Genomic DNA, 65,041 nt, shown 5'->3' with positions numbered 1-65,041 from the left:
CAATATTATATCCATGCATTAACATAACTGCAAGCTTTCTCAACGGGATTAAGCAATTGCAAGGTAAGCAATCTTTATTGTCAATTCCAGTTCACAACAAAACATTCTCAAGCGTACTGCTGAAAATAGAGCCGTGGTCTATTCTAGCAACTCGATTGCAACTCAGTTTGAGTTGCCAAGAAAAGATTGCTTACAAATATGCTCGTAAAGCAACCTAAATTGGGCAGGTGTTTCAGCATAACATTTTCAATAGGTACAGCTCTGGCCAAAAGTTTTGCATCACCTAGAATTTTAGGATTGAGACATAATTTTAAAAAAATTATATATATATATATATATATATATATATATATATATATATATATATATATATATATATGAACATGTTTAAGATATTTTATGTAAGATCATGTAATCCAAAAACTACGAAATGATAAAAAAAAAAAAAAAAAAGTCTACCGGAAGCCATAATAGTAGTACAGTAGTATTTCATGCTACATTTCACATTTTTCAGTTGTTGTCAGTTTAAGTATATGGAAAACTACAAAGCGGTGTGCAATTCAATATGTTAATGTAACATTATTCAGCAAGTTTCATTCGACTTTATGAAGCAAAATTAGTCCATTCTATAGGGGGATGCAAAACATTTGGCCATAGCTGTATATGTGTTCTTTTTTTATTATTATTTATTTCTTTCTTTCTCTTTTTTAATTATGTCTCAATCCTAAATTTCGAGGTGATGCCAAACTTTTGGCCACAGCTGTGCATTTAACAGTATAAACTGTTAAGATCTGTGTCTTGTTTTATACTATTAAAAGGGTTTTATTCCTCTGAGAAGTTGGGTCTTTGCTTTTGTGCTTGCTCATGTATCAATCAGTATTAAACATGCAACTTGTTTAGGGTATGAAATATGAAGATTTAAAAAAAAAAAAAATTATTGCAGCTAACACACTAACTCTATAATCTTCTGTGCAGTTTTGACAGAAACACACATGTCGTAGCACACATTATATTTTAAAACATGACATCTGGTTAACTTGGTTAGGAAATCTCTGTTTGCAAGCCTTGTTTTCAGATAGTGCTGCACTTCCTAGGTCACCTGGAGGGTGAAATTGTCCCCACCCTTTTCAACGGCTTCTTTCCTGTCATTAACCAATCAGCTGCCTCTCCTATTGACCGACACGCTTTCAGACACTTAGAAGACACTGCTGAATGAAGAAGTGCAAGTGTAACAGATAATTTTGAAAACAAGGCATAGAATCTGAGAAATTTCTTTCATAAAGTAGCACCGGAGATCACGTTTCAAAATGAAAATACATGTTTGCTATTATGATGTATGTTATTTTATTTGCTAGAACCTTATTCATCTGGTAAAGCTTATTAAAAAAATAAACATCTCTGTTCCAGTTTTTGTGCTGGTGAGGAGCAGAGGCCACAGTTGTCAGACTCTGCCACAGTTCCTCTCCCGTGAAAAACAGCTGGTCCTTTTTTTCCGGCAGATTTCACTGTCAAGGTCAGTAGGGGTTGGATAAAAAGAAGCTGTGACATCATCTGGCCACTCTAGGAAACCAGGAGGGCGTCTATGACCCAGAATCACCAGCACAGGCAGAAACCACCACGGAATTCATCAATCATAGAAAATGAACCATCTTTAAAATCCATTCTCTTACCTCTCATTAGCTTTGTTAACAGTATCGCTGGCCCTCCCTTTAAAGGAGTGCTGACTATCTTTAAAATCCATTCTCTTACCTCTTATTAGCTTTATTAACAGTATCTCTGGCCCTTCCCTTTAAAGGAGCACTGACCATCTTTAAAATCCATTCTCTCACCTCTTATTAGCTTTATTAAGTTTAAAACAAATACATTTCAGATGGCTATATTTCTGTTACTGATGGACCTGGTAGTGACTTCACAGCCTTCACAGTCAGGGAGGATGGATGTCGCTGGCATGTTTGTTAGCACTAGAGGCATTAGTGCAGTCCAGTGGTCCCCTTCTGTTGACCCCCCTTACACGGCGCTGTGACTGTGCTGTTAGTCAGTGAGTTTCACCAGGTTTACTTTAATTTCTCTTGACAGATGGAGGCTGCAGCCTGGGATGTAATGGCTATTTAATGAGCAGAGTTAGAAAATAGAGGGAGAGTAAGAGAGAGGGGGAGAGAGGTTGGGGTGGGGGCTAGAGGAGAGGGGAGTGAGAGAGGTAAGAGAGAGGCAGTGAGGGGGAAGGAGAGAGACAATGGAGATGGAGGAGAGAGGGAGACTAAAGAGAGAGGGGGTGAAAGCATGGGAGGGGGAGAAGGAGAGGGAGTGAGGGGAAAGGAGAGAGAGGGGAGATGGAGGAGAAGTAGACTATTGATAGGGGGTGGGAGATAGGGTGGACGAAGGGGACTAGAGAGGGTGAAGGAGGATAGAGGGAGACTAAAGAGAGATTAGTTCACCGTCTGTCTCTCTGTCTGTCTGTCTGTGCCACCTATTCCCATACCAGAGATTTCTTGAAATGATAACTGAACTAATATAACAGTCAAAAGCAATCAGAGTGCAGATCTGGAGGGAGAGAAGTGGGGGAGCGTTGCTGTATGTTTTTCTTCACACTGGCCTCCTGCCTGCTCGAACAGCGCCCCCGGCTGGCTGGGCTGTCGAACTGCATTAGGAGCAGTGAGAACTCCACGCAGGGTGGGGGGGATCAGAGACCACGAAACACCACTCAGATGTCAGCCCGGGCTGGTCACAGACAAACCTGGAGAGACAAGTTGCAGTGAAACTAGAAAAAATCAGCCCACAGGAGCTAAACACATCTCTGTTTACATAGGGAGTAAGAGAGGCTGAGCTTCTAAAAGCTGCACTGTCTGAAAACAAAACGAGAGAAGATCGTTTATTGTTTTTTTGATTTTTGTTCATTGTGTTGTTTGATACTCTGCCGTTGCAGATTCTGTCCCCTGTCGGTGTGATGAGATGAGGTTAAAGGCTCTATAACCATGAATGCTCTTTCGCACAGCGGTTAAGGCGCTAGCGTGCGGCGGGCGGGGTCACTGGTTCGTGCCCAGATTCTCCCCTGTTATATACCTTGTTAATTACACTTCGGTTTAGGAGTCATTTCTGACCGGCTGTGATCGAGAGAGGCGGAGCTATCCATAGCAAATAGGAAAGCGTCAGGGTTTGATTGACACCCGTTTCATTTGAGTTTCCTCAGCTTGGATATCTCTGCGTTTGGTCGGCTGCTACGGCCAAGAATACATTGATCGCAGAGTAGCCAAGCCCCTGCAACCCAGTGCAGAGTTAACAGGTTGCAGCCTGACCCTGTTTAGCTGACCGACATTGAGAAGACGTGCTGAGAAGATCCTTTAAGCTGCCAATATGTGGGCGGATGTCAATCTGAGTTTAACCTAAGGTCACATTGCCACTTTAAACATTGTACAAAATAATAACCTTTAGACCTATGTTTGCCAGAGGTAGCTACATGAGGTCACTACATGTGTGTCAGTCTGTGAACCAAATAAAATATGATAGAATGGAACAGAATAGAACAAAGTAGAATGGAATAGATTAGAACAAAATAGAATAGAAATGAATTGAATGAATGGGATGGAATGGAATGGAATGGAATGGAACAAACGTCAAGGGCTGTTTCTTCTCATTGCTCTGCAGTGGCCCCTACTGGCCAAAAAGACACCTGCAGAGCCGGCCTTTGTCCTCCAGGGGGCGGTAGCTCACATCCGCTGTGGCACATGGAAAGGATTGGCTTGGGGAGCTGAGGATGCACATTGACCTTCTGTTTTGCTGTTGTGGCGAGCGGTGTGGGAGAGTGATTGGACAGGCCAAAAGGGGGAGAAAATCAAGGTTAAAGAAATAGGGCAATCAAATGTGTTTTTTATAATATTAACATTTGAAGAACGTCCACACAATAAGCAACAACATGTATTTGCAATGTCAGTTTGGTGTTTGAAACATGTTTTTGGGGCATGTTTTAAATATGCATGCAGTGTTTCATATACCTGTAGGGGTTTTGTATCCTAGTTAACCCACTGTGTGTGTGTGTCTATGTGATGCTGCAACTCCAGCGCTCAATGTAGGTCAGAAATGCCTTTGTTGTGCCTCAAACCACGAGTAAGGGCTGTACGAAACTGGGCCACCAAAGACAGCAGCACAATGTGCCCTTTTCAAAGGTGAAGAGAGAGAGAGAGAGAGAGAGAGAGAGAGAGAGAGAGAGAGAGAGAGAGAGAGACCAGACAGCCTCCTTCTCCCTCCCAATGTGATTTTCCAGGTCCACAAATGTATTCTCCTCCTCTCTCTCTCTCTCTCTCTCTCTCTCTCTCTCTCTCTCTCTCTCTCTCTCTCTCTCTCTCTCTCTCTCTCTCTCTCTCTCTCGTCAGTAACATCCATCCCGCATCGCCATGGCTGTGCATTCACAGCCAGAGCTATCAGTGTGAGGTGGATGACTGTGACGTATTTCAGCAGCATGTACAAACAATGACATGTTTGATCATATTTTATGTGCAAAAAACAGACACCCTCAATGACTTATACTAAATAATTTGAACATGTTTTTGACAAATGTTAAGTTGTCTGTAATCACCCCATGGGTGATGGAGCCCCCTGCTGGTGGAGGGGATGCAGTGCAGGCGGGCGTATGCATGCATGTCACACTTCAATCAATCAATCAATATTTATTTTATATAGCGCCTTTCATAGTGGACCACCATCACAAAGCGCTTTACAAGACAGTGAGGAACAATGCATAATACATTAAATACAGTGAAATACAGGGCATAGCACATTAAATACAAACAGTAAAAAAAAAATAAAAAAAAACGTTTCAACATGTATCTGGATCCGATTGTCATAAAACTTGGTATTAATATTCTTTAGCACAAGTTATTAAGAATATAAGATCTGTCCGTCTGTAGGTCACATTTGTGCATTTATCTAGAGAATTGCTTATCCCACTGTAAACATTTCAATGGTAATTCTAATTGTTGTTCTATAATACTCTCTACATTGTCATATTGAATTTACAGCAATGGTGTGGGGGTGGTACAGTATGTTACTGACATGCTTAGTTATTCGTCGCATACAGCTGCTGCCAAACGTTTTGCATCGCCTAGAATTTTAGGATTGAGACATCATTAAAAAAAAAAAAAAAAAACAACAACTGTATGAACATATGACAATGATATTGCCAAAAAAAAAAGTCTACCGGAAGCCATAATAGTAGTACAGTAGTATTTCATGTTAGGTTTCAAAAATGACACATTTTTCAATGTCAGTTTTTCGTGAGGTATTTGGAAAACTACAAAGCGCTGGTGTATGTTAAGGTAACGTTATTCAGCGGGTTTCATTCGACTTTATGAAGCAAAATGTGTTCATTCTATAAGGGGGGGATGCAACACTTTTGGTTACAGTTGTATAGTAGATGAAAGCCTATGCTGGGGTCACGAGTTTGTTTTACAAACTGGCTTCAGGGCAGCAGTGTGGCGTGCTTTTCTTTCTGCATCACATCACACAAACCAGGTCATGTAAGACAACCTACTGATTAATCATCAGGGATGTAGTATGCTGTGGTCTGTAGGTCAAACATATTGATTTAGGTCTTATTATCATTTGCTAGAAATATATGGATACTATGAATATGTACAGAGCTCTGTGGTTAATCCAGGATTCAGGATGAGGCTCAATAACCCAGATGAGCTCCCAGAATGGGTCGTTCATCCTCCTGAGTGAAATAACCACGGGACTCAATGAACGTCAGGCAGTGTTTATACAACAAGGATAATTATGGAAAGATAGGACGGTTAAAGCTGTGTTTAACAGCTGCTTTTGGAGAATTGCTTTCATTAGATCAAGCTCTGTGAATCTGCTTAGCAATTTGGATTTGAAAGAACGCAAGATTCTAAAATGAGAAAAAATATTCACTCAAGGCCAACGAATATGAAAAAGTTGTAATGCTTGTTGTAACAAAGCTAATCTAATATGCTCAAATGGCATTTTAATTGCTTTTTATTATAGTTCCCCTTTCTGTTTTGTGGTGTTTTGCAATCATTCAGGGTGGCTTTATCTTTTTGGTCTAAATCAATCTTTCTTTCTTTCTTTCTTTCTTTCTTTCTTTCTTTCTTTCTTTCTTTATCTAACCACTGAGCTCCTCAAACCCCAATGCCTTCCACACTGCAGTCCAGCGCTTTCTTTATCTAACCACTGAGCTCCTCAAACCCCACTGCCTTCCACACTGCAGCCCAGCGCTTTCTTTATCTATCCACTGAGCTCCTCAAACCCCACTGCCTTCCACACTGCAGCCCAGCGCTTTCTTTATCTAACCACTGAGCTCCTCAAACCCCACTGCCTTCCACACTACAGCCCAGCGCTTTCTTTATCTAACCACTGAGCTCCTCAAAACCACTGCCCTCCACACTGCAGCCCAGCGATTTCTTTATCTAACCACTGAGCTCCTCAAACCCCACTGCCTTCCACACTGCAGCCCAGCACTTTCATAATCTAATCACTGAGCTCCTCAAAACCACTGCCCTCCACACTGCAGCCCAGCGCTTTCTTTATCTAATCACTGAGCTCCTCAAACCCCACTGCCTTCCACACTGCAGCCCAGCGCTTTCTTTATCTAACCACTGAGCTCCTCAAACCCCACTGCCTTCCACACTGCAGCCCAGCGCTTTCTTTATCTAACCACTGAGCTCCTCAAAGCCCACTGCCTTCCACACTGCAGCCCAGCGCTTTCTTTATCTAACCATTGAACTCCTCAAACCCCACTGCCTTCCACACTGCAGCCCAGCGCTTTCTTTATCTAACCACTGAGCTCCTCAAAGCCCACTGCCTTCCACACTGCAGCCCAGCGCTTTCTTTATCCAACCACTGAGATCCTCAAACTCCACTGCCTTCCACACTGCAGCCCAGCGCTTTCTTTATCTAACCACTGAGCTCCTCAAACCCCACTGCCTTCCACACTGCAGCCCAGCGCTTTCTTTATGTAACCACTGAGCTCCTCAAAGCCCACTGCCTTCCACACTGCAGCCCAGCGCTTTTTTTATCTAACCACTGAGCTCCTCAAACCCCACTGCCCTCCACACTGCAGCCCAGCGCTTTCTTTATCTAACCACTGAGCTACTCAAACCCCGCTGTCTTCCACACTGCAGCCCAGTGCTTTCTTTATCTAACCACTGAGCTCCTCAAACCCCACTGCCTTCCACACTGCAGCCCAGCGCTTTCTTTATCTAACCACTGAGCTCCTCAAAACCCACTGCCTTCCACACTGCAGCCCAGTGCTTTCTTTATCTAACCACTGAGCTCCTCAAAGCCCACTGCCTTCCACACTGCAGCCCAGCGCTTTCTTTATCTAACCACTGAGATCCTCAAACTCCACTGCCTTCCACACTGCAGCCCAGCGCTTTCTTTATCTAACCACTGAGCTCCTCAAACCCCACTGCCTTCCACACTGCAGCCCAGCGCTTTCTTTATCTAACCACTGAGCTCCTCAAAGCCTACTGCCTTCCACACTGCAGCCCAGCGCTTTCTTTATCTAACCACTGAGCTCCTCAAACCCCACTGCCCTCCACACTGCAGCCCAGCGCTTTCTTTATCTAACCACTGAGCTCCTCAAACCCCACTGCCTTCCACACTGCAGCCCAGCGCTTTCTTTATCTAACCACTGAGCTCCTCAAACCCCACTGCCTTCCACACTGCAGCCCAGTGCTTTCTTTATCTAACCACTGAGCTCCTCAAAACCACTGCCCTAAGCACTGCAGCCCAGCGCTTTCATTATCTAATCACTGAGCTCCTCAAAACCACTGCCCTAAGCACTGCAGCCCAGCGCTTTCTTTATCTAACCACTGAGCTCCTCAAACCCCACTGCCTTCCACACTGCAGCCCAGCGCTTTCTTTATCTAACCACTGAGCTCCTCAAACCCCACTGCCTTCCACACTGCAGCCCAGCGCTTTCTTTATCTAACCACTGAGCTCCTCAAACCCCACTGCCTTCCACACTGCAGCCCAGTGTTTTCTTTATCTAACCATTGAGCTCCTCAAAAACACTGCCTTCCATACTGCAGCCCAGCGCTTTCTTTATCTAACCACTGAGCTCCTCACACCCCACTGCCTTCCACACTGCAGCCCAGTGTTTTCTTTATCTAACCATTGAGCTCCTCAAAAACACTGCCTTCCATACTGCAGCCCAGCGCTTTCTTTATCTAACCACTGAGCTCCTCAAACCCCACTGCCTTCCACACTGCAGCCCAGCGTTTTCTTTATCTAACCACTGAGCTCCTCAAACCCCACTGCCTTCCACACTGCAGCCCAGTGTTTTCTTTATCTAACCATTGAGCTCCTCAAAAACACTGCCTTCCATACTGCAGCCCAGCGCTTTCTTTATCTAACCACTGAGCTCCTCAAACCCCACTGCCTTCCACACTGCAGCCCAGCGTTTTCTTTATCTAACCACTGAGCTCCTCAAACCCCACTGCCTTCCACACTGCAGCCCAGTGTTTTCTTTATCTAACCATTGAGCTCCTCAAAAACACTGCCTTCCATACTGCAGCCCAGCGCTTTCTTTATCTAACCACTGAGCTCCTCACACCCCACTGCCTTCCACACTGCAGCCCAGTGTTTTCTTTATCTAACCATTGAGCTCCTCAAAAACACTGCCTTCCATACTGCAGCCCAGCGCTTTCTTTATCTAACCACTGAGCTCCTCAAACCCCACTGCCTTCCACACTGCAGCCCAGCGTTTTCTTTATCTAACCACTGAGCTCCTCAAACCCCATTGCCTTCCACACTGCAGCCCAGTGCTTTCTTTATCTAACTACTGAGCTCCTCAAACCCCACTGCCTTCCATACTGTAGCCCAGCGCTTTCTTTATCTAACCACTGAGCTCCTCAAACCCCACTGCCTTCCACGCTGCAGCCCAGCACTTTCTTTATCTAACCACTGAGCTCCTCAAACCCCGCTGCCTTCCACACTGCAGCCCAGCGCTTTCTTTATCTAACCACTGAGCTCCTCAAACCCCACTGCCTTCCACACTGCATCCCAGCACTTTCTTTATCTAACCACTGAGCTCCTCAAACCCCACTGCTTTCCACACTGCAGCCCAGCACTTTCTTTATCTAATCACTGAGCTCCTCAAAACCACTGCCTTCCACACTGCAGCCCAGCGCCTTCTTTATCTAATCACTGAGCTCCTCAAAACCACTGCCTTCCACACTGCAGCCCAGCGCTTTCTTTATCTAATCACTGAGCTCCTCAAAACCCGCTGCCTTCAACACTGCAGCCCAGCGCCTTCTTTATCTAACCACTGAGCTCCTCAAACCCGCTGCCTTCCACACTGCAGCCCTGCGCTTTCTTTCTTTCTTTCTTTCTTTCTTTCTTTCTTTTTCTTTCTTTCTTTTGAACTCTGCCCTTTCTATTTACACTCTCTCTATTCAATCCCCTCATGGGATTTTGTTGTTTTTTTCTGTTCTGTTTCTTAATAGAAATGTAACCTACTTCACTGAATGATGTTGTTCTTAAAATTCTTGTTATTCGGATACTCAGAAAAGCTGCAAAAAACAAAGCTTTTCATCTGAGAGACCTGAATACGCAAGCAGGAGCAACGGGAGTCTAAATTTAGAGATAAAAACGCAGGTATTCAATCGCAAAACACGTCGCTAGCATTGAAAGTCAAATCATTCATTATAAAAAGTGTTTGGAAAGGTTTATGAGACTAGAGGCAACATTTGTTCAAGAGATCTAAATTAGATATATTTTTTTTTAATCTGTTTGATGTATTGTAGCTTTTTCAGCACCTTAGAAGAGTTTACATCATACCTATATTAATAAACATAAACTAGCCTTGATGATCTCACGTTCAAAATCAGAGTTAGTTGCTGACCATTAAATATATCTACAGCTGTGGTCAATGAAAAAAAAAACTATAGGAACATCATTTTATTTAACATCGTGTAATCAAAGAAACTACAAAATGATATCGCAAACAGTCTATCGGAAGCCATAATAGTAGTACAGTAGTATTTCTTGTTAGATTTCGAAATGTCAAATTTTTCAATTGTTGTCCATTTTTCGTTAAGTTGTGGAAAACTACAAAGCGGTGTGTAATTCAATATGTTAACAAGGGAACATTATTCAGCAGCTTTCATTGGTCTCTATGAAGCTGAGTGAATTCATTCTATATAGAGGGTGTGGAATTCAATATGTTAACAAGGGAACATTATTCAGCAGCTTTCATTGGACTCTATGAAGCTGAGTGAGTTCATTCTATATAGAGGGTGTGGAATTCAATATGTTAACAAGGGAACATTATTCAGCAGCTTTCATTGGACTCTATGAAGCTGAGTGAATTCATTCTATATAGAGGGTGTGGAATTCAATATGTTAACAAGGGAACATTATTCAGCAGCTTTCATTGGACTCTATGAAGCTGAGGGAGTTCATTCTATATAGAGGGTGTGGAATTCAATATCTTAACAAGGGAACATTATTCAGCAGCTTTCATTGGACTCTATGAAGCTGAGTGAGTTCATTCTATATAGAGGGGGGTGGAATTCAATATCTTAACAAGGGAACATTATTCAGCAGCTTTCATTGGACTCTATGAAGCTGAGGGAGTTCATTCTATATAGAGGGTGTGGAATTCAATATCTTAACAAGGGAACATTATTCAGCAGCTTTCATTCGACTTTATGAAGCTAAATTAGTTCATTCTATAGGGTGATGCAAAACTTTTGGCCATAGCTGTAGAGTATGTACAGAATACTATAGAATAAGACTAAACACGTCTCAAATGTGCAGTTTTGAAAGAAACACATGTATCTTCATTTTAAAACAGGCTCTCTGGTACCACGTTAGGTTAAAGGAAGCTTCCAGTTTCTATGCTTTATTCTCTGATATTTGTTACACTTCCTAGGTCAGCAGTGTCTTCTAAGTGGCTGAAAGCATGTCAGCCAACAGGGGAAGAAGCAATTGATTTGTTAATTTTGTTTATTTAGCAGACACCTTTATCCAAGGCGACTTACAGAGACTAGGGTGTGTGAACTATGCATCAGCTGCGGAGTCACTTACAACTATGTCTCACCCGAAAGATGGAGCACAAGGAGGTTAAGTGACTTGCTCAGGGTCACACAATGAGTCAGTGGTTGAGGTGGGATTTGAACCAGGGACCTCCAGGTTACAAGCCCATTTCTTTAACCACTGGACCACACAGCCTCCATAATGACAGGAAAGAAGCTCTTGAAGGTCTGACAATTTACCCTCTAGGTGACCAAGGAAGCGCAGCACTAACTAAAAGCATGACTTGTCATTTTTAACAAATACATCGCCTTTTTTAAAAGTTTACTAAACAAAAGTGTCTTTCAAAACTGGACTCTTTGTCGTATATTTATGAGATCTGACTGCATGAGAAAACTTTAGTTTTTTCTTTAGAGCTAAGAAGCCACATTCAAATCTAGATGTAAGTACATTTCAATGAAAGCCAGTTCCAGCACTCATACTAGAAAGCTAATTGTCCTGCATGATCCCAAACTCTATTGTTATTCCATCATGCAGAAAAGCGACAAAACGAAATCGTTTTAATCTGAGAGCCCCAAACACACAAACAGGAGCCTGGGAGTCTATATTTAGAGATAAAAGCTGCTATTCAGTAACGCTTTTCCCCACCATTGAAAATCAAATCATTAATTATAACAGTTTGTGGAGCAGTTCCCTATAGCCTAGTTAAATATCCAGACCTTTTTTATACAGTTCAGTTCATTAAAATGTGCAAAATATAAGTAGGTTTTATTCTGTCTTTTACCTGTCTTTCATTACAGTATATCACAGCTTTCTTGGCCATTACTAGTGTGTACTAATGTTCATCTACTACAGGAGGGGGGGGGGGGGGGGGGGGGGTGCATTTTACCTGTAAAGCCTGGAGTGGAATAGCCCTCCAGGACCGTGATTGATTGAACACCCCCTGGTCTACTAAAAACATCACTGTAACAAAATATGCATATGGTGAAAAAAGAAATTTCCTATTGGATTTACCATTCCAAGTCATACATCTTATTAAGTGTTCTGATATCTCTCTCTCATATACAGCTCTGGAAAAAATTAAGAGACCACTGCAAAATTATCAGTTTCTCTGGTTTTACTATTTATAGGTATGTGTTTGGGTAAAATGAACATTTTTGTTTTATTCTATAAACTACTGACAACATTTCTCCCAAATTCCAAATAAAAATATTGTCATTTAGAGCATTTATTTGCAGAAAATGACAACTGGTCAAAATAACAAAAAAAGATGCAGTGTTGTCAGACCTCGAATAATGCAAAGAAAATAAGTTCATATTCATTTTTAAACAACACAATACTAATGTTTTAACTTAGGAAGAGTTCAGAAATCAATATTTGGTGGAATAACCCTGATTTTCAAGCACAGCTTTCATGCGTCTTGGCATGCTCTCCACCAGTCTTTCACATTGATGTTGGGTGACTTTATGCCACTCCTGGCGCAAAAATTCAAGCAGCTCGGCTTTGTTTGATGGCTTGTGACCATCCATCTTCCTCTTGATCACATTCCAGAGGTTTTCAATGGGGTTCAGGTCTGGAGATTGGGCTGGCCATGACAGGGTCTTGATCGGGTGATCCTCCATCCACACCTTGATTGACCTGGCTGTGTGGCATGGAGCATTGTCCTGCTGGAAAAACCAATCCTCAGAGTTGGGGAACATTGTCAGAGCAGAAGGAAGCAAGTTTTCTTCCAGGACAACCTTGTACTTGGCTTGATTCATGCCAAAGCTGCCCGATTCCAGCCTTGCTGAAGCACCCCCAGATCATCACCGATCCTCCATCACATTTCACAGTGGGTGCGAGACACTGTGGCTTGTAGGCCTCTCCAGGTCTCCGTCTAAACATTAGACGACCAGGTGTTGGGCAAAGCTGAAAATTGGACTCATCTGGGGGTGCTTCAGCAAGGCTGGAATCGGGCAGATTTGTCTTTGTGAAGGACGCATGAATCAAGCCAAGTACAAGGTTGTCCTGGAAGAAAACTTGCTTCCTTCTGCTCTGACAATGTTCTCCAACTCTGAGGATTGGTTTTTTCAGCAGGACAATGCTCCATGCCACACAGCCAAGTCAATCAAGGTGTGGATGGAGGACCACCAAATCAAGACCCTGTCATGGCCAGCCCAATCTCCAGACCTGAACCCCATTGAAAACCTCTGGAATGTGATCAAGAGGAAGATGGATGGTCACAAGCCATCAAACAAAGCCAAGCTGCTTGAATTTTTGCGCCAGGAGTGGCATAAAGTCACCCAACATCAATGTGAAAGACTGGTGGAGAGCATGCCAAGACGCATGAAAGCTGTGCTTGAAAATCAGGGTTATTCCACCAAATATTGATTTCTGAACTCTTCCTAAGTTAAAACATTAGTATTGTGTTGTTTAAAAATGAATATGAACTTATTTTCTTTGCATTATTCGAGGTCTGACAACACTGCATCTTTTTTGTTATTTTGACCAGTTGTCATTTTCTGCAAATAAATGCTCTAAATGACAATATTTTTATTTGGAATTTGGGAGAAATGTTGTCAGTAGTTTATAGAATAAAACAAAAATGTTCATTTTACCCAAACACATACCTATAAATAGTAAAACCAGAGAAACTGATAATTTTGCAGTGGTCTCTTAATTTTTTCCAGAGCTGTATATATATATATCCTGTTCACCAAAGTGTTGTCTCTTAATAAATTAACTATAACAGAATTTAACACTAGAGAGCACTTGGCTGGTACGTTTTAAACATACAGTACGAGATGTCACGTGTGAAATTGAAAATCTTTGACCTGTGATTAACTAGACCTGTCATGCATCCCTTCAGACTTCACTTAAACACGGCAGTTAAACATGACAGCTTCTATAAAGGGTACATTAGCCACCGCTAGAGTTATCTTACTGAATAATGAACATACATATATATATATATAATGTGGTGTGGCTTTACACTTTAGACTAATTGTGTGGGTCGCTGTTCTCTTCTACAGAGTCTAAGAAAAGCAGCGATCATCACAAACCCAAGCAGCAGGAGGCTGTGTGGTCCAGTGGTTAAAGAAAAAGGCTTCTAACCAGGAGGTCCCCGGTTCAAATCCCACCTCAGCCACTGACTCACTGTGTGACCCTGAGCAAGTCACTTAACCTCCTTGTGCTCCGTCTTTCAGGTGAGATGTAATTGTATGTGACTCTGCAGCTGATGCATCGTTCACACACCCTAGTCTCTGTAAGTTGCCTTAGATAAAGGCGTCTGCTAAATAAACAAATAATAATAATAATAAGCAGCTGTTTCTTCACTCGTTTCACTCTGAATGGCAAATCAGCCCCATCGACAGCAGCGACCCTTGCATGATTGTCAGCACCTGATTTCTGTGGAGAGCTCCATTCCAATAATGAAATAATCAGTTTGTGCAACACTGACTGCCCGGTGACTTTATTAGGACGTGTCTGTCTCCCCGATTGGGTTTGGCATCGCCCTGGTGTGGGGCGTGTTCCCCTGGCACACCCTGGGTCCCTCCATTACTCTGGAAGGCTGACAGTTTCTTTAAGCATCAAGCCAGCCGTGCTGAACCCTGACGGCTCAATAATGCACCCCATCCACCATGCCAGAATGATAGAGACTTCTTCCACAGACACCGCGGGGATCTGAACCCCACTGTCTGAACGATTCGTCATCACGATCCTCTGCCTGCCTCTCTGTACTGAATGTGAACGACAGAGACGCCTTCCAGCACCTTGTGGAGTCGAGACTGTGGCTGTGGCTGTGATCAGAGCAAACCCTATCAGGGACAGGTTCCTAATAAAGTGGCCAGACAATGTCTATAACTAATGATCTTGTATGAAAGGGCTTTACTCGCTGTCATCAATGATTTATGAAGCAGACATTGCAGATCCCTTGTGCATCTGTATTATAAACCTGCTTCCATTTACCTCGATTTGATTGGATCTCCCAATAGGATAAAAAATATGGTTAAGGAAATCATCACAGCCGGTTCCACAACAGCCTAGAAATGAATCACATATACATCAGATTAACGGAATACCTTAGACACTTTGATATTGCATGTTTTATCTGCATGGGAGATCCAGGGCAGCAGTGTGGAGTAGTGGTCAGGGCTCTGGACTCTTGACCGGAGGGTCGTGGGTTCAATCCCAGGTGGGGGCACACTGCTGTTGTACCCTTGAGCAAGGTACTTAGATTGCTCCAGCAATAACCCAACTGTATAAATGGGTAATTGTATGTAAAAATAATGTGATATCTGTATAATGTGATATGTTGTAACAATTGTAAGTCGCCCTGGATAAGGGTGTCTGCTAAGAAATAAATAATAATAATAATCTGCCCATACGGAAAATAAATATATTTTTTATATATGGAATTATATATTTTTTAAACCTGTATTTATAATATATTTTCTTAAACATGACATGTTGCTTAAATATATTTATAATATACTATAAATGTATTTTGTAAATCAACATATTCACATTTATACATTTTATTTTTCTAAATTATATTCAAAATACATTGTAAAATATGTTGTAAATAAATATATTCACATTAATATATTTAAAAGTGTATGCAGTGTTTTCAAACAATATATTTATATATTGCATATAATGGGAGACTGCGACGGTCAGGCAGCACTAAATTTAAAACAAGAAGGCTTCATAAGTTTATCCATGTACAGCAGATAAAAACACAGACACTGTGATTTTAATTCGGTAAATAGATTTATTCTTGACGGAACAAATATGGTCGTTAATCAATCTTTCTGCAGATACCGAAGTGTTACAGATACCTCATAAAAAATAACTGGGCTAAGCCTAGTATTTAGAAGAAAAAAGAGAGGTCAATAACAATCAAGGACACAACAGGCTGTTCATATTTTAAGTCACCTTATATTTAAACTGTATGCCCACCAATATGAAAAAAGAATGAAATTGTTAAAATGTATTTTCAGTTTATTAGTGTTTTTTTTTTTACTTCCATAGCTCTATTTTCAGCAACAATTCCATAGCTATTAATGAATTTTTTAATTGGAAGCAGCAGTTTTTTGTAACGTCTCATAGTTTCAGAAGAACAATGTTAGCAGGTCTACAGAGAAGCAGCCAAAACACCTGTTGTAATGCAAACAGCCTTTTAGCATATGTTGAAAGCTTTTCATTTTTGTACTTGAGTGTTTTATATACACTGAATTTTTACAAAATGTTGATATATTCCATTATGGTTAAAGATAGTGGTTATTTTTAAGTGAAATTGCGGAATTCCATTCCTTTCTTATTTATTTGCTTCATATCTGTTTGGTGGAACACATGCAAAATATGGTGTGTGTCCAGGCACTTTACATGATGTAATATATTGTGAATACATTATAAATACATGTTTAGTAAATATATTGAATAATACATTTCTAAACATACATGGACAATATAATTGATATTATTATTTATTTCTTAGCAGACACCCTTATCCAGGGCGACTTACAATTGTTACAAGATATCACATTATACATTATTTCACATTATACAGATATCACATTATTTTTTACATACAATTACCCATTTATACAGTTGGGTTTTTACTGGAGCAATCTAGGTAAAGTACCTTGCTCAAGGGTACAGCAGCAGTGTCCCCCAGCTGGGATTGAACCCACAACCCTCCGGTCAAGAGTCCAGAGCACTAACCACTACTCCACACTGCTGCCCCTGTAATTGATATATTGTTACCTGAAATTATATTTTAAATATATTTAAAATATGTTTGAGCAAATGCATTGTAAATATATTTTCCATAGGATGAAAACGAGCCAATTTTGTAATATGTTAAATATATTTTATATAAAGTTACATACATAATAGATATATTTTTCCATATATTTTATCATTCCCAAAGACTATGAGTTTTATATGAATAATATGTTTACAACAATATATTTATATAAATAAATATATATTTTTTAGTATGGGTGTGTTCGTATATGCATTGGTAAGCAGTGCAGAGCTTGATCTAAGGACAGTAATCACCCTGATATCAGTTATTAAATATAGCTTTATCATTCCTTATTTCTATAACTGAACCTAGCATAAAAACACCCCATTAAGTCCTGCGGTTATTTCAAACTGGGGGCTCGTCCGGGCTATTCAGCCTCATCCTGATTTGTGGAACAGCTCCAGGACTCTATGAACATTCAGGGTGTATCCTGCACTGTGCATTTCCCAGATGACGTGTTTGGAAACACAGCTATCAGCTACTGTGACATCCTGTTCAAATCTAGGAGAAGTGATCTCCCAACTTAACCTGAGCCCTTGTGGAGGATCCTTTCTGCTCTGGGGCTCCAGGGGTTTCCCAGGATAATCTGCACGTTTGGAATTCCGAACTAGCTGCCCAGGATGTGGGAACAGTGTAAAAGCCCCAGAGGGAGCTGATCTTTGGGAAATCTGCACAACGGAACGACTGCAGAGAGAATCGCTGAGGGATCCACTCTAAAGAGACTGCAGAATTTGGTCCCATTATTTTATTGTTTTACAATGATCTCTGCTATATTTTTTCACAGTAAAAAAAATTGTTTATTTTACAGAACATCACTAAAAAATAGAAACTTCACGATGAAGATCTTTCATGATGTTATCAAAGCAGAAACAAACAGCGCTGTTTCTGAATATTTAGCATTCCTAAATATATGCTTACCCGAACAACAGCGAATGCTAAATTCCAAAATATTTCTTTTTTTATGTCCACCTTTTAAACACACTTTATTTTCACTGTCACTGTCAATAAAATAAAAATAACCACAGACACGTGAAATGCCCCTCTTCTTCTACTGGACAGAGCGATCTTTAGAGAAATATTTCTGATCAACTAAAAGCACAGCAAAGTGTAATAAAGCACAGTGAAAGCTAAAGCATAGGGAAGCATTGTAAAGCACAGAGAGGTCTGGCAAAGCATAGGGAGGCATTGTAAACCACAGAGAGGTCTGGTAAAGCATAGGGAAGCATTGTAAAGCACAGAGAGGTGTGGTAAAGCATAGTGAAGCATTGTAAAGCACCTATAGGTGTAGTAAAGCATAGGAAAGCATTGCTAAGCATAGAGAGGTGTGGTAAAGCATAGGGGAACATTATAAACCACAGAGAGGTCTGGTAAAGCATAGGGAAGCATTGTAAAGCACAGAGAGGTGTGGTAAAGCATAGAGAAGCATTGTAAAGCACAGAGAGGTCTGGTAAAGCATAGGGAAGCATTGTAAACACAGAGAGGTCTGGTAAAGCATATTAAAAAAAATGGTTAACTAGGGTAAACTATGGTAAAAATAGAGTGGAAAACCTTTAAAAGGGTTCTGATAATATCATTCACATGTGTTAGTTTTATATCTGATTTCCACCACTCTCCTTTTGGGTAACACAAGCACAAGATTAGAAGGTTTATTCTGGCAGCAATCTGCAGTTTAATTGTGCAGGGAAATAAGCTATTGAGGTCTGAAGGAGATGCTGTGTAAAGCCAGACAGGAGGGTCGAACAACTGTGCCAGATTTAAAACAGCTCTTGTGAGGCAAGTTCTAAAACAGGTTTAAAAAAATGCATATTACACATACCATCTGTTCAAAATGTTACCACTCACAAGAGAATAGGTAGCACTGGATAATGAGAGAAAGAAAAATAAAGAAAGAAAGAAAGCGCTGGGCTGCAGTGTGGAAGGCAGTGGGGTTTGAAGAGCTCAGTGGTTAGATAAAGAAAGCGCTGGGCTGCAGTGTGGAAGGCAGTGGGGTTTGAGGAGCTCAGTGGTTAGATAAAGAAAGCGCTGGGCTGCAGTGTGGAAGGCAGTGGGTTTGAGTAGCTCAGTGGTTAGATAAAGAAAGTGCTAGGCTGCAGTGTGGAAGGCAGTGGGGTTTGAGGAGCTCAGTAGTTATTATGGCTGGGCAGAAGTCCTGCTGCTGTAAATAGTGTGTGTGTGTGTAGGGATCTAAGGTTGGCAGGGATGAGAGTAAATCTGTCCCTGCCAGCAATCACAGGTGTGGCCATTCCCCAGTTAGGTAACTGGTGCTAATTGGGGAGTAGCCACATGTATAAAAGGAGCCAGAAATCCTTTGTTTGGGAGAGGAGTGAGAGAGCGAGAGAGAGAGAGCGAGCGCTGTGATTTTTGTATTGTTTTGTGTCTGTAGTGAAGGCTAATGCCCAGCCTACAAGTGGGTTATTCTTTTTTTTTAACCTTTTATTTTGGCCCTCGTGCTGTGTTTATTTTATTCCTGTGTTTTGTGTTTTATTAACACACCTGCGCACCAGCGCTTACACTGCAGCTTTCTGTCTCTCGCTCTGATTCCTGCCGATAGCCAGCCTGGGCCGTGACGCTACCCTGCTGTCACAGTTAGAGAAAGAAAGAAAGAAAGAAAGAAAGAAAGAAAGAAAGAAAGAAAGAAAGAAAGAAAGGTGCTGGGCTGCAGTGTGTGTTCCAACTGTATATTCCAACAACAAAATTGTACAGGGCGATTATCACTCGCTCAGTGCTGCAGCTTGTATCATACGCAATATTCAGTCTATGCAACTGCGGTCCAGATGAAAGGCTGTGTGTCAAAGGCATCACTGGCAGCATGCCCCAGTAAACTACTAGGCTAAGTCAATAACTAGAATATCATCGCCACTCTCCTCAGTAACCCCTTCCAGGGATCTGCCAAAATAAATCTCCTGTGAGTGACATCGCCTGGCAAGAGCACACACTCCATCCCTTTACTGTGCGTTCAGAGCAGGGGGGGAGAGGGGAGGTGGGGGAGGGAGAGGAAAGGATGCTTCTCATTCACCACTGGAACCAGAACAAAGCAGCAAAAAGAAATGCTCACCCAGGCAGACTGCTTGACTCACTAATAGATTTCTTGCTGCAAGGTGATTTTCGGACCCAATGAACATTTTCAATATATTTTTACACGCTCCCCCATTGTCTCACCTCCTGTGCGGTATACAGCAAAAAAAGTGTAGTGTTCCCCTATCGAATTAACACATTTTGCTTCATAAAGTCGAATGAAACCTGCTGAAGGCTGAAAGCTGAAAGCGTGGCATTAACATTATTTAGCTCAAGTTATTGAGAATATCAGATTCTGTACGTATAGGGGGAGTGTCTGTCTGTCTGAACATCCGTCCTTCTGTCTGTCAGGCTTCTCAAAGTTATTCCACATACTGTAAATCAGTCATTTTGCGTTCAGGAGCTACCAACAACTGATTATTCAGTGCCATCTGATGAACAGCTACTTAGGATACAGCATTCCTTTTGTACTGCTGGCAATACCCAGCTGTGCACTAGGTGGCGCTGGTGCTTAATAAAAAAAGACATTTGATCTAGCTTGCATTACATAAGTCTATGGCAGACAACTAGAACTGAAGAGCAGCTCCTGGACTCACAGACAAAGCACCTGAACCATCATAATGAAATAGACTCTAACACATGCTGAGCTGTAGCTGTAATTGAAGTGTAATAACTGATTGAGCACTCTACATTATCAAGGTACATGGCATCCTGCACCACCAAAGAAATGCTTTTTGAAGAGAGTACTCATCTCCTATCATCTGCTCTTTGGTTAGCTTCATTTGTATTCATGTTTTTGTGTGTTTAATGCTCTACCTTTGGAACGCTTGTCATGCAAATAAAGACCTTTTCAATTGAATAGAAAAGAGAGTAGAGGGAGTGAGATAGGTTGTGTAATTAGGGTGAAATGGAGAAGCTGTACAGCTCTGGCCAAACGTTTTGCGTCAACTAGAATTTTAGGATTGAGACATCATTTTAAAAAATAAATAAATAAATAAATAGATATTGGAACATAATTTAGATCTGTTATTTAACACCGTGTAATCAAAGAAACTACATAATGATATTTCAAAAAGAAAAACAGTCTACCGGAAGTCATAACAGTAGTACAGTAGTATTTCATGTTAGATTTCAAAATTCTAGATTTGTCCATTTTTGTTAGTTTTCCGTTAAGTGTATGGAAAACTACAAAGTGGTGTGTAATTCAATATGTTAACAAGGTAACATTATTCAGAAGCTTTCATTCGACTCTATAAAGTAAAATGAGTTAATTCTATAGGGTGATGCAAAATGTGTGGTCATAGCTGTGTGTGTGTGTGTATATATATATATATATATATATATATATATATATATATATATATATATATATATATGAAACTGCAGCTGTGAATTTGCTGCAATTTAAGGCTTAATGCAGAATATAACCAACTATTATCAAAATATTCCAATGAGACAGAGAGAGGGAGAGAGAGGAGGGAGGGACGGGGAGAGGGAGGGACGAGAAGAGAGAAGGATAGAGGGAGGGTGGGAGTGTGTTGCGCTCGCATTGTTGCTCTCTTTTCTTTATTTGTTCTGTTTGCCAGTCAAGCAGCACACCGCTTGGGGAGCTCAGTATTTCCAAAGCAGCCGTGGAGATCAGAGCAAAGAGAGATGCTCCAGTGAGCTGATTCTACAAACAAGGGGATTTCTGAAAAGAGACTAGCTGGTTTTTATTTAAAAGCTTTTTTTCCCCCCATAGGATTAGAGTCAAAATTATTATTTTTTTCTTTCTCGGGGAAACCGTTTTGATAGCTTTTAAAATGTTTTCTTTATATATCTCCTGATTTAACTTCAAATTATTTATGTGAGACATTTTATATGTTTCTTTCATTATTTTATCTGAGAATCTTTTTCTTAAACAGGAGAATTTTTAGACCTTTTTTCTCTCTTTTCTAATTTTTTTTCAACAGATTTTTGCTGAGTTTTTGAAAATCCCAAATGATAAAATTGCTGAATTACTACTGCAAACTAAAGAGAGAATAAAGCTATGGTATAGGATTGAAGATTTATTCATTTTCTATCAGAGAGAAAAACAAACTTCATTCTGAAACAGAATCATTAGTGCTTTCTAATTTGGACTGTTTGAAAATGCATTTCTTTTTTTCAAAAAAGTAATCAAACTTTTTTTTCCATTTCCCAAAAGAAAGTGGATTCTTAAAAGTCGATCCATATTGAATTATTCGTATTGCTATTGGAAGGGGGAACAGATGTCTTAAAAGAAGGATTTGGAATTCCAAAAAGATTCAGAGAATTCCAGAACTATTCAGAATTTAGGGATTCGGAATTCTGTATTGTCCGTCAAAAATAAATAAATCTGGGACTCTCAAAATGGACTCTTCCTTTACCGCAAAAATCTGGACTTACCTCCTAGTGGCTAATTTGCTATCGCTCTGGACTCTGGTCACATTGACTCGCAACTCTAAGGACCTAGAAATGGACCTGGACGTTCTATCCAATCAGACGCTAGCTCCGGAGTACTCCGAGGTCACCCTAGCAACCCCTGGCAGCAGCAACGACCCCACGGTCATGCCCCTTGGCAGCCGTTGTCGCGGTTACTACGATGTCATGGGCCAATGGGACCCTCCATTTAACTGCAACCTGGGTGTTTACTTGTTCTGCTGTGGGACTTGTGGCTACCGGTTCTGCTGTCAGTATAGTCCCAATCGCTTGGATCAAACAGCCTGTTCTAACTACGACACCCCCAACTGGGCTAATACCGGCAAACCCCCAACGCCAGCGAATGAGATCCATGAGGAACAGGATAAAGACAAGACCAACATGATCGTTTATATCATCTGTGGAGTGGTCGCTGTGATGGTGCTGGTGGGGATTTTTACTAGACTGGGTCTGGAGAAGGTGCAGGGACCCCAGACTGACCTGAACACAACCAGGTAAGAGTGTGTGACTGTGTGTGTGAGTGAGAGTGAGAGGGAGAGGGAGAGTGTGAGTGTGAGTCATTGAATTTACACTGAAAGTGTGTGGCAATGTGCCCCGCCCCTGTGTGCATTTGTGTGTTATATGTTGTATGTTGCGTGTGTTAATGTTGGTGTATTGTAGTTGGTACACGGGATATAAACGGGTCTGTGTTTCACGTGTGATTTAAAATGTATAGTTGTATTTAGGCACGGGATTGCACATCACTTCACGTGCATTTAAAGTATGTAATATGTGAGCACGAGGTTGCACATAATTAATTCACATGCTGGGATTCAAGTGAATAATTAATTAGTAATTGAATCCCAGCACAACAGTATATATAGGTGCACGTTTGACTCACCCGGGGTTGGGTGTTCAGGGCGAAAGAACGGGAGAGAGAGAGAGAAGGTAAAAAGAATAATAATAATAATAATAATAATAATAATAATAATAATAATAATAATAATAATAATAAGTGTTTCTCACCGTGTTTGTTCGTCCCTGTTTGTTAGTGTCTGTCCGTTTTGTTTGTCTCTTTTATTTTGGCGTGAAGTGCCGTGTCCTGTTTTGTGTTACAACCTTTTTATTTTCTGTTCTGTCTGTTAATTATTAAATGCTGAGAACGATCACGCGCTCAGCTTCACCAAAACCCCAAGTCTCTGTGTGTTACTTCCTGTTTCTGGTCTGATGTCACCCACTACAGCCGTCTTTGTGACAAAGTGAGAAAGACTTCTAGTGGAAATGTTTGCTATTGAATTTACACTGAAGACTCTGAGAAAGACTTCTAGTGGAAATGTTTGCTATTGAATTTACACTGAAGACTCTGAGAGAGACTTATAGTGGAAATGTTTGCTATTGAATGTATTAAGCTTCTTTTAGTATTTCTAACCTTGTATAATTATGGTAACACAAGTTATGTGGACCAGCCATAAGTTCCCCATAGTAAAAGCACAGCAAAGTGTAATAAAGCACAGTGAAATCATGGTATAGGTGGGCATTGTAAAGCACAGAGGTGTGGTAAAGCATAGGGAGGCATTGTAAAGCACAGAGAGGTATGGTAAAGCATATAGAAGCATTGTAAAGCACAGAGAGGTCTGGTAAAGCATAGGGAAGCATTGTAAAGCACAGAGAGGTCTGGTAAAGCATAGGGAAGCATTGTAAAGCACAGAGAGGTCTGGTAAAGCATAGGGAAGCATTGTAAAGCACAGACAGGTCTGGTAAAGCATAGGGAAGCATTGTAAAGCACAGAGAGGTCTGGTAAAGCATAGGGAAGCATTGTAAAACACAGGGAGGTCTGGTAAAGCATAGGGAAGCATTGTAAAGCACAGAGAGGTCTGGTAAAGCATAGGGAAGCATTGTAAAGCACAGAGAGGTCTGGTAAAGCATGGCAAACCATGGTCAACTATGGTAAATTAATAGTCTAACCAAAAACAGCGGTAAACATACAGTGCAGATATTTATGTTTATAAATCAGCTTTGAATTCTGTCTCTCTTACATTTTCATGCTGTTTGCCATCATCCTGAGGGTTTCTTATTGCACTCAGATACCGTTTATTTTTATTTTTCGATGTGCTTTTTTGGTTTTAGTTGCCTGCCATAGACGTGAGTAACACAGGTTAGATGAGTCTAAGCAGTGCCATCTACTGAACAGCTACTTTGGATCCTTTAATTTTGCTGGCAGTGCTGTACCCTGTTTCACTGGGTTGTGCCCTGCTCCCCTGTGCTGTGCCCTGCTCCCCTGTGCTGTACTCTGGTGTACCCTGCTCGCCTGTGCTGTACTGTGCTGTACCCTGATGTCCTGTGCTGTATCTTGCTCCCCTGTGCTGTACTGTGCTGTATCCTGCTGTCCGGTGCTGTCCTGTGCTGTCCCCTTCTCCCCTATCATGTACTGTGCTGTACCCTGCTCCCCTGTGCTGTACTGTGCTGTATCCTGCTGTCCGGTGCTGTCCTGTGCTGTCCCCTGCTCCCCTATCATGTACTGCGCTGTACCCTGCTCCCCTGTGCTGTACCCTGCTTCCCTGTGCTGTACTGTGCTGTACCATGATGTCCTGCGCTGTCCTGTGTTGTATCCTCCTCCCATGTTCTGTACTGTGCTGTACCCTGCTGTCCTGTGCTGTACTCTGCTCCCCTGTTCTGTACTGTGCTGTACCATGCTGTCCTGTGCTGTATCCTGCTGTCCTGTGCTGTCCTGTGTTGTATCCTCCTCCCCTGTGCTGTGCTGTTCTGTACCCTGCTCCCCTGTGTTCTACTTTCTTTCTATCTTAATCACCAGAGACTGCTGAATTAATTAAAACTTGCACTTAAGCCTGCAGGCAAGCTCACACCTCTAAAAATAACCCTGATAAGCTCGGGTTTGAGTAATTAATGAACACATGCACTGCAATCAGGTCACACGCATTATCACAGGATCACATTATTATTATTCTGGGAAAGGTGTGAAACAGCTTGATACAAGCAGCACATCAACACAGAGAATAGGTTGATTGCAACTCTGTTCATGCTAAGATAATCCATCAGTGTCTTCAGCGTAAATTCAACGGCAAACGTTTCCACTAGAAGCCTTTCTCAGCGTCTTCGGTGTAAATTCAACGGCAAACGTTTCCACTAGAAGTCTTTCTCAGTGTCTTCAGTGTAAATTCAACAGCAAACGTTTCCACTAGAAGTCTTTCTCAGTGTCTTCAGTGTAAATTCAACAGCAAACGTTTCCACTAGAAGCCTTTCTCAGCGTCTTCAGTGTAAATTCAATGGCAAACGTTTCCACTAGAAGTCTTTCTCAGTGTCTTCAGTGTAAATTCAACAGCAAACGTTTCCACTAGAAGCCTTTCTCAGCATCTTCGGTGTAAGTTCAACGGCAAACGTTTCCACTAGAAGTCTTTCTCAGTGTCTTCAGTGTAAATTCAACAGCAAACGTTTCCACTAGAAGTCTTTCTCAGTGTCTTCAGTGTAAATTCAACAGCAAACGTTTCCACTAGAAGCCTTTCTCAGCGTCTTCGGTGTAAATTCAACGGCAAACGTTTCCACTAGAAGTCTTTCTCAGTGTCTTCAGTGTAAATTCAACAGCAAACGTTTCCACTAGAAGCCTTTCTCAGTGTCTTCAGTGTAAATTCAACGGCAAACGTTTCCACTAGAAGCCTTTCTCAGTGTCTTCAGTGTAAATTCAACGGCAAACGTTTCCACTAGAAGTCTTTCTCAGCGTCTTCAGTGTAAATTCAATGGCACACGTTTCCACTAGAAGTCTTTCTCAGTGTCTTGAATGTAAATTCAATCTGAAACTTAAATTCAATGAAACTATATTGATTCAATGACAAAATCCCAGAAGTCTTCTTCCACGTCTTTGACTACAGATCCCAGCATGCCACCAAACTTGCTGTAACACTGAGGGGTGATGGAAGCTGTAGTTCTTTATGCAGACAGGCGAATACACCGTGCATTTGGTCATTGCAGCCACTGCGCTGAGGCACAGCCTGCTGCCCACGCAACCCACAATAGTCTCCATTGTGAAGTCACTGAGATCCTTCTGCTTTCCCATGATTGTTGCTGAATAGTTGCACATCATTGTCATACAGCTTATACAGGCAAACTAGATCCCATTCCATAAAACTTCCATATAGAAATTGCTCATTTTTATTTGAATTCCCAATTTTATCCAGTGGGTATATTTTTTCATAGATATTTGAAATGTATTTTAAAGCCTATCATTCCCTCCCCTCAAGACTGTACATTATAACTACATTAAATCTGATATCTGAATAATGATCTGAAGAGTATGTTTTCAGCTATATCAGAGTTCTGCATTTTGGGGAAAGGCATCAATTATAAATACAACAAACTTTGAAATATTAACCATTAAGCAGTTAGGATGAATAATACAGCTCAAATTCACTTCTGAATGCCACATTTAATTGTCTTAGCTTTGAAGGGAATGTATGAATGTTAAAGGAGTGCTGACCACCTTTAAAATCCATTCTCTTACCTCTTATTAGCTTTATTAACAGTCTCACTGACCCCTCCCTTTAAAGGAGTGCTGACCATCTTTAAAATCCATTCTCTTACCTCTTATTAGTTTTATTAACAGACTCACTGGCCACTCCCTTTAAAGGAGTGCTGACCATCTTTAAAATCCATTCTCTTACCTCTTATTAGTTTTATTGACAGTATCGCTGGCCCCTCCCTTTAAAGGAGTGCTGACCATCTTTAAAATCCATTCTCTTACCTCTTATTAGTTTTATTAACAGACTCACTGGCCACTCCCTTTAAAGGAGTGCTGACCATCTTTAAAATCCATTCTCTCACCTCTAATTAGCTATATTAACAGTATCGCTGGCCCCTCCCTTTAAAGGAGTGCTGACCATCTTTAAAATCCATTCTCTTACCTCTTATTAGTTTTATTAACAGTATCGCTGGCCCCTCCCTTTAAAGGAGCGCTGACCATCTTTAAAATCCATTCTCTTACCTCTTATTAGTTTTATTAACAGTATCGCTGGCCCCTCCCTTTAAAGGAGCGCTGACCATCTTTAAAATCCATTCTCTTACCTCTTATTAGCTTTATTAACAGTATCACTGACCCCTCCCTTTAAAGGCGCGCTGACCATCTTTAAAATCCATTCTCTTACCTCTTATTAGTTTTATTAACAGTCTCACTGGCCACTCCCTTTAAAGGAGTGCTGACCATCTTTGAAATCCATTCTCTCACCTCATATTAGCTTTATTAACAGTATCACTGGCCCTTCCCTTTAAAGAAGTGCTAATCTTTATCATTGGTTAGCCCCCCTTTAAAGGGAGTGGCAGGGGTAAAGTTGGTAGTGCTAATTTCAAAGGTTTGGTAAGCACTGCTTTATTGAAAAGGTAACAAAGGAAAATGTCCCCTGGCAATTATGTTTCTCAAGCTCAGTAGACTTGCTACCCTCCTGTGCCACAGTGAAAAATGATAACCTGTTCCACTGAAATATTTGCCACCACATAATACATTACTGAAGCCATCTAAGAGAAAAGAGCTTGGCACAGAGATGAGATATACATTTCTGAGGGCTCATCAGAAACAGCAGCAAACATCAGTCTCAGAAGCATCCCTGTCAAAGCTGAGTTGCTTTCAAACACAGAACACAACTCTGAATCACAACTCTGAAGCACAGAGGGAGGCTGTTCAGAGAGTATAAGAGCCTCCCTTTCTCTTTCTGTGCTCCACCAGCACAGAGGGAGGCTGTTCAGAGAGTATAAGAGCCTCCCTTTCTCATTCTCTGCTCTGCCACCACAGAGGAAGACACAAGAATTAAGTTTTTTATAAAAAAGAACTAGAGCATTGCATTTGCAGACAATTAACTGTATCTGTTTTTCACGTAACAGTGCCCTGAGGTGAGAAGTTGTCTAATGCATAACATTGCTAATAGGTTTTGATTTTCTTAATGATGAGCCCTCTCTTCATTCAGCCTCTGTTTAGTTTCATTCAGCCTCTGTTTAGGTTTGAACATGCTGCGCTCTTTTATTTATTTATTTATTGCATTTAATAGTGCTTTTTATACAAAAGTATCACAAAGCACTGTTCAGTACATAGCAGAAAAAAGAACAAAACACAATACATTTGTATAGCATGACACACATACAACTGCCATAGTCAAACCATTTACATAACAGTATACACATAATAACACAAAAGCAGCAAGATAAGAAAGCCATTTTATAAAAGTGTGTTTTGAGCTCCTGCAAGCATGCAGAGATATTAGCTGAACCTTAAAGAAGTATGAGACAATTGCAAAACCATTGCAAAACACCCCATCTAAAGGAATATCATGTAATAAAGCAGGATTTCAATTGCTTTTTGAGTCTTAGCTATATCACTTGGTAGGCAACTGCATGCATTTATCACTCTCTCTCGCCTTATAAAAGTTTAAATTTGCATGGCAATCTTGCACTTTTCCCATGGTTATACTTTGCATTTACCATAGTTTGTTTTTACTATGCTTTACCATACATCTCTGCGCTTTACAATGCTTCCCTATGCTTTACCATACCGTAGACATTTCAGATTCAAGCTGGCTGCAATCTGATAAATATTTGTCATCTTGCAGGTGTGATTATTACATGATGTTGAGGACCCTGTGTATGTGCCTGTTCTGGTTTGCTGTATGCAATGCAGAGATTACACTGCCATTTCTGCTTTAACTAAGGACAGCACTTACAAAGTGTAGTGTTACCATGGGTCACTGTATCTATGCAGGCTTAGAACGCCTTGACTTTGCACTGTTACAGATGGGTTTGTACTTCGATTTAAGGACGTGAACTTGAAAGTGACACTCTATAAATACCTGGGGGCTCTTTTAATACATGACATTGAACAGCTTTTAAAAATAAATGATATCTGTGATTGGAAAAATAACTGTGCTGACGGAGCAGAGAGAGAAAGAGGCTCTTTTAGTCTCTGGACAGCCTCCCTCTGTGCTTGTGAAGCAGAGAGAGAGAGAGACTCTTCTACTCTCTGGACAGCCTCCCTCTGTGCTTGTGAAGCAGAGAAAGAGAAAGGAAGGCTCTTATACTGTCTGAACAGCCTCCTTCTGTGCTGGTGGAGCAGAGAGAGAGAGAGAAAGAGAGGCTCTTATGCTATCTGAACAGCCTCCCGCTGTGCTGGTGGAACAGACAGACAGACAGACAGAGAGAGAGAGAGAGAGAGAGAGAGCGTCTTAACTCTCTGAACAGCCTCCCTCTGTGCTGGTGGAGGAGAAAAAGAGAAAGGGAGGCTCTATATACTCACTGAACAGCCTCCCTCGCTGGTGGAGCAGAGAGAGAGTAAGAAAGGGAAGCTCGTGTACTCTCTGAACAGCCTCCCTCTGTGCTGGTGGATCAGAGAGAAAGGGAGGCTTTTATATTCTTTGAACAGCCTCCCTCTGTGCTGGATGAACAGAGAAAGGGAGGCTCATATCCTGAAAAGCCTCTCTCTGTGCTGGTGGAGCAGAGAAAGAGAAACAGGGGCTCTTATACTCACTGAACAAAAAAAAATACTATTCTTTTTTCTCTGAACAGCGCAAACGGACAAGCTGTGCTAGGCATTGTCTGAGAACAATGGCATGGTATTTATCTCTGCAGCTAGATAGAGGAAAGATTTCTAGTTTTCAAGTTATCTTCTTTGGCTTAAAGGATGTGTGCGTCAGCACACTCCCCTCCATTGTGGTGGGGAGCCTTTTCAGAATCATAGCTTTTTCGGAATGGTTTGTAAACACGGCAAATTGTGATCTAATCAGAAACCAAATCGAGAATAATAATGTGTCCAATTCTGGTCATCAAAGGAACATTGTGGCCCTGGAGAGAGTCCAAAGCAGGGCTTAAAGCGAAGTACAGAAACCAGGACCAGAGGACACACAGTGCGGAAATGAAGTGGAGATAGACTTAAAACAGAGGGAAAGAGAAGCTTTTTCACACAGAGAGTAGTGAGGGGATGGAATGGGCTACCTGGTCTTACCTAGTCATGTTGTTGAATCACTGGGATCCTTTAAGACCCGACTTGACAAAGATTTGAGATCACTCAGCTGCTAAGAACCGGATGAGAATGGATGGACTGAATAGTCTCGTTAGTACAATTTGAGCACTACACTAGGTTAATGAAATCACATTTTCAGAAAATTACATTTTATTGGTCACACAGTCTCCACCCCTATAAACAGCATCTTAATTGTCCATTAACTAATCAGCTGCTTCCATGACCCAGAAACTCCTGAAGTGACCTAGGAAGTGCAGGTGTAACTGATTCCCTGAAAGCCAGGCATGCAAACTGAGAAATTTCTTCAACACCTGCATTTTAAAACACAATTGCTTTGCCAGATCTTTCACAAGTTTGGAGACCTGTCTAGCTAATAGGACTGCAAAGCAAGTGAACTTTATGAAATATCTTTTGTCAGCTACAATCCGATTTCCCTGTACTTATTTTAAAATGATAAGTATGAGAAATATAAAATAGAGACAAGATATAAACTCCCAGCAGGGTAACAGGCAATGGCGGTTTATTTTTATCTCTCTTTAAGTTTTTTTTTCTTTCCTAGTATTGCGTTATCCAGGGCAATGTTAAGCACAAAGCTTGGGTTTTATTGAGGCTGACAGTTAAATAGAACATGATAAAGTCACTGGGCTGCATTCGGCTGTACCTTTTGTCTTGGTTTATTCTTCAGTATTTCTTGGTGTCTTAGTGCATGCATGTCTCTGCCTGTTGCAGTGATGCTTGCTGTTTTAAAATACAACACTGTCCCTTTGCATTTTTATGAGGGCTTCTCGTTGCAATTAATGAAATTTATAATTAAAGTTCGGGAGGAGGGTCAGACACCAATCTCCGTGTTACCAAATTGAATCATTCAATTTACACATTAGCTAATTTAAATTGTTAGCACTATAAATACCCGCTTCACTTATCTCTCAGTTGTGTTTTGATTTCATCGTAACCCACCACCTCCCCATCTCCTCCTTTCTTAACAGTTTTTATGTTTTATCAAATGGGGGTCTCAGCCTCGTCCACTTGGCCAGGCAGCGAACCCTCAAACCAAGTTAGGTTTGATGCCAAATGAATGTGTATATACAGCATACTTTTCTGTTAAATCGCATACTCCGCATTCTCTACAATAAATATTTGTACTAAAACATTTTGTGATTGGTGTTTGTCCCGAACTACTGAAGTTACATTTGTCTTAAATCTACAGCCATGGCCAAAAATTTTGTGTCACCTAGATTTTTAGGATTCAGACATAATAATACAAAATAAAAAAATAACATAATTTAGATACTTTACTTAACAAAGAAACTACAAAACGACATCGCTGAAAGTCTATCGGAAGCCATAACAGCCGTACTGTGGTATTTCATGTTAGATTTGGAAATGCCACTTTTTTTGTCAGAGTTTTGTTAAGTGTACGGAAAACTACAAAGCAGTGTGCAATTCAAGATGTTAACGTAACATTATTCAGCAGGCTTGCCAAAGTGGCTCTATATTAGTAAGCACCAGCGCCATCTAGTGCACAGCTAGGGTATTTCAAAACAAAACTTGATCCAAAGTAGCTGCTCACTAGATGGCGCTGGCTCTTAGCGCATCAGAATCTGGCGGTGTAAGGAATCGTAGCTAGAGAAACGTTTGTCCGATTGTGATGAAACTTGCTAAGGACCTTCTTTAGAACAAGATATCGAAAGTATCCGAATTGTGGGGTGTAGGGAGTCTGTTTGTCTGCCCGAATGTGTTTAGGTCAAACTTGCATTTTTGCTTATAAATAGGGAACCGTTTGTCCGATTGTGATGAAACTTGCCAATTACCTTCTTTAGCTCAAGTTATTGTGAGTATCAGAATCTTGTAATATTTGGGAGATCTGTCCGTCTGTGTGTATGTCACTTGGTTTTTCCTCATGCACATACAGTTTATGTAGTCTTTTTCATGATACAGGTAGATGGATGTTACTAATATGTTTGTATGACTATAGACGTCTTAAAAGGATGAAAAAATAACTTTTTTTTTTCTTTGCAACGTATGTCCAGGTAGGTCATATCGCTCAACGTTAGCCTGTGGTCGATTTTGAAATCTCCGATCTCACGTAAAAAACACTCATGTATCTCACATAAGTAGCCCTGCCGCCACCACTGTAATACAGATATGGCTAAAGGTTTATTAATAATAATAATAATAATAATAATAATAATAATAATAATAATAATAATAATAATACAAACAGGCATTACAATCCAGACATTTACAGTACTAGAGTTTTTTTTTTTTTTTTTTTAAGGTAACTCGTAAACAAAACAATGTAATCAACACCTTCTCGATATTCTTTTGCCATTTACAAAAATATTTTTTTAAAAAACAATCTATTATATATTTATGGGAGTTTTTTTGTTTTGTTTTGTTTTGTTTTAAGGTAACTTATACAAAAATGTAACCCCGTCTTGATTCGTTGGTCAGCAAAGATTAGCTTCTCCCAAGGAATGATTTAGTGCATGTGTTATTATTAGACGCTGTTTTTACATTACCCGTACACACTGCTAATGAAATCATAACCACAGCTCAGCGGATGTTGACAAGAGACGCGACTCGCTGAAGATAAAAATATTACCTGAGGGGGAGGCATACTATACAGGGCGTCATTCCAACGGCTCCAAAAATAAACAGCGTCCCGGTCTTCTGCCTCTGTAATATTGTCATAACCGGAGTTTATATTCACTGTCGAGCCCCGAGGCAGTGCGAGAAATAATAATATGGGCAGCGAGCTGCACGCACTCAGAACTCCGTAGAGTCTTAATGGTGCATCAAAACCATATTAAAAGTCGGTAAGAACATGGAATTGTAGAAATGTAGTTTTTATGTACAGTTTCTCTGTTATTTAAACAGGTGTTGAACGACCTAATGTGTGAGTTCAAGTTCTTTACTGTAAATATATGTGTGTGTGTGTGTGTGTGTGTGTGTGTGTACGTCACACTAACATTTTTAGTTTACATATATGTACAGAAGCAATCTTTCACTGCTGTGATACTTGTTTTGGACATGTTTATTTTTTTTTAGCAGAAGTTATTGTGAGTTATTCCACTTTCACTAAACTATCCATATGTCTGGAAAAAACGCGTTATTTAAAAATTCGGAAACAACTTGAAAATACAATTATTTAGCACAAGTTATTGAGGAAAAAAAATCAGTTTCTGGGGATATAGTGTGGGCTGGTGTCCGTCTGTTTGTCTGTCTGTCTGACTGTCTGACTGTCTGTCTGCACACGCGTCTGTGTAAACCATTAGCTCGGTGCTTTTGTATTCACAGTACAGCAATGTCTGGAGGTGTATAACTGACACACATTGTGTTGAAATGGGAACGGCATCTTTTTGATTTCCCTCTAGCTTCCTGTTAAATTACTTTTTCCACCAGTGTGTAGTTTTCAGTGTGCCCTGTGAAAACAGCAGCTATAGTGTACCTGCATATCTTTTGAATGCTTTTTTTTTAAGCATGGATGGCAATAAGACTATTTTTGCATAGCAGTTTCGCCCATTCCAGATGTTACCAGCTTGATCAGCCCCCAGTGTGTCTAGGTAACAAGCTCAGGTGTGTCTTATTATTAAACTCCTAGTGAAACCAGGAATGGATCACACTGCTGTGCAACAGGAGTCTGATTGCCAGCCCTGTAGATAGACTTTGGTTGAAGGAGGTTTGTAGCTAATTTTATAGTGAAGAGATCTACAGTATATTTGTGGGAACTGTGGGATATTTAGACAGAGAGATCAGGGAGGGGGATCAGACTCCTATTGCACAGCAGTTTCACCCATACCAGGATTATTGCTACCAGCTTGATCAGCCCCAGTGTGTGTAGGTAACAAGCTCAGGTGTGTCTTATTATTAAACTCTGAGTGAAACCAGGAATTGGGATCCTTTAAGACCCAAACATATTTTGTTTCCCACGGCTTTTGTTCTATACATAGGGCTTCTGTTCTTCTGTTTTTATTAATTTCATTTTTTGGTGCTTCTTTTTTTTCAATCGTTATTGTATTTTTTTTTTTTTTTTTCCTGGGGGCTTTCGCTTTTTATCTACTGTCTGAATTTATTGTTTTCTGGTTACTTTTTTCTCTCACACTATAGTAACTCGACAGCACACATCAATTGTGCCTTCTTTCCTTTGATCTTGGGCGTATTCTTAAGAACATAAGAACATAAGAAAGTTTCCAAACGAGAGGAGGCCCCATTCAGCCCATCTTGCTCGTTTGGTTGTTAGTAGCTTATTGATCCCAGAATCTCATCAAGCAGCTTCTTGAAGGATCCCAGGGTGTCGGCTTCAACAACATTACTGGGGAGTTGGTTCCAGACCCTCACAATTCTCTGTGTAAAAAGTGCCTTCTATTTTCTGTTCTTAATGCCCCTTTTCTGGGGTTTCCGTGTGTTTAGACATTTTTTTACATTTCACCACAATTTCAATTCTGTTTTAAATGCTACCAGTGTGTAAATCCTTCCTATCGAACTGTAATATGAAATCATAACCACAGCGCTGCCATTCAGTATTTGGGGTGGGTTTTAAAGTATTCAGAACGAATCAATGATAGATACGAGTCAGGAAGGAGGGACATTGCCCACCTGCAGTAGGAATTTATATATATATATATATATAATTTTGCAGGTATTTAATTTCTTTTTTTCACTTGGAAAGGGGTCAAGACAAGGTGAATTGTGTAACCAGTTTTTCAGGTGTTTATTGGCTAAACATCGATTTTCAGTTTTTTTGTTTTTTTATCAATTAAAACAGGAAATCAGAAGCCCTAAATATACATTATGAATGACTACCTTACCCTGTATTGGTTTTCAGTATATTGCATTCCTCCTTACATTTATTAGTGCCAAGATTTTATTGTACTGTACAAGAAAGGCCAAACCTTGGTTTCTAGGCAAACGTTACTTGATGCCGCAGTTCCTTATCATGGCTGACAGGGTGAGGTTCTGGGAGTGAGAAATCACAAATAATTCAGAGGCCAGCGATTAACAAAACATCTCTCGCGTGGAGGGATTCATGAGACACGAGATCTGAAGCAGGATGTCAAACTCAACACAAACAGCAGATCCTGCACTTCAGGGAGTGCTGACCATCTTTACAAGCCATTCTCTTACCTCTTATTAGCTTTATTAACAGTATCTCTGGTCCCTCCCTTTAAAGGAGCACTGACCATCTTCAAAATCCATTCTCTCACCTCTTATTAGCTTTATTAACAGTATCGCTGGTCCCTCCCTTTAAAGGAGCGCTGACCATCTTCAAAATCCATTCTCTCACCTCTTATTAGCTTTATTAACAGTATCGCTGGTCCCTCCCTTTAAAGGAGCGCTGACCATCTTTAAAATCCATTCTCTCATCTCTTATTAGCTTTATTAACAGCATCGCCGGCCCCTCCCTTTAAAGGAGCGCTGACCATCTTCAAAATCCATTCTCTCACCTCTTATTAGCTTTATTAACAGTATCGCTGGTCCCTCCCTTTAAAGGAGCGCTGACCATCTTCAAAATCCATTTTCTCACCTCTTATTAGCTTTATTAACAGTATCTCTGGTCCCTCCCTTTAAAGGAGCACTGACCATCTTCAAAATCCATTCTCTCACCTCTTATTAGCTTTATTAACAGTATCGCTGATCCCTCCCTTTAAAGGAGCGCTGACCATCTTCAAAATCCATTCTCTCACCTCTTATTAGCTTTATTAACAGTATCGCTGGTCCCTCCCTTTAAAGGAGCGCTGACCATCTTCGAAATCCATTCTCTCACCACTTATTAGCTTTATTAACAGTATCGCTGGTCCCTCCCTTTAAAGGAGCACTGACCATCTTTAAAATCCATTGTCTCGCCTATTATTAGCTTTATTAAATTTAAGTTGATTTAAATCCGTATGTATCTGTTAGTTAAATTAGAATAATTAAACAAAGAGCGAATTTTAATGTGACGCCATTTTCATCCATTTCAGATGGCTATATCACATCAATATCAAGATCTAGTACTATATATTATAAAGACATTTCAGATGGCTGTCACATTAATATCAGGGTCTACTGTATATTATGGAGAGAGAGAGAGAGAGAGAGAGAGAGAGAGAGAGAGAGAGAGAGAGAGAGAGAGATAGAGAGAGAGAGAGAGAGAGAGAGAGAGAGATAGATTGACATCACATATTTATTCAAACAAGAAACATTTTATCCCAAATCAAAGAGCCGTCTCTGTGCCTTGAAGACACGCATGGCTTTCAAGAAGTTTTTCTATCGTCTCATTTTCAGATGTTGTAACTCTCCATGGCATGAATAAATGAACAACCCAATGAAATATTCATTCTTAAGTTAACAGAACGACATCAGCTAATGATTATTCATTTGTTTCACACTTCTTTTGAACATTGAGATCTGAAAATGACAGCGTGACACAGGCAGGGCATTCGAGACAGCGCCCCCTACCGTGCAACACAGACACAGCAACCGAAGAACATTCAGAAATGTGCGAATTAGAAGCTGTTCGGCCCATCGCTACTTCCACATTATTATTATTATTATTATTATTATTATTATTATTATTATTATTATTATTATTAGCAGACACCCTTATTCAGGGTGACTTACAATTGTTACAAAGTATCACATTACAAAGTATCATATTCTAAAATATCACATTACAGAGTATAAATTTACAGATAAGAGCAGCTGTAAACTACAATAAAATCAATAGCAAAATATCAAATTCAAATAAGAGCAAAACAATAGAGAATACAGTAAATAATTACATGTAAGAGTGGGTTCGACTGAGAGCAATTAACTTATATTAAAAATATTTGCTTATGCGAGTAAAGTCCAGTATGAGTGCGTAGTCAATACGATGAATGGATGAGAATGATTTCAAATAAGAGCAATTACAAACAACGTGAATACGGATACCTACAAGAGTAAAGTCAAATACAAGATATAGGAAGTTGTTATAATCAGAGCTGTAGTAGAATAGAGCAAGGTATGGAGCAGTTCAGTGCAAGCACGAGCTGATGCAAGCACTGGTTAAATTGGGTGCCATATAGTCCAGTATAGTCAAGAGTTGTGAGGTTTACAGATGCTGTCTGAACAGGTGTGTCTTGAGGAGGTGCCGGAAGGTGGTCAGGGACTGTGCGGTCCTGATATCCGTGGGTAGGTCATTCCACCACTGAGGGGCAAAGGTGGAGAAGGAGCGAGCTCTGGAGGTGGGGGAGCGGAGGTGGTACAGCTAATCTGCCAGGGGTGGAGGATATGTCAGTCAATAGGGGAAACAGCTGATTGGTTAATGGCAATTAAGAGGCGGTTTGAAGGGGTGACCAAGGAAGTGCAACGCTACCTGAAAATTGGATTTAATTAACCTAGAGTAGCCCTCGAAATGTACTAACGAGAGGAGGCCTTTCGGACCATCAGTGCTCATCCGGTTCCTAGTAGCTGATTGATCTCAAAACGTTGTTGGGTCTTAAAGGATCCCAGTGATTCTGCATTACAACTAGTTTGATGTATGTATTTATTTAACCAGGAGGAATACCCATTGAGACCGAGGTCTCGTTTACAAGGGGCTCCTGGAAAACAACAAAAGGACAAATCGCAAAATACAAGCAACACAATTAAAACATGTGTGGTTCAATCTTTAATCAGCAGCACGCAGAGATCAGAGGACAGAGTAAATAAGACAGGTATCTGTTTGTTTATGTGGACTGAAGAAGCAGCAATGGAGAGTTCTAATCAATTCACGTCTTTAAAACAAGGGAAGGAAAGGTTACCAAATTCCATCTTCACACTAGGGCAGCAGTGTGGAGTACTGGTTAGGGCTCTGGACTCTTGACCAGAGGGTCGTGGGTTCAATCCCAGGTGGGGGACACTGCTGCTGTACCCTTGAGCAAAGTACTTTATCTTGATTGCTCCAGTAAAAACCCAACTGTATAAATGGGTAATTGTGTGTAAAAAATAATGTGATATCTTGTAACAATTGTAAGTCGTCCTGGATAAGGGCGTCTGCTAAGAATTAAAAATTAATAATGTATTCGGGAGTTGATGTGCAAAAGATAATTCTCCTGTACGTGTTCAAACCCTTGGAACAGCCAGATTGGAACAGAATCCTGAGAGCATGAAATATAGCCAATACTAGTCCTTTCTACCATTTCTACCAGAGCACTCAAATAGAGAGGTACTAGGTAGCCCATTCCATCCCCTCACTAATATATATATATATATATATATATATTGTGACAAAGCGCAACTCACTCGGGTTCGTGCCCCTTTAAAAATACGACCCAGAAACACAGAAATTGAGTTTTCAGTGCTGTCGCGCTATTTTTTAACGCACACAAAAATAAAACAAAATAGAAAACAAACACCTAGCTCTGTACGAGCACTAACTAAACCACAGGAACACCCTGACTACCAGTGGGACAGCTAGGCTGTTTCCCCACTACACAATAAACACCACCACACACTTTTACCTTACGACTGCTGGGAAGCAGAGTACCTCTTCCTGCCTCCTTCTACTCAGCAGCCTAGAGCAGACTGACTGCTCTCCTTATAAACCCTGCACCTGGCTCTAATTTACAATCATAGCCAGGTGCAGGTGATAATTAACAATAAAACAATTAACAGAAAACAATTAACCCAGACAAATGTGCATTCCGCACATGTTTTTACTGCAGAGAGGTTTTAACCCCCTCCCTGCTGTCTCACTATATATATATATATATATATATATATATATATATATATATATATATATATATATATGAACATAATCTTATTTAACATCATGTAATCAAAGAAACCACAAAATTATATCCCAAAAGTCTATCAGAAGCCATAATAGTAGGACAGCAGTATTTCATATTAGATTTCGAAATGTCACATTTTTTAATTTTGGTCAGTTTTTCATTCTGCATATGGAAATACTGCATATTCAATATGTTAACATAACATTATTCAGCAGGTTTCATTCGACTTTATGAAGCAAAATTAATTCCATAGGGTGAACTTTTGGCCACAGCTGTAGAATTTTCCTAAAATTGATTTAGTCTGCATGAAGTTCAATATTTTATATGTGTTTCCTGCAAAAGTATTCTTCAATAAAGCAAAGAAATTACAATTTTGTTGTTCCTTATGCAACAAGAGGTTGTAAATGAGCCCAATTCGGCACACGCTGATAAGCTCTCATGCACAATGTGAACCCTATTGCTTTATCTTTCAGCCCTAATTACAGTGGATGGAAATGTCATTTTAAACCTACTGCACTGCACCAAACTGACATGAATATATCAGACTTTATGCCAGCCATTACCTTCATTAAAACTATTCTACAGAAAATCATGTCACTGTGTATGGCCGCGTGGTGTGTAGGGGGAGTCACACAGTCGGGAGCGCAGGGGGTCCCCGAGGGTCTCCCCTGGTAAAGGCACAACCGCGTGGTGTGCTGGAGGAGTCACACAGTCAGGGGAGCGAGGAGGTCCCTGAGGGTCTCCCTTGGTAAAGGCACGGCCATGTGGTGTGCAGGAGGAGTCACAGAGTCAGGGGAGCGCAGGGGTCCCCGAGGGTCTCCCCTGGTAAAGGCACAGCCGCGTGGTGTGCAGGGGGAGTCACACAGTCAGGGGAGCGCAGGGGTCCCCGAGGGTCTCCCCTGGTAAAGGCACAACCGCGTGGTGTGCTGGAGGAGTCACACAGTCAGGGGAGCGAGGAGGTCCCCGAGGGTCTCCCTTGGTAAAGGCACGGCCGTGTGGTGTGCAGGAGGAGTCACAGAGTCAGGGGAGCGCAGGGGTCCCCGAGGGTCTCCCCTGGTAAAGACACGGCCGTGTGGTGTGCAGGAGGAGTCATACAGTCAGGGGAGCGCAGGGGTCCCCGAGGATCTCCCCTGGTAAAGGCACTGCCGCATGGTGTGCAGGGGGAGTCACACAGTCAGGGGAGCGCAGGGGTCCCCGAGGGTCTCCCCTGGTAAAGGCACGGCCGCATGGTGTGCAGGGGGAGTCACACAGTCAGGGGAGCGCAGAGGTCCCTGAGGGTCTCCCCTGGTAAAGGCACAGCCGCGTGGTGTGCAGGGGGAGTCACACAGTCAGGGGAGCGCAGGGGTCCCCGAGGGTCTCCCCTGGTAAAGGCACGGCCGCATGGTGTGCAGGGGGAGTCACACAGTCAGGGGAGCGCAGAGGTCCCTGAGGGTCTCCCCTGGTAAAGGCACGGCCGCATGGTGTGCAGGGGGAGTCACACAGTCAGGGGAGTGCAGGGGTCCCAGAGGGTCTCCCCTGGTAAAGGCACAGCCGCGTGGTGTGCAGGGGGAGTCACACAGTCAGGGGAGCGCAGGGGTCCCCGAGGGTCTCCCCTGGTAAAGGCACGGCCGCATGGTGTGCAGGGGGAGTCACACAGTCAGGGGAGCGCAGGGGTCCCCGAGGGTCTCCCCTGGTAAAGGCACGGCCGCGTGGTGTGCAGGGGGAGTCACACAGTCAGGGGAGCGCAGGGGTCCCCGAGGGTCTCCCCTGGTAAAGGCACGGCCGCGTGGTGTGCAGGGGGAGTCACACAGTCAGGGGAGCGCAGGGGTCCCCGAGGGTCTCCCCTGGTAAAGGCGCAGCCGCGTGGTGTGCAGGGCATGTCACACAGTCAGGGGAGCGCAGGGGTCCCCGAGGGTCTCCCCTGGTAAAGGCACAACCGCGTGGTGTGCAGGAGGAGTCACACAGTCAGGGGAGCGCAGGGGTCCCCAAGGGTCTCCCCTGGTAAAGGCACAGCCGCGTGGTGTGCAGGGGGAGTCACACAGTCAGGGGAGCGCAGGGGTCCCCGAGGGTCTCCCCTGGTAAAGGCACGGCCGCGTGGTGTGCAGGGCATGTCACACAGTCAGGGGAGCGCAGGGGTCCCCGAGGGTCTCCCCTGGTAAAGGCACGGCCGCGTGGTGTGCAGGGGAGTCATACAGTCAGGGGAGCGCAGGGGTCCCTGAGGGTCTCCCTTGGTAAAGGCACGGCCGCATGGTGTGCAGGGGGAGTCACACAGTCAGGGGAGCGCAGGGGTCCCCGAGGGTCTCCCCTGGTAAAGGCACGGCCACGTGGTGTGCAGGGGGAGCCACACAGTCAGGGGAGCGCAGAGGTCCCTGAGGGTCTCCCCTGGTAAAGGCACAGCCGCGTGGTGTGCAGGGGGAGTCACACAGTCAGGGGAGTGCAGGGGTCTCTGAGGGTCTCCCCTGGTAAAGGCACGGCCGCGTGGTGTGCAGGGGGAGTCACACAGTCAGGGGAGCGCAGGGGTCCCCGAGGGTCTCCCCTGGTAAAGGCACGGCCGCGTGGTGTGCAGGGGGAGTCACACAGTCAGGGGAGCGCAGGGGTACCCGAGGGTCTCCCCTGGTAAAGGCACGGCCGCGTGGTGTGCAGGGGGGAGTCACACAGTCAGGGGAGCGCAGGGGTCCCAGAGGGTCTCCCCTGGTAAAGGCACGGCCGCGTGGTGTGCAGGGCATGTCACACAGTCAGGGGAGCGCAGGGGTCTCTGAGGGTCTCCCCTGGTAAAGGCACGGCCGCGTGGTGTGCAGGGCGTGTCACACAGTCAGGGGAGCGCAGGGGTCCCCGAGGGTCTCCCCTGGTAAAGGCATGGCCGCGTGGTGTGCAGGGGGAGTCACAGAGTCAGGGGAGCGCAGGGGTCCCCGAGGGTCTCCCCTGGTAAAGGCACAGCCGCGTGGTGTGCAGGGGAGTCACACAGTCAGGGGAGCGCAGGGGTCCCTGAGGGTCTCCCCTGGTAAAGGCACGGCCGCGTGGTGTGCAGGGGGAGTCACACAGTCAGGGGAGCGCAGGGGTCCCCGAGGGTCTCCCCTGGTAAAGGCACGGCCGCGTGGTGTGCAGGGGGAGTCACACAGTCAGGGGAGCGCAGGGGTCCCCGAGGGTCTCCCCTGGTAAAGGCACGGCCGCGTGGTGTGCAGGGGGAGTCACACAGTCAGGGGAGGGAGCATAATTGGACAATCTGGGAGAAAAACAGGAGTAAAATAATTTGACACTATTAAAGAATGTTTGAAATCAACACCCACATCTCTCTAAATGAAATTACCAGTACAATTTAATTCAGTCCAATTTAATACACGTCCAATTAAATCATGCTTCGGGCCATGTGCGATCAGCATCTCTGCAGAGCTAATAAAGAAACTGTATGCGATACTGTTGAGATAACAAAGGGGGCTGGATGCGTGAGAATTAATCTGCACAGCACTAATTGACTTGAATGTTCCTGACGTCTCAGCATTCAAACAAGATCATCTCAATGACACTAACAATGTAACAGGCCACTCGAAAAGGCTATACTAAATACATTACACTGAATACACTGGATGTAACCCCTCCCCTGATTCACCTGTATGAAAACTCAACCAGAAACCAGACTCAATACAGTTAAAGTTAATACTTTGAGATTTTGGAAATAGTCGCTGCAGAGCAGCTTCATCCATTCCAGGTTTTACTACCAGCTTGATCAGCCCCAGTGTGTATAGGTAACAAGCTTAGGTGTGTCTTATTATTAAACTCCTAGTGAAACCAGGAATGGGACTGCTGTGCAACAGGAGTCTTATTCCCATCCCTGTATTGTCTGCTTCAATGTCCCCCGAACAAAATTAAACATGCATTTTAAAATATTATTCAGACATAAAAAGTCAAATAGCTATTTAACAAACAAAAATAATAATCTCCAAAATGGTTCTAAAAAAGAGAGATCTCTAATATATTAAAAGTAACAATGAAAAATTGTCAAATATTGTGTTGCCCATCCTTGTTAGTCAGCCTGGTACATAATACATTTAATAGATAATAGGATATGAAACAAGCATGAAACAAGAGAGAGAGAGAGAGAGGAGAGAGAGAGAGAGAGAGAGAGAGAGGAGAGAGAGAGAGAGAGAGAGAGAGAGAGAGAGAGAGAGAGAGAGAGAGAGAGAGAGAGAGAGAGAGAGAGAGAGAGAGAGAGAGAGAGAGAGAGAGGCTGTGTGGTCCAGAGGTTAAAGAAACAGACCTTATAACCAGGTGGTCCCTGGTTCAAATCCCACCTCAGCCACTGATTCATTGTGTGATCCTGAGCAAGTCACTTAACCTCCTTGTGCTCCGTCTTTCGGGTGAGATGTAATTGTAAGTGACTCTGCAGCTGATGCATAGTTCACACACCCTAGTCTCTGTAAGTTGCTTTGGATAAAGGCGTCTGCTAAATAAACAAATAAACAGAGAGAGAGAGAGAGAGGAGAGAGAGAGAGAGCGAGAGAGAGAGAGAGAGGAGAGAGAGAGAGAGAGAGGAGAGAGAGAGAGAGAGAGAGAGAGAGAGAGAGATGATTTACAATTCCTTATTGACAATATACAAACAGTTTGCCTTCATTTCACCCCAGCAGTGCCTGGGTGTCTGAAAGCGTGTCAGTAAGTAGGAGAAGCAGCTGATTAGTTATTGACGTGAAAGAAGCCAGTGAAAGGGGTGGGGACAATTATACCCTCCAGATAACCCAGGAAGTGAAAGACGGTCTAAAAGCATGGCTTGTGCAAACACAGATATCTTTACGCTGGTGTAGTACCAGACATCGTACAATGAAAATCCATGTTCGCTATAAACATGTGTTTCTTTCAAAACTCCACATTCGAGACCTGAGAACTTCCTAGTTAAGCTTTCAAATAAACCATTTATATTTGGATCTGAACATGATTCTGGCATTTTAGCTTCCACCGCTAAACCAGGGAATCTTCCATTCATTGTGCTAATTAATTAAACTAATTAGTGTCAATTCTATATCGACTATCATACATCGTCTATTAATAGCCAAGACACAATACTGTACCTCTATACACCTCTGAGTTCAGGAGCTGCAGTTTTAGTTCCATAGACGTTTGAGATTGAACACAGTACACTGGCCTGCCCAGTGCATTATGGGTAACACTTTAAAATAACGTCTGCAAATTCCTGACGAATTCCAGCTGAATCCCACAGGAATCACACCTTCTGTACTTCCTCCAAGTTCTGAACTCATTCATTTTCAATTCAGCCCCCTGTTAATTCATGTGGATTTAATTACCCGTTTTCATTCCACGTTCCTTTGTAACAAATTATGTCGATCACATGTTTAAGGCAGGCATTCATACTCTGTTGTTCATCCACCAGGGGATTGTGAGTAGTGTTAATTAATGCATGAATGTGATAATTGTACACTGTGGCTAATCAAGCGCATAGTAACCTGGAATGGGTGAAACTGCTATGCAACAGGAGTCATTGCCATCCCTGCAATAATAATACTGGTTTACCTCCATTCCAGGTTTTACTAGCAGTTTGATTAGCCCCAGTGTGTACAGGTAACAAGTTCAGGTGTGTCTTATTATTAAACTCATAGTGAAACCAGGAATGGATCAAACTGCTGTGCAACGGGAGTCTTATTTCCAGCCCTGTACTGTATGTATTAAGAAAACCTATTTTGAAACCAATTAACTACACAATCCCTTGTAAGACAGAAGTGTTGTAAGATTGCTTTAAATAAAAAGAGAGAGACTGCTTTAAATATTCTGCCCTCATTTGGTCCTGTACTGTTGTTGAGTTGCATCTATTTGACAAAGGCTGTAATGAAGCCCAACTCTCTTACTGAGTATAGATGTAGGGCTGATCTCCTGGCCTAATTTAGCTGGTACTGTGCTGGGCTGCAGTGTGGAAGGCAGTGGGTTTCAGGAGCTCAGTGGTTAGATAAAGAAAGCGCTGGGCTGCAGTGTGGAAGGCAGTGGGGTTTGAGGAGCTCAGTGGTTAGGTAAAGAAAATGCTGGGCTGCAGTGTGGAAGGCAGCGGGTTTGAGGAGCTCAGTGGTTAGATAAAGAAAGTGCTGGGCTGCAGTGTGGAAACTGTCTTATTTCTCACTCTATTTCCTCTAGGGCTCTGACGGATCTTCTCAAGCAGCCTGGGACAGTGACTGTGGACCAGATAGGACTGGAGAGAACTGTGGCCTGTGTCCAGGTTCCTATGGGAGGCAATGGAGTGACGGGAATGTCTGAGAGAACAATGCCGAACAGCGTAGGTAAGAGAAGCAGCTGTTAATAAGGCTGTATTTTTATCATGATAACAATTTTCTTCATGGCATTTCGTGTCATAAAATTAGGCATTTAAAGATATTTCACAGTTAAACATAATGGCCCTGAATATCAAAAATGTCTCCAACAGTCCAAAACTCGCTGTCTCTGTCTGTTTTACCCCGACTCTTATCCTGAACGTTGTTTCCATCATAAAATGAAACACTTTTATGCTGTTTTCCGACAGGTGAAATGGATGCAATTTCCATAAAAGAGGCTGAATAACTATTGAGTATTTAAATGAGAAACATATATGTTAATGACACAAATTATAGTTTTTACGTAATTTCAGGATTTGATCTCTCTGCAAATTAAACCAGTCTCAGCAAAACCCAAAGGTAACCGTAGTCCACAGAATGAATCCAATCAGTGAAAATAACTCCAAAGTTCTTGAGTCTTTATTGGTACTTGATACTTTTCAGAAAGTACAATTTCTAAAACAAAACAAAAACTTCTGCTATCACATCACATTCTTAGTCTCTCTCTCTCATCTCGCATTATTGAGGAGTTTGGTGATAAAATGAGTGATCAAGAGATGATTATCGGTATGTACTATTATTACGAGTTATTTGAAAAATATAGTGAATGAGGGGTGTGGCGGTGCTGGTGATGCAGTACTGAGTGTCCTGTTGATATGCAGTGCCTTTTAAACCTATTTTACTGTGAAAAAATACTTTTAAACAGCGTGTCTAAAATAAACTGTGCTTGTGAAAATAAATTGGACCTGACAAGCCTGACACGCGCTGAATAAATGGACTGCAAAGGGTTAACCCTTTTAGTTAAGTTGATCTGAGGATGATATGAGGTAGTTAACTTCTGTATTACTAGCCACTGATCACCAACTTCCTGCAAGACCTGTGAAACAAATTGTGGGCCACGATCAGACAGGATTCTACCAGGTATTCCTGATCTTGTAAATATTTCCTGGACGAGGATCCTCCTGATTACTTCAGCTGTGATTCCAGGAGTAGTAATCCAGAACAACAAGTAAGAACATAAGAACATAAGAAAGTTTACAAACGAGAGGAGGCCATTCAGCCCATCTTGCTCGTTTGGTTGTTAATAGCTTATTGATCCCAGAATCTCATCAAGCAGCTTCTTGAAGGATCCCAGGGTGTCAGCTTCAACAACATTACTGGGGAGTTGGTTCCAGACCCTCACAATTCTCTGTGTAAAAAAGTGCCTCCTATTTTCTGTTCTTTGCTTCTCAAGTGTTGACTTTAGTGCTTTGGGGCAAGTGCTACATGAAGTCCAGTCCAACCATTTCCCAAGGTTGATGAACTTCAGTTTGTTGAATTTTTCCAGCTGGTAATCGATTCTCAGGCTTGTGTACTTCACATATTTCACAGTCTCGCACATAACTACAATATCTTTCCACATTTTTTCCACACTACAAGGATCCTTTTGAGTGTCTTGTATCTACTGAAATGTCCACTTCAAGGATTCTCATGGTAAGCAGAAACGGCTTAGTGAACGCAAAACCTGTGGGATATAGAGTTGATAGTAATATCCCTGGTCGGGTTGTATTTACTTTCCTATAGATTTTGTCCTCTAAAATCTGAAAACAAACCGAACTTTCCGTGTTTAGGAGATTTCCATCAGTAGCAGCCAGAGCTTTCTGATACAGCTCTTGTATTTCTTTATCAGCCTTCTAAGAACATAAGAAAGAACATAAGAAAGTTTACAAACAGGTCAGACATTACAATTTTCCCTTTGCGGTCCGATGTCGGACCCTGTCTGACATCATCAAAAAGACGTAAAAAACAGGTCTCTAATCGTTTTTTTTCACTGGAAAAAGCAGAGAAAACCATTCAATGGCCGAGTGAGACCTATAGGAGCCAAGAGAAGCTGAAAAAAGGGGTGTCTCTCAGCAATACACATAGCCCTGGCACCACAGAGATAAAATGGACATAAACAAACAAGATAGCTGCTTCTGCATCCCGCGCTAAAACGAGTCATCAAGAGATGATTTATCAGTATGCACAACTATGAAGGGGTATGTGAAAAATAAAGCTAACAAGGGGTGGGGCTGGGCTGGAGATGCAGTACTGAGTGTCCTGTTGATATGCAGTACCTTTTAAACCTGTTTTACTGTGAAAAAATAATTTTAAACAGCGTGTCTAAAATAAACTGCAAGTGTGAAAATAAATTGGACCTGACTCGCCTGAGACACACTGAATAAATAGACTGCAAAGGGCTAGATCTAGGAGTAGGAAAAGGTTTTAAAAGCGGCACAGACCTTAAATCCTCCTGTTCTAAGTTAAACATTGAGTCTGCCAAAGGCAAACTGCTTGTAACTGGAACAGCCTTCATTAATTTATCTTCACCTCTCAAAACAAGCTCAGCCAAATTGACTTCATCCATTATACAACCTCGTTTTAACACCTATCAATATCCTTAATGTTATTCGAGTCCCTGTTCGGGCGCCAGATTCTGTAACGGATAATTATGTTCGGGGCCAGGTAAGTTTATTAACTTTACAAAGAAAAAGAAAAATGTTTACATACAAATCATTAGCAGGACTCAGAAGCAAAACTAGGTTTTACCCACTAAACCCCAAAGCAACATATAGAATAAAATATAAGGATAGAAAAGGTTCAGATCTGAAGAGCAAATTTAGCAGTTCACTATAATCCAAAAAGTCAAAAATACGTTCAGCCCAGCCAACAACTTCTCAAAACATAGAAAACACTGGTTTGTAATCTTCCACAACTCCTCCCATTTCGATGAAAGCATGCTACAGTCTCTCTGCAGCAAAACCCCAAGATACCCGTAGTCCATAGAATTAATCCAATCAGAAAAAATAACTACAAAGTGCTTGAGTGTTTTTTTAGAAAGTGCAATTGCTAAAATAAAAAAAAAATAAAAAAATTCTGTTGTCACTACTCCTAAAATTTTAAGAGTTTTTCTAAATATTTAAATCCTTACCTGAAAATATGATTTGGTCATCGTTCATTGAAAGGAAACTGTTGGTAAGAGATAAAATAATGGATTTTAAAGATGGTCCGCACTCTTTTAAAGGGAGGGCCAGTGATACTGTTAATAAAGCTAATAAGAGGCAAGAGAATGGATTTTAAAGATGGTCAGCGCTCCTTTAAAGGGAGGGCCAATGATGCTGTTAATAAAGCTAATAAGAGGTGAGAGAATGGATTTTAAAGATGGTCAGTGGACCAGTGATACTGTTAATAAAGCTAATAAGGGGCTCCTGAGTGGCGCATCCAGTAAAGGCGCTTTGCGTGGAGTGCAGGATGTGCCCTATAGCTTGAAATTGGGAGGAAATAATAAAAATAATTGGCAACGACTAAATTAAAAAATAAATAAATAAAGCTAATAAGAGGTAAGAGAATGGATTTTAAAGATGGACAGCACTGCTTTAAAGCGAGGACCAGTTTCCTGGTTCATTCCAGGCAGCTAAAGCAGCCCACAGCAGGAGGCTGGATTAGAATTGAATTAAAATGCAGTGAGTGTCTGCTTGTGTGAGCCGCAGTGACAGCAAGTGACTTCAGGAGATCTGTACCCCCCCGGCTCCCCCCTGGCCAGTATCCACACGAAGCCCCCTAGGGGCGAGTATCTGTAACAGCACAGCAGCTGTCAACCTCCCTCCTTCTGTTAAATTGTTAAATATGAATACGGCACAAATTACAAAAGAGCCAACTCGCATTACCGCTGCCCTGCAGGGCTGAGTCATATTCTCCTTTCCCCTCATCTCACGGTCTGCTTTTTTTACTGCATAGTTCTTTGATAATGTTTAAAAATGTAGAAATATAAATACTTAAAAAGAATTCACGTGCCTGTTTCACCCTCCTCTTGGGGTCTGGCTTCCAATCTGGGGGGCTAGGTGGCACAGACAGACAGACAGACAGGCAGACAGACAGACAGACAGACAGACAGAAACGCAGTCAGAGGGCCAATTCACTAGCCTTCTTTGAAGGTGCAACAGTAATAATATTGCTAGTGCTAATAAGAGGTTAAATAATTATTTTCAAAGCCTTGGCTAGTACTCCTTTAAAGGGGAGGTGTAATAACATTGCTACCACAAAAATAAGATTATTTTCTCTTCTTTTCCATCTGAACTGCTGTTACGTCTCTGAGATTTTGATGTGCATTCAAGTTAACTTCAGCAAATGTCAGACAGGGTAGCGCCACTGTGTATGTGTACAACTGACATACAGACTTATGCAATGTTATATCCAGTGAAGTACCAGTCTGACACGAGCTCAGAGGCACACAGACTCTTAACTGCAACAAGCAGCCTGGTTTGACTCAAAAACACCAGCGAAACACAGAAAACCCATTTCAACTAGAAAGATTCCTGGAATATATATCAATTATGCATTGCTATATAACAGAGCCAAGTGGTGCAGACAGACAGACAGTTGGTTAATTCAGACAGACAGATAGACAGAGGACCAATTCACTAGCCTCTCATTCCTGCCTTTCACCTTCCTCTGGAGGCCTGGGTTCAATGTGACAGCTTAAACTCGACCGAATGAGCCAGTTTTACCCCGGGGATGAGACGTGGCATTTCCATGAATCTAACAACATACGGGGGCCCATGAGGTTAAAACGAATAAAGCCAAACTCGCATTGCTGATATTTTATAGATATACTTTGTAAATTTAGAATTGGTTTTAAAAAGCTCAGAGATTTCTAAATAATCCTAACCTTATTGTTTCCAGTCCCTCAGCGAAACTGAAAAGACTTTAGCGTTCAATAATACAGTCGGTCAAAAATAAACCGAATGTTATCACAGAACAGTCAAGTGACACGCAACTTGACATTAAAACCTACAGACCCACGACAGTCACTGTACAACCGGACAAATAAAACTTACAAGGAATATCGCTGTTTGGGTGATGTAAAAAACTGAAGTTTGTCATTATTATGAATATATGTATGCATACTCCACTTATTTGCAAACTACAGCCACACAGGCATATCCCCTTGAAAGTGTCCTGAGGGCATCAGATGATTGGTAATGGGTTTTAGGGTTAGGTATTGGGGTTCAGGTTAGTTTTTAGGGCAGGGGTTGATTAAGGTTAGGGTTGGGGTTGGGTTAGGGTCAGGGTGGGTTGATTTCGTAGAGTTGCCAAGCTCTGGAAGTGAAAGATGGGAGTAAATGACAAATGCCCTCCAATCATCTGATGCCCTCAGGACACTTTCTAGGGGTTATTCCTTTACGCTGCCCACCCCTGTGCTAACTCGGGAGGGCGAAGACGAACATACGCTGTCCTCCGAAGCGTGTGCCGTCAGCCGATCGCTTCTTTTACACTCTGCAGGCCCACCATGCAGCCACCTCAGAGCTACAGCGTTGGAGGACAACGCAGCTCTGGGCAGCTTACAGGCTAGCCCGCAGGCACCCGGCCAGACCACAGGGGTCACCAGTGAGCCGAGGACACCCTGGCCGACTTAAGCCCTCCCCCGTCCCCCAGGCGGCACTCGGCCAATTGTACGCCACCTCCAGGGAGCTCCAGTCCGCGGTCGGCAGTGGAATAACCTGGAGAACCGGCAACGTCCAGGCTATAGGGCGCATCCTGCACACCACGCGGAGTGCCTTTACTGGATGCGCACCTCGGGAGTCCCATAAATGTCGGTTTTAAATCTTTGTTTTACACTCGGCGAGCAGATTTAGCTAAATCCAGAGCTGACATATCCGTCCATTTGAGCTTTCTCTGGTCGGGTGCCTGCGGGCTTGCCTGTAAGCTGCCCAGAGCTGCATTGTCCTCCGACGATGTAGCTCTGAGTGACTGAATGGTGCGTCTGCAGTGTGTAAAAGAAGCAGGCGGCTGACGGCACACACTGCGGAGAACAGCGTGTGTTCGTCTTCGCCCCTCCCGTGTCAGCACAGGGATGGTAGCATTGAGCTGAGCCTAAAAATAATTGGCCATTCTAAATTGGGAGAAAATGATAAAAACAATTGCCGACTACTAAATTAAAAAACAAAACCAAAAAAGCGATCTATAAAAATGTGCTTGCCGGGTGTAAAACTAAGATTTAAAAACTGGAGCTCTTTTCCTCTGATTTATTTCACATGCTGGATTTCAATGTTGAAACTTTGCTAAATATTTTCAGATTTATAAATTATATCTGAAAGTACACATTTGAACATTTATTTAAATTGTTTTTCACGAGATTTATAAACCTGAAAAAAGATAGGCATGTTTTGTTTTAATCTGTGAAAACGTACAAGATTTAAGCTAAATCTGGGGAAAAAAGACATTAAAATGTTACTGCTTTTTTTAAACTTGGTGCCCCATATTATTGATTTGAAACGTAATTTTAATTGTTCAGGTCAGATTAATCATTATCCAACAGCTCTGGCCAAAAGTTTTGCATCACCTTGAATTTTAGGATTGAGACAATTAAAAAAAAAAACATAATTTTGATCTTTGATTTAACATCATGTAATCAAAGAAACTACAAAATGATATAGCAAAAAGTCTACCGGAAGCCATAATAGCAGTACAGTAGTATTTCATGCTAGATTTCGAAATGTCACAGGTATATGGAAAACTACAAAGCGGTATGTAATTCAATATGTTAACATTATTCAGCAGGTTTCATTTGACTTTACGAAGCAAAACTAGTTCATTCTATAGGGTAATGAGAAACTTTTGGCCAGAGCTGTCGACAGGTTTAACTGATATAATGCGACTGACCTTGCTTACTCTGATGTTTTTTTTTACTGAAATGTTTTGTCAAGGTTTTGCATTAAGGATGCTTCTCCTGGCACTCTTGTTGTGTTTTGTTCAGTCCCTCTCTTTGGGTCAGGGTAGCCCTTGGCAGCGGGAGTTTTTATTTACGCACATTGTTCTAATTGACACATTTAATAACAGACAGTCTGCAGATCTCTCTAACCCCGGGGGCAGCTGTGTTGTGTGTCTGTGTGTTTGTGTCACTTGGCATCGCCCTCACTCTGCTCCACCGGCCCTCGCTCGTTTGTTTGTTTGTTTATTTATTCACCACAGTTATTAGAAGCGTCTGTCTGTCTGTATGTACCGTACCATAACATGTAGAAAACATAAAGTACTGATTAGAGGAGAAACCTCAAAATGGAGCGAGGTAACCATTGGAGTACCACAGGGATCAGTATTAGGTGATTCTGGTATAGTAAGCAAAGTTGTTAAATTTGCAGACGACACAAAAATAGTAGGAGTGGCAAACACTGTTGCAGCAGCAAAGATTATTCAAAATGATCTAGACAGCATTCAGAACTGGCAGACACATGGCAAATGACATTTAATAGAGAAAAGGGTAAGGTACTGCACACAGCCAATAAAAATGTCCATTATAAATATCATATGGGAGATATTGAAATTGAAGAAGGAATCTATGAAAAAGAGCTAGGAGTTTATGTTGACTCAGAAATGTCTTCATCTGGACATGTGGGGAAGCTACAAAAAAGACCGACAAAATGCTTGGATATATTGTGAGAAGTGAATTTAAATCAAGGGAAATAATGTTAAAACTTTACTATGCATTCGTACAACCTCATCTAGAATATTGTGTTCAGTTCTGGTCACCTTGTTACAAAAAGGATATTGCTGCTCTAGAAAGTGTGCAAAGACGAGCGACCAGAATTATTCTGGGTTTAAAAGGCATGTCATATGCAGACAGGCTAAAAGAATCGAATCTATTCAGTCTTGAACAAAGAAGACTACGCGGCGATCTGACTCAAGCATTCAAAATCCTAAAAGGTATTGACAATGTTGACCCAGGGGACTTTTTCAACCTGAAAAAAGAAACAAGGGCCAGGGGTCACAAATGGAGATTAGATAAAGGGGCATTCAGAACAGAAAATAGGAGGCACTTTTTACACAGAGAATTGTGAGGGTCTGGAACCAACTCCCCAGTAATGTTGTTGAAGCTGAAACTCTGGGATCCTTCAAGAAGCTGCTTGCTGAGATTCTGGGATCAATAATCTACTAACAACCAAACGAGCAAGATGGGCCACTGAGTTTTGCGTATATCTAGAGAAGCACTTGTCCGATTGTAAACGTCCTTCTTTAACATGCTATTGACTGTATCACAGGGATGGAAATGAGACTCCTATTGCATAGCATTTTTACTCATTCCAGTTTACTACCAGCTTGATTAGCCCCGGTGTGTCTAGGTAACATGCTCAGGTGTGTCTTTTTATTAAAATCATAGTGAAACCAGGAATGGATCACACTGCTATGCAGCGGGAGTTTCATTCCCATCCCTGGCATGTGATCTGAAAATAAGCTAGCCCTGAGCAGCCCAGCACAACCAAGGGAATAATTAGTTAGTCAGTCGGAGGGTGAGGAGCTCTGTGCCTCTCCTCATTACTGTTTTTGTAGCAGTGTGAGCTCTGCTGATTACTGCAGGGAAGAGGTGAGAGGGGAGAGGGGAGAGAGATGTGAGAGGGAGAGGGGAGAAAGGGGAGGAGGGGAGAGAGAGGTGAGAGGGAGAGGGGAGAAAGGGGAGAAAGGGGAGGAGGGGAGAGAGAAGAATGGGAGGGAGAGAGGCAGAAGGAGAATGGAGAGAGGGGGAGGGAGACTGGAGTGTTGTAGTCCTAAATCAGAAGGTACTGGAAACCCTGGCTTTGTCAAGGTCGATGGAGTGACCTGTGTGGTATTTTCAAGCCGACTGGCTCATTGATTGGTGCTAATTAGCAATGGAACAATCAACTAATGGGGTCCGCTGACACCCAGGGCATCTATAGATGGGAAAACCTGATTGAGAGTCACATTGTGTTAAAGTGCTGGGTATAAAATTGCACGGGGACCATAGTAAACATGTCTCATAGTAAAAGCACAGCAAATTGTAATAAAGCACAGTGAAAGCTAAAGCATAGGGAAGCATCGTAAAACACAGAGAGGTATTGTAAAGCATAGAGAAGAATTGTAAACTATAGAGAGGTCTGGTAAAGCATAGGGAAGCATTGTAAATCACAGAGAGGGGTCGTAAAGCATAGGGAAGCATTGTAAAGCACAGAGAGGTCTTTTAAAGCATATTAAAAATAGTACACTAACCCTTATAAAAGCATAGGCAAAGTTGCTATTGCTAATAAGAGGTAAGAGAATGGATTTTGAAGATGGTCAGTGCTTCTTTAAAGGGAGGGACCAGTGATACTGTTAATAAAGCTAATAAGAGGTGAGAGAATGGATTTGAAAGATGATCAGCGCGCCTTTAAAGGGAGGGGTCAGTGATACTGTTAATAAAGCTAATAAAAGGTGAGAGAATGGATTTTAAAGATGGTCAGCGCTCCTTTAAAGGGAGGGACCAGTGACACTGTTAATAAAGCTAATAAGAGGTGAGAGAATGGATTTTAAAGATGGTCAGCACTCCATTAAGAGCAGCAGTGTATGATAAGAAATCACTGACCGTAACAAATACCCTCCGTTACCAGAAAGTTCACCCAGTCCAGTGCTCACTGGTTTCTGAATCACACGCCATTAAAGTCAGTTCTACTCCACTGCATCCTTACCGGGATCTGTCTGACATGATCATCTCTAATTGAAACCGAAGGGCTGAGAGATGCTCAGGGAATCAGGCAAAACGTGTCAAAAGAACAGAACCTTTGCTTAACCTTTTTGATGGCTGCCATTGAAATTGCCATAAGAGAAAACAGAACAGCAGGCTTTTAATATCACAGTATGGTTCATCTTATTATTCCAATCAGGAGCTTGCCATTGTGACAATACGACTGATCTTATTCTAATCAGGGGCTTGTGCCGACCGCCCCCAATCACTCCCATTATGATCTGAGCCTTTGAATGTGGTGTTGGTAAGTTTTTCTTTCTTTCTTGCAGATCACGGGCATTTAAACAACGCAAATCTGGGATTGATGAGGGCGCATAATAACCTCACCACTTCCATATCAATTCCTGGGTCGCCCTTTAACAGATACACCTCACTCAAAGCAGTGGGTGAGTAATGATGCATTACAACACATTGAAGCAGTGTGGCTCTAGTGGTTAGAGCTGAGAAGGGAGGGAAGCAGTGTGGATCTAGTGGTTAGAGCTGAGGAGGGACTGGGAGGGAGTGAGGGAAACAGTGTGGCTCTAGTGGAGCTGAGGAGGGACTGGGGAGGAGGGACTGGGAAGGAGGGAGGGAGGGAAGTAGTGTGGCTCTAGTGGTTATAGCTGAGGAGGGACTGGGAGGGAGGGAAGAAGTGTGGCTCTAGTGGAGGTGAGGAGGGACTGTGAGGGAAGCAGTGTGGCTCTAGTGGAGGTGAGGAGGGACTGGGAGGGAGGGAAGCAGTGTGGCTCTAGTGGTTAGAGCTGAGGAGGGACTGGGGGGAGGTAAGCAGTGTGGCTCTAGTGGAGGTGAGGAGGGACTGGGAGGGAGGGAGGGAAGCAGTGTGGCTCTGGTGGTTAGAGCTCAGAAGGGAGGGATGCAGTGTGGCTCTAGTGGAGCTGGGGGAGGGACTGGGAGGGAGGGAAGCAGTGTGGCTCTAGTGGAGCTGGGAGAGGGACTGGGAGGGAGGGAAGCAGTGTAGCTCTAGTGGAGCTGAGGAGAGGAAGCAGTGTTGCCCTAGTGGAGCTGAGGAGGGTCTTGGAGGGTCTGGGAGAGAGGGAAGCAGTGTGGAGCTGAGGACAGACTGGGAGAGAGGGAAGTAGTGAGGCTCTAGTGCAACTGAGGAGGTACAGGGAGGGAGGGAAGCAGTGTGGCTCTAGTGCAGCTGAGGAGGGACTGAGAAGGAGGGAGGGAAGCAGTGTGGCTCTAGTGGAGGTGAGGAGGGACTGGGAGGGAGGGAAGCAGTGTGGCTCTGGTGGAGCTGAGGAGGGACTGGGAGGGAAGCAGTGTGGCTCTAGTGGAGCTGAGGAGGGACTGGGAAGGAGGAGGGAAGTAGTGTGGCTCTAGTGGTTAGAGCTGAGGAGGGACTGGGAGGGAGGGAAGCAGTGTGGCTCTGGTGGTGCTGAGGAGGGACTGGGAGGGAGGGAAGCAGTGTGGCTCTGGTGGAGCTGAGGAGGGACTGGGAGGGAGGGAAGCAGTGTGGCTCTAGTGGAGCTGAGGAGGGACTGGGAGGGAAGCAATGTGGCTCTAGTGGTTAGAGCTGAGGAGGGACTGGGAGGGAAGGAGGGACACAGTGTGGCTCTAGTGGAGCTGGGGGAGGCACTGGGAGAGAGGGAAGCAGTGTGGTTGTAGTAGAGCTGGGGGAGGGACTGGGAGGGAGGGAAGCAGTGTGGCTCTAGTGGAGCTGAGGAGGGACTGGGAGGGAGGGAAGCAGTGTGGCTCTAGTGGTTAGAGCTGAGGAGGGACTGGGGGGAGGTAAGCAGTGTGGCTCTAGTGGAGGTGAGGAGGGACTGGGAGGGAGGGAGGGAAGCAGTGTGGCTCTGGTGGTTAGAGCTCAGAAGGGAGGGATGCAGTGTGGCTCTAGTGGAGCTGGGGGAGGGACTGGGAGGGAGGGAAGCAGTGTGGCTCTAGTGGAGGTGAGGAGGGACTGGGAGGGAGGGAAGCAGTGTGGCTCTAGTGGTTAGAGCTGAGGAGGGACTGGGGGGAGGTAAGCAGTGTGGCTCTAGTGGAGGTGAGGAGGGACTGGGAGGGAGGGAGGGAAGCAGTGTGGCTCTGGTGGTTAGAGCTCAGAAGGGAGGGATGCAGTGTGGCTCTAGTGGAGCTGGGGGAGGGACTGGGAGGGAGGGAAGCAGTGTGGCTCTAGTGGAGCTGGGAGAGGGACTGGGAGGGAGGGAAGCAGTGTAGCTCTAGTGGAGCTGAGGAGAGGAAGCAGTGTTGCCCTAGTGGAGCTGAGGAGGGTCTTGGAGGGTCTGGGAGAGAGGGAAGCAGTGTGGAGCTGAGGACAGACTGGGAGAGAGGGAAGTAGTGAGGCTCTAGTGCAACTGAGGAGGTACAGGGAGGGAGGGAAGCAGTGTGGCTCTAGTGCAGCTGAGGAGGGACTGAGAAGGAGGGAGGGAAGCAGTGTGGCTCTAGTGGAGGTGAGGAGGGACTGGGAGGGAGGGAAGCAGTGTGGCTCTGGTGGAGCTGAGGAGGGACTGGGAGGGAAGCAGTGTGGCTCTAGTGGAGCTGAGGAGGGACTGGGAAGGAGGAGGGAAGTAGTGTGGCTCTAGTGGTTAGAGCTGAGGAGGGACTGGGAGGGAGGGAAGCAGTGTGGCTCTGGTGGTGCTGAGGAGGGACTGGGAGGGAGGGAAGCAGTGTGGCTCTGGTGGAGCTGAGGAGGGACTGGGAGGGAGGGAAGCAGTGTGGCTCTAGTGGAGCTGAGGAGGGACTGGGAGGGAAGCAATGTGGCTCTAGTGGTTAGAGCTGAGGAGGGACTGGGAGGGAAGGAGGGACACAGTGTGGCTCTAGTGGAGCTGGGGGAGGCACTGGGAGAGAGGGAAGCAGTGTGGTTGTAGTAGAGCTGGGGGAGGGACTGGGAGGGAGGGAAGCAGTGTGGCTCTAGTGGAGCTGAGGAGGGACTGGGAGGGAGGGAGGCAGTGTGGCTCTAGTGGAGCTGAGGAGGGACTGGGAGGGAGGGAGGCAGTGTGGCTCTAGTGGAGCTGAGGAGGGACTGGGAGGGAGGGAGGGAAGCAGTGTGGCTCTGGTGGTTAGAGCTCAGAAGGGAGGGATGCAGTGTGGCTCTAGTGGAGCTGGGGGAGGGACTGGGAGGGAGGGAAGCAGTGTGGCTCTAGTGGAGCTGAGGAGGGACTGGGAGGGAGGGAGGCAGTGTGGCTCTAGTGGAGCTGAGGAGGGACTGGGAGGGAGGGAGGGAAGCAGTGTGGCTCTAGTGGTTACAGTTAGATGTATTCCATTACAAGCTCACAGACGTTACTTCAGTGACAGCAGGCTGTTCATTTAGATTCGCTCCACAGACAGCTTGACGAGTCGCACTGATTAGTGAATTTCATTCAATGTCCTCGGAGAAGCACAGCAAGGCGGCACTAAGCTGTGCCCGGGTCCGGCTGGCCAATATGCGCACAGCGCCCTCGACAACCTAATGGTGCTGCCACCCCCTGTCATAGCAAATATATTACACAAAAAGCAAGCAAGTGAACTGTGACCAGGACGTCACCCCTTCTGTATTTGCTGGCTCGCAGATCCCCTATTATAGTAGTTTCCGATAAATTTAAATGAAGCACCTTTTTGACTCAGTTTACTCTAGTTTCAAAAACACTGATCAAGGAACCAGAGCCCAAATACTTGTCTGCTTGACTCACTTTAGCTTCAATAACACTGATGAAGGCACTAGAGCCCAAACTAGAGCTTGACTCAGTTTTTTTACGGATTACCTTGTGTGGCGATTATTAATTGCTTGTGAAAATCAAAGAACAGATATTTAAACTTTAAAATATGTAAACTATTTAGAAAGGGGGGGAGGGAAGCAGTGTGGCTCTAGTGTAGCTGAGGAGGGACTGGGAGGGAGGGAGGGAAGCAGTGTGGCTCTAGTGGAGCTGGGCAGGGACTGTGAGGGAGTGAGGGAAACAGTGTGGCTCTAGTGGAATTGATTAGGGACTGGAAGGGAGGGAGGGAAGCAGCGTGGCTCTAGTGAAGCTGAGGAGGGACTGGGAGGGAGGGAGGGAGGGAAGCAGTGTGGCTCTAGTGGAGCTGAGGAGGGACTGGGAGGGAGGGAAGCAGACACTTGTGGAAGTTGATATTAATAAGAGGGTTTTGAAACTGGGCTGTGATTCAACCCTAAGGAAACTCACGCTGCTTGACAGATGCTGATAACTTAATTAAATAGTCAAGGGCCTTGTGACTCGCAGCGTGAATTTGGACGTTTGTCAGAAACAGAGGTGAAAACACACTGGCGACCCGTCTCATTGCTTGCACCCAGCCAGGAACTTCCATACCTGCGAAAGTGTTAGCTAAAATAAATTTAAAACAGAACTCAGTTCATAAAAAATCGACCCTCAATGGTATTTACAGAATATTTAAAGGGCAGTCTCTTGTAGATTGGATTCTTCTGAATTCTGAGTTTGTATAGACATCTGTCCAGCCCCTAATTACTTCTTAAGTATTATTAGATGGAAATGAATGAGATATATTGGAATGGACTCATAGTTTAGTTTTCGCTATGGTCCCTTGCCTTTTTATGAGGTTTGGAATCAATCTGAGTGGCTGTTTTTTCAGAAAACATATTCTAGGAGTGTAAGAGACAAGTTAGGTGAAGATCTGTGCAAAATGAAGGCAGTTTTGTGTTCCTCGTAGACAAACAGACACAGTGAATAAGGCCCCCCATTATTTTTTAATGAGGACCCTAAACACGGATCTAGCCGATTACACGTCTCCAGCAGGCAACTAGAACTGAAGAGCAGCTCCTGAACTCACAGATGAAGCAACTCAGACTTTGCAAAATTATATAACAGTATTTGAGCAATTTCAATCACTCTGAATACTGCATCATTAAAACACTGCTAGGAACTTAAATCTGCACTCGCTTAATTACCTAACTGGCTTTTGTTTAGGAGTTTAGGACAGCTTAAAGAAAATAAATTTTCAGAAGAGGTGCAACCTAGTTTTCAACACAGACTCACATTGAAAAACAGGGTATTTTCCATCAAGAAAGAATATTACTATAGAGATCAGAAAGTCTCTGTTTTGTAAGAACCCTTGTAACAAATGGCTATCTTATTACAAACATGCGCCTGGCCACTTTATTAAGAATGGTCCCCATTTAAAAAGGACCAGCGATCCTGTTAATAAAGCTAATAAGAGTAAGAGAATGGATTTTAAAGATGGTCAGCACTCCTTTAAAGGGAGGGGCCAGTGATCCTGTTAATAAAGCTAATAAGAATTAAGAGAATGGATTTTGAAGATGGTCAGCACTCCTTTAAAGGAGGTCCGGTGATAATGTGTCTTATGATTATAACAAAAATATCTCTCTCTCTCTCTCTCTCTCTCTCTCTCTCTCTCTCTCTCACAGAAACGGCCGGCAGCCAATACTACAAGCACTACCCAATGGCATCCCGGGCCCCTCAGCCGAAGCCAATTGGACTGCACCCTAAGGACAAGCCCCTCCTCCAGGCCCAAGACCTACATGCCCCATTGGCTGCTGCGCTAAGCCCCTCCCCCCAGCCCAAGTCCAAGGTTTCCAAGGTGACACATCCCCTGACCTCAAACTCCGCCTTCAAAGCCTGGGACACCGCCCACAACCACCCGCATCAGCAGCCCCGTCCCCAGCATCAACAGCAGAACAGGCGTCAGGCGTTCAACCACAAACGTCAGTTCAGTATTGAGAACCTGCCTGAGCTTTTTAACCAGCCCTTGGGGTACGGGCGCCCCCCAATGCAGCCTGCCCAGAGACAATTCTCAACCAACAGCAAGACTGAAGTGACGGTCTAAACTACCAGTTATAGCCCAGTTCAGTACAGAACAGTAAGTGCTGTGGTCTTCTCTGAATTAACAGGCTGCAAATGTGTGTCTGTGAACTTGTAATCTAATGTAACTGCTAGAGCCACACTCACTGACTCCCAGTCCCTCCCTCAGCTCTACTACAGCCACACTGCTTCCCTCCCAGTCCCTCTTCAGCTGTAACCACTAGAGCCACACTGCTTCCCTCCCAGTCCCTCTTCAGCTGTAACCACTAGAGCCACTCTGTAAAATCAGTCTTTAGCTGGCTATGATCTTGTCTGGAGAATTCTAAGTGCCAGGCACTGACACTGTGACTTTTCAATTAGCCCCACCCACTCTACATTTATACAGACAGAGAGAGAGAGAGAGAGAGAGAGAGAGAGAGAGAGAGAGAGAGAGAGAGAGAGAGAGAGAGAGAGAGAGAGAGAGAGAGAGAGAGGGCGAATTGAAAGATCACATGATCTGAATGGAATGAACTCAATATTGGAGGAGCAAGAGAACCCAGAACTGCTCAGAATGATTGAACCATCAAATGCTCTATAAAGTTCTGAACTATTTCCTATTGAGATGACTGAAAGGATTGGTTTATTAACAGTCCATTAAATAGAAGTGAATATATATTTACAACTTAGCAAAATTAAATTGAGGCGTGAAAATGATGCAAGTCAAGTCGTCCACTTCATTTGATTTGAAATGCGTTCTGCTTTTTTCTGTGTGGTTGAGTCTTGGATCAATGTAGATGTTTGAGTGTTTCAAGTTCCATTTAGAAATGAGGCTAGGACAGTGAGCTAATTCACCAGCCTCTCATTCCTGCCTTTCACCTTCCTCTGGAGGCCTGGGTTCCAATCTGGGGGGCTAGGTGGCACAGACAGACAGACAGACAGACAGACAGACAGTGGATACCACAGCATTAAACATCCCAAAATAAGCAAACACCAGTCTCTGCTTGTATTACGAGACAATCGGGATCTGAGAGCCAGCGAATACAGAAGGGGTGACATCCTGGCCTCGGTTCTCTGGCTTGGTTTTTGGTGAATGCCAGGCAGTGCTGTGTGGCCTCTCCTGTGTAATATATTTGCTATGGCAGGGGGTGGCAGCAGCATTAGGTTGTCGAGGGCGCTGTGCGCATATTGGCCAGCCGGACCCGGGCACAGCTTAGTGCCGCCTTGCTGTGCTTCTCCGAGGACATTGAATGAAATTCACTAATCAGTGCGACTCGTCAAGCTGTCTGTGGAACGAATCTAAATGAACAGCCTGCTGTCACTGAAATAACGTCTGTGAGCTTGTAATGGAATACTGTAACCACCAGACCACACTGCTTACCTCCCTCCCTCCCAGTCCCTCCTCAGCTCCACTAGAGCCACACTGCTTCCCTCCCTCCTCAGCTCCACTAGAGCCACACTGCTTCCCTTCCTCCCAGTCCCTCCTCAGCTCCACTAGAGCCACACTGCTTCCCTCCCTCCTCAGCTCCACTAGAGCCACACTGCTTCCCTCCCTCCCTCCCAGTCCCTCCTCAGCTCCACTAGAGCCACATTGCTTCCCTCCCAGTCCCTCCTCAGCTCCACTAGAGCCACACTGCTTCACTCCGTCCCTCTGCAATAGCAATTTCAGCAGTTAATTTCGCTCTTGTGTTTTGCTTAGTGTAGAAAGGCACTGCGGGCTACATGCATTGCTTCATCTGTCTTTGTAGATAAAGCTTGGCACTTTTGGTTCAAGCGATTGTCGTGGCAACCACTGTAAATATCCCCCCCCCACCCCCCCCACCCCCCCCACCACCACGAGTCGAGAACAATCAGCGACTGACAATCCTGCCATTGTGAGGTACTGTATGTTTTGCGATGTGAATTACACTCAGCTCCACTATCTGTCTGTGCCACCTAGCCCCCCAGATTGGAACCCAGGCTTCCAGAGGGAGAGGAAAGGCAGGAATGAGAGGCTAGTGAGCCTAAATATATATATATATATATATATATATATATATATATATATATATATATATATATATATACATACATACATACATGATTTTATGAGAAACTGGATTCACCCAGAACATCCGCGGACCAAGACCAAGCACTTCATGTCGATTTGCGATGGCGAAGAATCATTTCATTCCCCTATTTCTGATCATTTTTTTTTCCAAAAAGGGCTTCTAATCATTCATTCTGTTTGTCAATCTTGGGAGTTCGTTTGCGCTGTGTTGGGGTTAAATGTTTCTAAGCTGCAAGTATGAATATTGGGGTTTACGCATGATTATTAATTATATTTCCTTTTTGAAGGGATCTAGAAGGTTCTAGGTTAAACTGTTGACTTTTCAAGAGTTCTTGAAAAGTTCCACATTGAGTTGTGAAATGATCTTGAAGCTTGAACGCTTGAGTTCTCAAAAGTCCTAGAATAATCTGGGCTAAATTCTCGAGTGTTCTTGAAGGTTCTAGATTGGGGCGATTGAGTTCTCAGTGGTTCCAGTTTGAACCATTGTATTCCTAAGGTGTTTTGTCAAGGTTCTAGATCTGACTATTGAGTTCCCAATGGTTCCTGAAGGTTCTAAGTGAGTTCTAGTGGATTTTGACTATTGAACGGTCGTTGCCATTTCTATATTATTTATTTCTATTATTATTATTTATTTCTTAGCAGACGCCCTTATCCAGGGCGACTTACAATCGTAAGCAAATACATTTCAATTACAATTACAAATAGATTATATTGCAGTACAAAAACTATAAAATGTAAAGACGTGCTGTGCCTACATTCACTTTTCCTTTCTGTAAATCAAAAAAAAGTCTTGCCAATGTAAATAACCACTCTGAGATAGCTTGGTTCTGGTGTATAACCAGGGTTTTTGATATTTGTCGATTTTATTGTGATATTAAAAAAAAAAAAAAACCTTTATAAATAAAATATGATACAACTGTGTTTTAATGACCTGTCAGTACAGTCTCCTTACTACTATAGCAATACGATCCTGAAGACCCTTGTATGTGAATTCTGGTGTACAATATATATATATTGAAAAATGTGTTCAGTTTTGTTTAGCAGATAATGGGGTTTTACAGCTCTGGTCAAAAGTTTTGCATCACCCTCTATATAGAATGAACTCATTTTGCTTCATAAAGTCGAATGAAACCCTTTTAATAATGTTACGTTGACAAATTGAATTACACACCGCTTTGCAGTTTTCAATATAATAAACGAAAAATTTGACATTTCGAAATCTAACATGAAATACTGCTGTACTACTATTATGGCTTCCGGTAAGCGATATCATTTTGTAGTTTCGTTGATTACATCATGATGTTAAATAAAATAAATAAATGATATCGTTTTTTTGTAATTATGTCTCAGTCCTAAAATTCTAGGTGAGGCAAAACTTTTGGCCAGAGCTGTATAATTGACTGAAACCTCACAATGGAAGTAGAATTCACAAAAGACATAACATGTAAATATGCATTAAGATACAACCACTGCAGAACTTAAGACAAGCAGACAAAGGCACTAGCCGAAACGTTTGTCTGACTGACTTACATTTCCTCGATAAGCTTTGCCTTGGATTTTTGACTCGGTATTTTATTTGAAAACAGAACTACAACAATAAAATAACCATACAGGTAAAATTGTCATGAATTACTGTAATTATATATGTATATATAAAAAACCGGTATTGCTTTGAAACATGTTTTACAGTATATAAATAATAATAAAAATAATAATCATTTTAAAGAAAGATGTTTGTTATGGTGTTTATACATGTATTTATATACAATAACCTGCTTGCACAGTGTGTGTGTGTATATATATATATATATATATATATATATATATATAGGCACACACACACACAAGCCTGGCCACTTTAATAGGACCCCCCACCCCCCCGATATGGGGTCACCGTTTGCTCTGATCACAGCCTTGATGTGGTCTCGACTCCACAAGGTGCTGGAAGGCGTCTCTGTCGTTCATATTCAGTACAGAGAGGCAGGCAGAGGATCGTGATGATGAATCGTTCAGACAGTGGGGTTCAGATCCCCGCGGTGTCTGTGGAAGAAGTCTCTATCATTCTGGCATGGTGGATGGGGTGCATTATTGAGCCGTCAGGGTTCAGCACGGCTGACTTGATGCTTAAAGAAACTGTCAGCCTTCCAGAGTAATGGAGGGACCCAGGGTGTGCCAGGGGAACACGCCCCACTCCAGGGTGATGCCAACCCCAATCGGGGAGACAGACACGTCCTAATAAAGTCACCGGGCAGTGTATCTATGTAGTCAAACTCAACTATCACACTAACACGCCTGTAATAAAGATTCAGTCTTAGTTACAGCAATGCTGTCAATTCTGTTGATTGAATAGTGATCGATGACGTCTTTGTAACTGACAGATCTTCTGTCTCCTGTGCTTTTTATGTCAGTAAAGGTCTTTTTTTATGTCAATTCGTCAAATTTAAAAATGGATTTGAAAGCACCTGTTTTTCAAGCCTGCTGTTTGTAACTTGATACAAAATAAATATTTGAACAAACCTATTT

At 42.9% G+C, this 65,041-nt stretch overlaps 1 protein-coding gene across 2 annotated transcripts; it reads left to right on the top strand.

Moving 5' to 3' along the window:
* The first annotated feature begins 21,398 nt into the window (after positions 1-21,398).
* LOC131723111 (protein shisa-8-like) lies at positions 21,399-62,447 on the top strand. Of its 2 annotated transcripts, XM_059016529.1 has the most exons (4): positions 21,399-22,734; positions 45,080-45,222; positions 55,051-55,167; positions 60,099-62,447. In XM_059016529.1, exons 1-4 carry the CDS (start codon positions 22,172-22,174, stop codon positions 60,515-60,517), a joined length of 1,242 nt encoding a protein of 413 aa, XP_058872512.1. In that variant the 5' UTR covers positions 21,399-22,171; the 3' UTR covers positions 60,518-62,447. The 2 variants fall into 2 exon arrangements, with proteins under 2 accessions (XP_058872512.1, XP_058872513.1); XM_059016530.1 differs by lacking the exon at positions 55,051-55,167.
* The last annotated feature ends 2,594 nt before the right edge of the window (positions 62,448-65,041 follow it).

Source organism: Acipenser ruthenus, chromosome 53 (assembly GCF_902713425.1).
Source record: "Acipenser ruthenus chromosome 53, fAciRut3.2 maternal haplotype, whole genome shotgun sequence".
Lineage (NCBI taxonomy): Eukaryota > Metazoa > Chordata > Actinopteri > Acipenseriformes > Acipenseridae > Acipenser > Acipenser ruthenus.
The sequence above is the reverse complement of the archived record's forward strand: the minus strand, read 5'-3'. Positions and strand labels throughout refer to the sequence as shown.

Coding starts and splice junctions, on each gene's coding strand:
- LOC131723111 (XM_059016529.1), top strand. CDS start 22,172: ATGGACTCTTCCTTTACCGCAAAAATCTGGACTTACCTCCTAGTGGCT. Junction 45,223..55,050: donor AACAATGCCGAACAGCGTAG/GTAAGAGAAGCA, acceptor TCTTTCTTGCAG/ATCACGGGCATTTAAACAAC. Junction 55,168..60,098: donor CACCTCACTCAAAGCAGTGG/GTGAGTAATGAT, acceptor TCTCTCTCACAG/AAACGGCCGGCAGCCAATAC.